Source organism: Rhinoderma darwinii, chromosome 2 (genome assembly GCF_050947455.1).
Source record: "Rhinoderma darwinii isolate aRhiDar2 chromosome 2, aRhiDar2.hap1, whole genome shotgun sequence".
In the NCBI taxonomy this organism is placed as follows: Eukaryota; Metazoa; Chordata; class Amphibia; order Anura; family Rhinodermatidae; genus Rhinoderma; species Rhinoderma darwinii.
The window spans coordinates 359,839,252-359,911,340 of NC_134688.1; positions in this window are offsets into that span (position 1 = coordinate 359,839,252).

A 72,089-nucleotide genomic window follows, 5' to 3' on the forward strand; every position below is an offset into this window, starting at 1 on the left:
CAATAGAAACAAGCCCTCCTGCAGCGATATCAACGAAAAATAAAAAAGTTATGGCTGTCAGAAAATGGCGACACTAAAACATGATTTTTTTTAGAGAAGAATATTTTTATTGTGGGAACGTAGTGAAACATAAAAAAACTATATAAATTTGGTGTCGCTGTAATCGTATCGACCCACAGAATTAAGTTAACATGTTGTTTATACTGCACGGTGAACACTGTAAAAAATAAAAAAACAAAACCGTGCTAGAATTGCTGTTTTTTGGTTTCCTCATCTCCCAAAAAATTGAATAAATAGTGATAAAAAGAAAATCGCATGTACCCCAAAATGGAACCAATAAAAATTACATGTCGTTCCACAAAAAACGTGCCCTCACACAGCTCCGTCAACGGAAAAATAACACGTTATGACTCTCAAAACGCAATGATGCAAAATGATGCTAATAAATGATGGCCCAGACGACATTTTTAGGTCCAGTCGTTTTTCACTAAATACCCTACATAGTCATTTGCTGGACCCCACAGGTGGACCCCGTAGACGCAGCGGAGATGAGGAAACTTTAGGGCCTTGTGCTGCTTATAGGGCTAGTGAAGAAGTCAAAGATTAGGCAATACTGGAGCGCAGATATTTTGTATAATACCCAAAAAACCCAGCCTGTGCATAAAGGATTGGTCCAAAGCGTACCACACCAATCCATGGATTATTCATTCTCCCCATTATTACATCATCCTATTATGCGCTGATGTACTCCGCCCAGCTTAAATATACCCTGATGTACTCCGCCCAGCTTACATATACTCTGATGTACTCCGCCGAGTTTACATATGCCCCCACATTATAAGATAAAATACCACTAAAACACCAAGCAAAATCTGTGCTTCAAAAGCCAAATGGGGTTCCAACTGAGCCTGGCAGTGTGCCCAAACGGCAATTTATGACCACATATGGGGTATTACTTTATTCTGGAGAACCCGCTTAACAATTTATGAGATGTGTGTTTACGGTGGTACAAGCTGGGCACAACACATTGGGCACTGAATTGGCATATCTGTGGAAAACAGCAATTTTCAATCTGCAACATCTATTGTTTACTCATTTTTGGAAAACACTTGTGCGGTCAAAATGCTCACTACACCCCTAGATAAATTCTTTGAGGGGGCTAGTTTCCAAAATGGGGTAATTTTTCGGGGGTACCACTGTACTGCTCAATGCAACATGGTGTCAAAAAATGAATCTTGTAAAATCTCCACTCCAAATACTAAATGGCACTCCTTCCCTTTAGAGCCTTGCTGTGTGTCCAAATAGCAGTTTATGACCACATATGGGGTATTTCCCTACTCTGAAGAAGTTGCTTTACAAATGTTATGGTGCTTTTTCTCCTTTATTTGTTGAGAAATAGAAAAATTTTGAACTAATGCTACGTCTTATTGGAAAATAATGTAATTTTTCATTTTCACTGTCCATTTCTAATAAAATCTATGAGACACCTGTGGGGTCAAAATGCTCACTACCCCCCTAGGTGAATTCCTCAATGGGTGTAGTTTGCCAAATGGAGTCACTTTTGGGGAGTTTCCACTGTACTGGTACCTAAGGGGCTTTGCAAAAGCGACATGGTGCAGAAAAACCAATCCAGCAAAATCTGCTCTCCAAAAGCCAAATGGCGCTCCTTCCCTTCGGATCCCTGATGTGTATTCATACAGGGGTTTATTACCACATATGGGGTATTTCCGTACACTGGAGAAGTTGCTTTACAAATGTTGGGGTGCTTTTCCTCATTTATTTGATGAGAAAATGAAACATTTTGACCTAAAGCTACGTCTTAGTGGAAAAAAATGAAATTTTTCATGTTTAATGCCCAATTCTAATGAAATCTATGAAACACCTGGGGGGTCAAAATGCTCACTACACCCAAAGATGAATTCCTCTAGGGGTGTAGTTTCCCAAATGTAGTCACTTTTTGGGGGTTTCCACTGTACTGGTACCTTAGGAGCTTTACAAATGTGACATGGTGCCGAGAAATCAAACCAGCAAAATCTGTACTCCAAAAGCTAAATGGCGTGCCTGCCCTTCTGAGTCCTGCCGCTTGCGCAAACAACAGTTTATGACCACATGTTGGGTATTTCCGTACCCTGGAGAAGTTGCTTTACAAATGTTGGGGTGCTTTTACTTATTTATTTGTTAAAAAAATTACAAATTCTGAGGTAAAGCTACATCTTATTGGAAAATAATGTAATTTTTCATTTTCACTGCCCAAATCTAATAAAATCTATGAAATACCTGTGGAGTCAAAATTCTCACTTATACCCCTAGATGAATTCCTCTAGGGGTGTAGTTTCCCAAATGGTGTCACTTTTGGGGGGTTTCCTTTGTTTTTGCACCACAAGACCTCTTCTAACCTGACATGGTGCCTGAAATATAATTTAAGAAAAGGAAGGTCGAAAAATCCACTAGGTGCTACTTTGCTACTGGGGCTTTTGTTTTTTAGGCCCGTAGCACTCTAGGGCCACATGTGGGATATTTCTAAAAACGGAAGAATCAGGGCAATACATTTTCAGTTGTGTTTCTCTGTTAAAAACCTTCAGTATTACAGGAAAAATTGATTAAAATTGAATTTCTGCAAAAAAAAATGAAATTTGCAAATTTCCCTTCCACTTTGCCTTAATTCCTGTGAAACGCATAAAGGGTTAAGAAACTCTCTAAATGCTGTTTTGAATTCTTTCAGGGGTGCAGTTTTTAGAATGGGGTGATTTGTGGGGGTTCCTAATATATAAGTTCCTCAAAGCTACTTCAGATCTGAACTGTTCCCTAAAAAAATAGGCTTTTGAAATTTTCTTGAAAATGTGAGAAATTGCTGCTAAACTTATAAGCCTTGTAACGTCCTAGAAAAATAAAAGGATGTTCAAAAAATGATGCAAACATAAAGTAGACATATGGGAAATGTTAACTAGTCACTATTTTGTGTGGTATAACTATCTGTCTTACAAGCAGTTACATTTGAATTTAAAAAATGGTAATTTTTGCAAATTTTTGTGTTTTTCACAAAAAATATTGAATTTATCGACCAAATATTTTCACTAACATAGTGTACAATATGTCACGAGAATACAATCTCAGAATCGCTTGGATAGGTAAAAGCATTCCAGAGTTATTATCACATAAAATGACACATGTCAGATTTAAAAAATGAGGCTGTGTCATTTGGTCCAAAAGTGGCTGCGTCCTTAAGGGGTTAACAGACAATTATTAAATAAAATGTATTTTGCCATGTACAAATATTGCAATTGCTCCCCATAAAAATATAATTGAATTTAGGCAAAGCCAATCCTACATGAAAACTACATGATCTTCTGATACATGATACTTCTCATCAGAGCGCCCAGCTAGTAAAAGTATTAAAAACGCCCCGATGTAAGCACATAATACACGCCCACTTGGACTTTTACTTTTAAACACACCCACTTGGACTTTTGCAAGCCTCATTTGCATAACTACAAAAATGGTCATAACTTGGCCAAAAATGCTCGTTTTTTAAAAATAAAAACGTTACTGTAATCTACATTGCAGCGCCGATCTGCTGCAATAGCAGATAGGGGTTGCAAAATCTGGTGACAGAGCCTCTTTAAGCGCTAACAGTTTACTGCAGGAAAGCAATAACCATGCAAGTTTTTCATGATCTGAATTGCACAGAGGCAATAAAGAGAGAGCACCTGCCCACTGTCTCAATTGTATAGGTCAGAGTTCCAAAATCAAGAGAAATATAGGTATAGTTAGGAAAAATATGAGTAAATTACTTAGAATTGCAGTAGAAAAGTATTTTGTGTTGTACCATGTAGGTATCCTGCTATGAATAAACAGAAAACACACATATGTATCAAATAAGCATTCACAAAATAAAGTGCCTAGCTTTTATTTTAAGTACAAGTGAGGGTATGTTCACACAGAGTGTTTTAGGCGTAATTTGGGGCATTTACGCATAAAAAAAGCCTGAAAAAACGGAAGCAGAACGTCTCCAAACATCTGCCCATTGATTTCAATGGGAAATACGGCGTTCCGTTCTGTTTTACGCCTCGGTTTCCAAAAACGGCACGTAAAAAGACGCCTGTGAAAAAGAAGTGCATGTCACTTTTTGGGACGTTTTTGGAGCCGCTTTTCATTGACTATAGAAAAATAGCTCCAAAAACGTCCATTAAAAACGCATCAAAAAACGCGAAACAGCTCCGTATTTTCAGACGTTTTGTTATTTTGTTTGTGCACATACCGTAACAGTCAAATAATAGGCAGTATAAAAAAAATTCTGATTATAATTTTATTCAAAATAGTTTTCTTTTGTTTTAGCGCTACTGCTTCTATATATTCACTACAAATAGAAGCTGCTTTAAGCCGAATCCGTTAGTCAGCTGGACGAAAGGCTCGGCTGACAGTGGCTCCTGTGTACCTCTGACACAATCTAGCCCTAATACAAATCAAATCTAAGTGGATCAACTTAGATTTCATCGGTATTAGGGTTAGATTATGTATCAGAGGTTCACAGGAGCTGCTGTCACTCAAGCTATCAGTCCAGCTGACTGGTGGGTTCGACTTACAGTGGCGTTATGCATCTTTTATCATGTATATCATATCTATACACTGCACATAGAAAAGAGGAGAATCTTGCTCTCCTATCTCTATCTATCACATATAGGCTGGGTTCACACGAGCATGTTACGTTCGTAAAGGACGGAACGTATTTAGACCGCAAGTCCCGGACCGAACACACTGCAGGGAGCCGGGCTCCTAGCATCATAGTTATGTACGACGCTAGGAGTCCCTTCCTCGCTGCGGGACAACTGTCCCGTACTGTATGCATGTTTTCAGTACGGGACAGTAGTTCCACGGAGAGGCAGGGACTCCTAGCGTCGTACATAACTATGATACTAGGAGCCCGGCTCCCTGCAGTATGTTCGGTCCGGGACTTGCGGCCGAAATACGTTCCGTCCTTTACGGACGTAACATGCTCGTGTGAACCCAGCCATATAGTTGAAGCAGCAGCAGCAGCATGGAGGAGATTATACAGAAGTACTGCTCAGTGCAGCTAGGAATCCATCACTGGGTTGGCATATAATGCTCAGGGTATGTTCACACACAAACTCAAAAACGTCTCAAAATTCGGAGCTGTTTTCAAGAGAAAACAGCTCCTGATTTTCAGTCGTTTTTTAAGCCACTCACAATTTTCAACCGTTTTTGGAGCCGTTTTCAATAGAATCTATGAAAAACGGCTCCAAAAACGTCCCAAGAAGTGACCTGCACTTCCTTTTGGCAGTGTTTTTTTACGCGTAAAAAAACGCTGCGAAAAACACTACGTCGGAACAGAGCACCGTTTTCCCATTGAAATCAATGGGCATATGTTTGGAGGCTTTCTGCTTCCAATTTTTCAGCCGTTTTTAAGGCATTTACGGCCCGAAAAATGGCCGAAAATAGGCCATGTGAACATACACTAACTGTGAGCAGCAGCATCTGTTTGTCTTCCTCTCACTCTGCTTCCTCCTCCACCTCCTCTCACTATAGACTTCTTTGGGCAGCTGTATCTAGCGCTAAAACCTGTATTTGTCAGGTCTGCGGAACAGACGGGATAAGTGTCAGCGGGTCCTGCGTGTCTCTGACATGCAGGATAAATCTGCTATCGATCAAATCTAACTTCATAACTTAGATGTGATCGATTACAAGTGGATCCTGCGTGCGACACGCTGTTACTGAACCCGTCAGTCCCGCAGACCTGACTGATTCAGGTCTCAGCGCACGATACAGTTGCTCTGTATATAGAATACAAACATATGTTCATGCGCACGCAGAGGCCTGTGCACGGGCTCATGACCCTTTATGGAAGCCCTATTACAGCTCCGTGCAAAATGTAGCAGTAATACAGACATCTGCATAAGACCTTACTCACAAGGAGTTAGTATTTTAATACACCGTTATAAAATTTAAATTGTATTTTTGAATTTGAATGTTACACTTGATTTCACCAAAATTGCGTCTGAGAATGAGAAAAATTTAGCAACAATATGGTGAATGTTTTCTCCAATCTGTACTTTACGTGCTGCAACCCTGTGGGCCCTTTCAATGGCAAATACGGTAAAAGAAACCTTCTAGCCCTTGGGTCTCAAACTCGGCCGGGTAAGTGGGCCACATATAGAAATAATGGGAAATTGACGGGTGCATTACTTTCAAATTTGATACAATACAAAATTATTGTTAATCAATTAGTTATTTGATCTACTATAACACTATATTACTATAACAATAATACTAATACTACATTACTATAACAATACCTCTAGTTTTAAAATTTGAGAGAATTCTCTATGTGCTTATTTCAACAATCCAGTTTTCCAGTTTAAGTGTCGCTAAATGCAGTCCGGCGGCTCAGTTGGCAGTGTTTGGCAGACACACATGTCAAGATTGGGCAGTCCCTTTTTAGATAGTGCCACAGTGCCCTCTGTGGATGCTGCCACAGTGCCCTCTGTAGATGCTGCCACAATGCCCTCTGTAGATGCTGCCATGGAGTCCTCTGCAGATAATGCCACAGTGCCCTCTGTAGATATTGCCACAGTGCCCTCTGTAGATAATGCCACAGTGCCCTCTGTAGATAATGCATCACACCCCTAGATAATACCACAGTGTTCTCTCTACATACTGCCACAGTGCCCTCTGTAGATGCTGCCACAGTGCCCTCTTTACATGCTGCCACAGTGCCCTCGGTAGATGCTGCCACAGTGCCCTCGGTAGATGCTGCCACAGTGCCCTCTGTAGATGCTGCCACAGTGTCCTCCATAGATGCTGCCACAGTGCCCTCCGCAGATGCTGCCACAGTGCCCTCCGCAGATGCTGCCACTGTGCCCTCTGCAGATAATGCCACACACACCCCAAGCAGATAGCTCCATTGGGGCTCCCTCTCGGTGTGGAATCCCCAGCCAGAGCATTGCCGACGCTTTGGCTGAGGATTCCTCTACTGTTGGAGCCCCTGACGTCACTGTCCATACACAGTGACGTCAGGGGATCCACCTGGACCGGAATGTGATATCAAGGGCAACCCCAGGGCCGGAGTCCCGGAGCAGAGCACTAGTATAGGCTCTGCGCCGGAACTCTGGGGAAGCCATTAACATCAGTGTCCATATATGGACAGTGATGTCAGGGGCTTACCCAGAGTCCCGGAGCAGAGCCGATACTAGCGCTCTGCCCGGGACTCCGCTCTGGGGAAGACCCTGACACACTGTGCATATATGGGCAGCAATGTCAGGGAATTCCACAGAGTCCCGGAGCAGAGCCTCTACTAGCGCTCTTAACGGGACTCCGGCTCTGGGGAAGCCCCAGACATTGCTGACCATATGTGGACAGCGAAGTCAGGGAATTCCAGAGTCCCGGAGCAGAGTCTGTACTACCGACTCTGTGTCCCGCGGGCCGCAGATGACAACCCCAGGGGCCGCATGCGGCCCGCGGGCCGCGTGCTTGAGACCCCTGTTCTAGCCAATATTTAAAAATATCCAGGAGTGGATATAGGTTGAAGAATCATTCCCTTCTGACCCTTCTAGAAATCCAGTTAGTCTTAAAGGGATATTCACATCTCATTTGTGACATATGCATAGGATATGCTATAAACATCTCATAGATGCGGGTTCCGTCCCCGCCTGTTGAGATGGATGTTGACAGTACATTCAGACACAGAATAGTTGCAGAGGTGGTTGGAGTTCTGGAAACATCGCTGAGTTACGCTGCTTCTGTAACTCCAATAGAAGTCAATCCAACCCCATCTGTTATCTAGGATCACCACATATCCAGCAACATAAGCCTTAGTCAGCTGTTACTGCAAAGGTAAGATGTGAATGGCCATACATTTTTTTTTTGCAGCGGCCACTGGTAAATGTAGGATTACATGACGCCCATTCAATTGAATGACGAACCATGTAATACATAAATGGGCCGGGTCTGACAGAACTGCTCTCCATGCTGCCTCATATATAGGGGTCCTGGGTGGGGGACCTTTCTATAATGTCCATATGCCTAGGGGTGAACCTAGCCCCTCTGCTGCCTTAGGCGAACTATAAAAAGACGCGCCCCCCCCAAATCTATCTGAGTTTGTGTCATTACTAGCTTTACACAACAAACACATTTTAAAATTGGAAAACATTTGTTGTTTATTTGTTAAAGTGCTGTTTGAAGTATAGAAAAGATTTAAAGAATTCTTCTTACTGTATTACTTTAGTATCGTAGATCAACAACGCAGCGTTATCACTGAAAATGGTTTAACACATCTTCTATGCCCCCTTTTTATTACCTAATTGACTTATGATTTTTAAGTTCAGTGGCCCGGCGTGGACGGCATGATGCAGTAACATCATCATGCCGGGCAGTTGACGTCATCAGCAAGCTCCTGATCTCTTGTAGGCCTCAGACCTAAACCAGGCTGGGGCCTACAAGAGCATACGGTGGAGCAGGGGGGCAATGACCAGGGGTTCGCTGACAAATTTTAGTCTGGGGTCAAGCACACAGCACTGACAGAGTAGCGGCCCATTCTGGGGGCACTGGGCAATTTGGCGAGTTGTCCCCCTAACACCGCTGCGGAAGAACTCTGCTACCTGTCAATGGAAAAATCATCCCCCAGGGGGAAAAATGTTTCTTGGTGGCGGAGTACAAGAAAGCCTCATCTGGGAATTAGACTTTCTTGTACTCCGCCATGGGGAAACATTTTTCCCTCTGATGAATGACTTTTCAGTTGATAGGTAGCAGAGTTTCATGAAGGGGAATTATTTTTTCTTGACCTCTAGTTTCTATTGCGGCAAATTTAATTTTTTTAAATTTTTTATACTGTTAACTTTTGAATGGTAGGTTCTGCTGGACAGTTTGGACTTTGTCATAGATTCATTGGACTACTTCGATGATCTACTTATTAAAAAAAAAATTAAAAAATGGTGAAAGAGGGATGCATTGGGGAGTTTTGATTTTAATAAAAATATTTTTTCTTATGTCTGTTTTTTAGCACTTTATTATGGCCTTAGTAATGGCTGCTGTCTGATTGACAGTGTTTAATTACTAACGCTGGGGCTTAGCATTAGCCAGTAACAAGGCTATCACTAACCCCTATTATTACCCCGGTTCCCACTGCCACCAGGGTTACCGGGAAGAGCCGAGTACGATGCAGTACCTGGCCATCTTAAACTACGGTAAGGCAGCGGGGTGGCTGCAGGCTGGTATTATGACTGCGAAGGGCCAAACACAGTGTCCCTTCACATCCTGGTAATACTAGGCTGCAGCTGCTTTATTATATCTGGCTAGTTTTGAAAAATAGGGGGAACCCCACGTCATTTAAAAAAAATAAATTTTTTTATTGAAAAACAATTAAGTGAGATCCTGTCCATTTTTCATAACCAGCAAGATACAACAAAGCAGCAGCAGCCTAGCATTACCAGGGTGGGAAGGGCCACCGTTTTTGGCCCTTCCCAGCCTGATAGTACAAGCCTGCGGCCACCCCAGTACCCACCCTTCACTTTAGATGGTCGGGTCCTGGATCGTACCCGGCTCTTCCCGGTACTCCTGGTGGTTGTAATGACGGGGGTGGGGAGACAGACAAGTGAGCCCTAATCTACCCACCACTCAGTCCCTGCCTACTTGCAACGACCCACCCTAGGCGACGGGGTACAACTGGGCGACGGTCCCTACGCTCAATAAGTGCACGACAGACAAACAGACAAGGGTACACAGAGCTAGGGGGAGAAAGGGGCAGTTGTCCACGGCAACAACGTGAGCAACAAGAGAAGTGAACAAGCCGAGTCAAACCAGGAGAGTACGAGGTGCCAAACGCAGAGCAGAAGAGTAGTAAACAAGCCGAGTCAAACCAGGAGTGTACGAGGTACCAAACGTAGAGCAGGAGAGTAGTCAGCAAGCCGGGGTCAATATGAAGCAAGGACAATGGTACAAGAAGCTGCAGCAGGGCCAGGAAACCAAACGAGAAGAATCACAAGCAAAGGAGGAACAGGAAAGGCAGGTATAAATAGACAGAGGGCGGGAGCTAGCTCCGTCTGGCCAGGCTATGATAGGTTCTCCCACTCCTAAGCCTGCCACCCTTAGTGGTGGAAGATGGAGTCAGTCTCACAGACATAGAAGCAGGTGCAGGTTATCTGATTATCTATGGGCGTTAACCCCGAAGCTGTGCCTGGCAGATCCTTTACAGTACACCCCCTTTTATGAGGGGCCACCGGACCCTTTCTAAGTGGACCTGGTTTACTGGGGAAACGAAGGTGAAACCTCCTGACCAATATCCCAGCGTGAACATCCCGAGCGGGTACCCAAGTCCTCTCCTCAGGCCCGTATCCTCTCCAATGGACCAGGTACTGGAGGGAGCCTTGGACCATCCTGCTGTCCACAATCTTGGCCACCTCGAATTCTGCCCCCTCAGGGGTGAGAACAGGGACCGGAGGTTTCCTCGAGGGAGCCAAGGACGGGGAGCAGCGTTTAAGGAGGGAGGCATGGAACACGTCGTGTACTCGAAAAGATGGGGGCAACTCCAGTCGGAAGGAGACAGGATTGAGGACTTCAATGACCTTGTACAGCCCTATAAACCGGGGAGCAAACTTCTTGGACGGAACCTTAAGGCGCAAATTTTTAGACGATAGCCACACCAGATCCCCGACCATAAACAAGGGGTTAGCAGAACGTTTTCTATCTGCCTGAGTTTTTTGTATGCTCTGGGACGCCTCTAGGTTCTTCTGAACCTGGGCCCAGACTGTGCACAGTTCTCGATGAACGACCTCTACCTTGGGATTGTTGGAACTACCAGGTGAAACGGAAGAGAACCGTGGATTAAACCCAAAATTACAGAAAAAGGGGGAGACCCCTGACGAGTTACTGACCCGGTTATTAAGGGAAAATTCGGCAAGGGGAATGAATGAGACCCAATCATATTGACAGTCAGAGATAAAACACCTTAAATATTGTTCTAGAGACTGATTAGTCCTCTCAGTTTGGCCATTAGTTTCAGGATGGAAGGCAGAGGAGAAGGACAGATCAATCTCCAACTTTTTACAGAAGGCTCTCCAAAACAATGAAACAAATTGTACCCCTCTATCAGAAACAATATTGACAGGGACCCCATGGAGACGCAGGATGTGTTTGACAAACAAGGTAGCTAACGTCTTAGCATTGGGTAGTTTTTTGAGGGGCACAAAGTGGCACATCTTACTGAAGCAGTCTACTACAACCCACACCACCGACTTGCCTTGAGATGGAGGCAAATCGGTGATAAAATCCATGGAGATATGGGTCCAAGGTCTCTGGGGAATGGGCAAAGAACATAGTAAGCCCGCTGGTCGGGACCTGAGAGTCTTGGACCTAGCACAAACTTCACAAGCGGCGACATAGGCCTTAACGTCTTTAGGCAACCCAGGCCACCAATAGTTTCTGGCAATGAGGTGCTTGGTACCCAGGATGCCTGGACATCCAGATAGTGCAGAGTCATGATTTTCCCTAAGTACCCTTAGCCGGAATTGCAGGGGAACAAACAGCTTGTTCTCAGGAAGGCTCCCGGGAGCTGAACCTTGATCAGCCGCAATTTCAGAGACTAAATCAGAATCAATAGCGGAAATGATTATACCAGGAGGCAAAATACAAGCAGGATCTTCCTCCGAAGGAGGGCTGGCCATGAAGCTACGTGAAAGTGCATCAGCCTTAACATTTTTAGACCCAGCCCTATAGGTAACCACAAAGTTGAATCTGGTAAAAAATAACGCCCAACGAGCTTGTCTCGGGTTTAGCCTCCGGGCAGATTCTAGGAAAACCAGATTCTTGTGGTCGGTAAGGACCGTTACCTGGTGCCTAGCCCCCTCCAGGAAGTGGCACCACTCTTCAAATGCCCATTTAATGGCTAAGAGTTCGCGGTTGCCAATATCATAGTTACTCTCAGTGGGTGAAAACTTCCTGGAGAAGTAGGCACAGGGATGGAGATGGGTGAGGGACCTGGTACCCTGGGACAAGACAGCCCCCACTCCCACCTCAGACGCGTCAACCTCCACGATAAATGGCTCCATTTGGTTGGGCTGAACCAGCACCGGGGCCGAGATAAAGCACTTCTTAAGGACCTCAAAAGCCTGGACAGCCTCAGGAGGCCAGTGGAGGAGATCAGCACCTTTGCGAATGAGATCCATAAGAGGCTTAGCGATGACCGAGAAGTTAGCAATAAACCTCCTGTAATAATTAGCGAACCCCAGGAAGCACTGTAACGCCTTCAGGGAGGCAGGTTGGACCCATTCCGCCACAGCCCGGACCTTGGCGGGGTCCATGCGGAATTCATGAAGAGTGAGGATTTGGCCCAAAAATGGTATCTCCTGCACCCCAAACACACATTTTTCGGTCTTTGCAAACAGTTTGTTTACTCGAAGGACCTGGAGCACCTTCCTGACATGCTCAATGTGGGAGGACCAGTCCTTGGAAAACACAAGTATGTCATCAAGGTACACTACAAGAAATAACCCCAGGTAGTCTCTTAAAATCTCCTTTATGAAATTCTGGAAGACCGCGGGAGCATTACACAACCCAAAGGGCATGACGAGGTATTCGAAATGACCTTCGGGCGTGTTAAACGCAGTCTTCCACTCATCCCCCTCTTTGATGCGGATAAGGTTATACGCCCCCCGTAGATCAAACTTAGAGAACCATTGGGCCCCCTGAACCTGATTAAAGAGATCAGGAATCAGAGGAAGGGGATACTGGTTCCTTACAGTGACCTTATTCAAGCTTCGGTAGTCAATGCATGGCCTAAGACCACCATCCTTCTTCCCTACGAAGAAGAAGCCAGCACCTACCGGAGAAGTAGAGGGGCGAATGTAACCCTTGGCCAGGCATTCCTAGATATACTCTCTCATGGCTTCACGTTCGGGACAAGAGAGATTAAATATCCTACCCTTAGGGAGCTTAGCTCCTGGTACCAAATTGATTGCGCAATCATATTCTCTATGAGGCGGTAACACTTCGGAGGCCTCCTTAGAGAAAACATCGGCGAAGTCCTGAACAAACTCAGGTAGCATGTTCACCACCTCAGGGGGAGAAATAGAATTAACAGAAAAACATGATGTCAAGCTTTCATTACCCCACTTGGTAAGGTCCCCAGAATTCCAGTCAAATGTGGGATTATGCAACTGCAACCAGGGCAGGCCTAAAACCAAATCGGACGATAATCCCTGCATTAACAGTACAGAGCACTGCTCCAAATGCATGGAGCAAACAAGGAGTTAAAAAACAGGGGTATGCTGTGTAAAATAACCATTAGCAAGAGGAGTGGAGTCGATACCCACTACCGGGACAGGTTTAGGCAAATCAATCAAAGGCATTGCTAGAGACATAGCAAATTCCACAGACATGATATTAGCAGAAGACCCTGAATCCACGAAGGCACTGCCGGTAGCAGACCTACCACCAAAAGAGACCTGAAAGGGAAGCAAGATTTTATTACGTTTCATATTTACGGGAAATACCTGTGCGCCCAAGTGACCTCCCTGATGATCACTTAGGCGCGGAAGTTCTCCGGCTGCATTCTTACGCTTAGGACAGTTGTTCACTTGATGCTTGTCATCCCCACAGTAGAAGCAGAGACCATTCTTCCTGCGGAAATCTCTATGTTGTCGGGGGACACGGAGGCCCTGAGTTGCATAGGTACCTCCGAGTCTTCCGGGGAGGAACGAAGCAACGGAACCTCGGGAGGCATCATGGGGGAGTCAGAGGAGAAAACATCAAGACGTTCAAGTCGTCGTTCCCTGAGACGTCGGTCAAGTCGTACCGCTAAAGCCATAACCTGGTCTAGGGAGTCAGAAGAGGGATAACTAACTAGCAGATCTTTCAGGGCGTTCGACAGACCCAACCTAAACTGGCACCTTAAGGCAGGGTCATTCCATCGAGAAGCTACGCACCACTTCCTAAAGTCAGAGCAATACTCCTCAACAGGTCTCTTACCCTGACGTAAGGTCACCAGCTGACTCTCGGCAAAGGCAGTCTTGTCAGTCTCGTCATAAATGAGTCCGAGAGCAGAAAAGAAAAGATCAACGGAGGAAAGTTCAGGGGCGTCAGGAGCCAAGGAGAAGGCCCATTCTTGGGGCCCTTCCTGGAGCCGGTACATAATTATACCCACCCGCTGGCTCTCAGAACCTGAGGAGTGGGGCTTTAAACGAAAATAGAGCCTACAACTCTCCCGAAAGGAGAGAAAAGTCTTCCGGTCCCCTGAGAACCAGTCGGGCAACTTGAGGTGGGGTTCAAGAGGTGAGGTGAGGGGGACTACCATGGTAGCATCAGGCTGGTTGACCCTCTGAGCCAGGGCCTGGACCTGTAGGGAGAGACCCTGCATTTGCTGAGCCAGGGTCTCAAGGGGGTCCATAGTGGTGTCAGGGACCAGGGTAGACTAGGTATGGGCTTGTGATTATGTAATGACGGGGGTGGGGAGACAGACAAGTGAGCCCTAATCTACCCACCACTCAGTCCCTGCCTACTTGCAACGACCCGCCCTAGGCGACGGGGTACAACTGGGCGACGGTCCCTACGCTCAATAAGTGCACGACAGACAAACAGACAAGGGTACACAGAGCTAGGGGGAGAAAGGGGCAGTTGCCCACGGCAACACCGTGAGCAACAAGAGAAGTGAACAAGCCGAGTCAAACCAGGAGAGTACGAGGTGCCAAACGCAGAGCAGAAGAGTAGTAAACAAGCCGAGTCAAACCAGGAGTGTACGAGGTACCAAACGCAGAGCAGGAGAGTAGTCAGCAAGCCGGGGTCAATATGAAGCAAGGACAATGGTACAAGAAGCTGCAGCAGGGCCAGGAAACCAAACGAGAAGAATCACAAGCAAAGGAGGAACAGGAAAGGCAGGTATAAATAGACAGAGGGCGGGAGCTAGCTCCGTCTGGCCAGGCTGTGATAGGTTCTCCCACTCCTAAGCCTGCCACCCTGAGTGGTGGAAGATGGAGTCAGTCTCACAGACATAGAAGCAGGTGCAGACTGATTATCTATGGGCGTTAACCCCGAAGCTGTGCCTGGCAAATCCTTTACAGTGGTGGTGGGCACAAGAGTAATAATAGGGGTTTAGTGCTAGCCTTTTTACTGGCTACACTAAGCCCCTTCTTAGTAATGGACGCTCTCAATCAGACAACTGCCATTACTAAGGCGGTAATGAAGTATTAAAAAACAGAGACATAAAAAAAAAATGTTTTATTGAAATAACAACTCTTCCACACAATCCACGTTAACCATTTTATTTAAAAAAAAGCATAAATCAGCGAAGTAGTCCAACGAATCTATGACGTAGTCCAAATGGTCCAACGGAACCTGCAAAACAAAAATTTGCAGTATGAAAACAAAAAATAAAGATGGCTGCTCCCCACAGAAGTACAAACATGAATAAATAGTTACTTTAGGGAACATATTAAAATAATTAGAAAAAATAGGCCCATAAAGTAAAACATATCAAATAAAAAAAAAGAAATAATTATAACACCTTTCCTTTAAAGATAAATTGTCACCTGCCCATACATGTGCAGCTGAGTGCAGCATGTAATGGGCAGGGCTGCACAAAACCCTGGGGTAATTTAATTTTTTTTCGTAGTCTTCTTCGTTATTAAGACATTGGTGCCGTAAAATTTGGCGCCCGATATTTAAATAACCCCCTGAACTGTCAATGGGGCGGTAATTAGCAAGGGGGCATGTAACATCACTATGACAGCGAGTTATGCCATTTCCGTAACTCATCCATGTATTGCAGTGTTTTGTACCAGCGATCTGATGATCGCTGGTTCAAGTCCCCTAGGGGTACTAATAAAATGTGTAAAAAAAAAAAAAAGTTTGATACATTTTCAGGAGTGTACAAAAAAAACGCTTTCCCATTTTTCCCCAAGCACAATGTAAAAAATAAGAAAAAAGGAGTGAAATAAAAAGTGATAAAAAAAAATCGTATGTATCAAAAAATGCCTCTCAGAATGTGGTGAAATAGAACAAATTATTTTTTTCACCAAATAGTTTTTGCTTTGTAAAACTAGTAAAAGTAGTCAAATATTTTTTTTTTCCTCTTTTCTGTTGTCTAAAACCTGGGTGCGTCTTATAGTCCAAAAAATACGGTACTTCTTTATTTTCTTTTTACGCAATAAGTATAAATAGTGAACTTGAAAACCATCACTGTCTAACCCCCTACATCTATACATACACAGACATCTTTGACTCAATCATTTATATTCAGTTTTGCCATCTATTGCAAACATGGAATAAATGGCAAAGCCAAGTATAAAAAAAATCTATAAACCGTTTTTTAAAATACATATTTTCACTCAAAGAAGCATTGAAAATCAAAACTAGTAAGGAGGAAAAATTGGAGAACTCGTAAAAATTAACAAGCAAGCCCCTTGACGAGCAAACTGAAGTCACATGAACAATTTTCTTGATCTTCATAGTTGAATGAAAAGACAAAATGGGAAATTGTGCGTTCATTCCTAAAGTTTATGTCTGATCTATTTGAACCAACCGAAGTTCACAGATGTAACATCATGAGAGGAAGAGAAGCATCCGGTATCGGCACTGCCCCTGTAAATACATATATATAGATGTCAATCCATGTCATTATATATTTTTTTTTTACTGATTTGTATAAATTCTACTTGGCTACCGCTAAAAGCAGAACTCCACCTATCTGTGTACTAGACCCAAATTTTGCTCAATATATATAGTAGTATAAGAAAAAGAATGTATTTAATTTACTGATATAGTGTTAATGTTCTAGAAAATTTAAAATGCATTTTTTGATAGTTAGCTGGGGTGTGTAAGAGATGCTGGTTTAATAGCGTAAACAGACGAGCTCAAATTTGGTAACATTTGGTCCATCAGCCATCTTGCCCATAGCTGGAGAAGAAATATTGTGGAGGGATAAAAGTTTTGCCCAGATAAGTTCATTTCTTCCCTCTGCAATGAACAAGTACCCAAAAGATAATAAATACCTATTCAAGTATAGACCATGGGCTTTCACCAAGAGAGTTATTATGCGTCCACACAAATAAAAAAAGACAAAATTTAAATACCTATCACGAGATGTGAAGACATATACCCCTTCAGAAAGCTGACGGCGAAACGCACGTCGGGGGCATCTAGTGTGGCGATACTTTTTTTGGGACAGATCATGCAATCTTCGGGTTGGTACAGCTCTCTGAGCCCTTGACTTTAGGCTCTCCCTTATGTTTGCTATGCAGTGTTAGTGAATTATCTACTGCCATATCTCTGAATTTGTGTTATGTGCCTTGGTTAGGTGTATATGACAATCACGTTTTTTTGGTCTCATCTATACTGCTTATGCTATACCCTCTTTTTGGATGGAGATGTCTGTACCTTACCACATCACATGATGTTTACATTTTATTAGCATGTTATGCGTATATGTCCCTGTTGTATCTCCACGATATTCTTTTATTTGCTTGTATCATTGATTTTATCTTTTGATGGCCAATATACTGTTATGTGTATTTCAATGAAGTCTTTTTATATTTTCATGGTACAAATTGTGTGCTGTATGTCATTTATCCAGTTGTGGATATACTATATGTCTTCACATCTCGTGATAGGTATTTAAAGTACCCAAAAGAGTTCACATTTCCTATCACACAAATACTGTCTACTAAAGATGGTTCTCAAGTTATAATGGGTTCTGCCTTTATTAATTTCATTTAGACATTAAATCTATCTATCTATCTATCTATCTATCTATCTATCTATCTATCTATCTATCTATCTATCTATCTATCTATCTATCTATCTATCTATCTATCTATCTATCTATCTATCTATCTAGTGTCAGGGTTCTTTGTAGTAGTCATGTTTTCCTGCATTTTGCTTAGACATTGAACACATTTGTTGCTATTGTTCCATGAATGCCAAGCCAATATGGCGAAAGGGGAACAGTGTTATAGGACCTTGTCACGATCACAGGGTATGTGGACCCACTAGGCTGCTCCGCCGTAGCAGACAGGCAGCTGGCCTAGTCACAATCTATACAAAAGTCTATAGCAGTTCGTAACACACGGGTATCTGAACTAGTCCAGACAGTGGCTGTAGCTTCAGCACAGATGGAGGTAGGTGCAGCAGGATGAGCCAGACGTGGCAGACAGTACTAGACGTGGCAGACGACACTGGACGTGGTAGAAGACACTGGACATGGCAGAAGACACTGGACGTGGCAGAAGACACTGGACGTGACAGAAGACACTGGACGTGGCAGAAGACACTGGACGTGGCAAACGACACTGGACATGGCAAACGACAGCAGGTGCAGTAGGGCACGACTCCAACACTAAGAGGCTCAGAAATGAGAACACAGCACGGGATAAAGGATACGGGTAACAGGGCATGGGTAACAACTGGAACGGGAAAACACTAAGGGACCATTTGCAAAGACAGACTTGGGATACACTAACAATGCTCAGGCAAGGATCAGAAGGGCAGGGCCCTTCTTATAGTCCAGCAAATCATGTGTAGTTGATGATGATGATTGTTCACATGTGCGCGCGCTGCCACATTAAGACCGAGCGTGCGTGCGCACCCTACGGGACACAGCGGACCGGAGCGGAAGTGAGCGCTGGCTTCTCCTGTAAAGGAGATGTGAGCCAGCGCTCACTGATCCATGGCTGCGAGCGTCGGGAGATGAGTAAACCCGACGGCCCGCGGCCATGGACGCTACAGATCTGAGGATAGGAGATGGCGACTGGATTAATGTATGCAGCTTCATCCTAAGAGCTGTGAGCATAGACATGGCTAGGTCCGCAGTCACTGTCACTTCCTCCCCCTTTTTAACAAAATGGAATAATTCAGTTAGGATTAGTTTAGAACCTTTTTTAACTAACAGGTAAACTAATTGTGAAGTATGTTCATAGTAGCCTTACCCCAACAACAGTAGAATAACAGTAGGTAATGAAATGATAATAAAATCATGATATTGAAAAAAAAAATTCCAATGTAGCTGGAGGTGCTATAATCATAACTTTAGTTTACAATATCTTTGTACCTATGGTATATTTGATATACCTAAGATTCAGGGGCGGATTACAATGAGGGCAACCTGGGCACTTGCCCGTGGCCTGAGGCTGACAGGGTGCACAGTTCGCCCTGGTTCTTCTGAACCGATTGGTAAAATTACAGCCGGTTCAGAGAACTAGGGTGTAGCGGGACCTCTCACCCAATAGTATTAGCATCCTTAGGACGTAGATACAATTAAGCACTATTGCGCTATTAAGAACCTTTTATTTCCCACCTCGCCATTCAGCGCTTTAACAATGACACGTTCGGCGTGATGTAGTCATCACGCCATCTGCGCCGTTACCCCCGGATGATGCTGCCTGGTTACTGAGCACTGCTGTGTCGCTGGAGGAGGGCGCGGAAATGAGGACAGGTGAGAATGTTGTTTTCTTTGGGCAGTGTTGGGGTTAATATCTACAGGGGGTGCAATCTACACTGGGCAATATCTAATTTGGGCATTGTGACTGGCATTATCTACAGAGGGCATTATGACTGGCACTCTCTACACAGGGCATTGTGACTGGCATTATCTGCAGGGCGCATTGTGACTGGCGCTATCTACAGGGGGCATGGTGACTAGCGCTATCTACAGGGGGCATTGTTAGTGTGTGTGGTGTTTTACTTTACAGTGTTTGACACAATTTAATTCATGAGGACAGAGTATGGTGTTATTATATTCAGGGGCTCGGTGTATAGTACTATTGTATTTAGGGGAGCAGTGTGTGATACTATTAATTTCAGGGGCATAGGGTGTGGCACCATGATAATTTTATCTTCGTTTATAGGTGCGGAAATGTTGTAAAAGTGAGGAGCCGAAGAAATGGGCTGTGGCCGGAAGGAGTCATCATAGAGGTCTGGATCGATTGGAGAAGAAAAGAGAAGAAAAGAATATAATCTGAGGTGTCACCTGTGAGTCACTCAATGTAAATATTTATTCTCCCTGTGAGTGATCAGTACTGTAGTCACTGTATGATCTGCAGCGAGATGATGGGTGTATCGTTCTTTTTTGTGAAACAACAACTACCAGCCTATCCTGACCATTGTTCTGGCTATACTGGGAGCTGTCGTTTTATATCGTACAAATTTATATGGTAGGAGTTAAGCTGAATTTGAAAATGATCTCTGTACAGAGCCATATTCGTGCTGGTGTTGTATTTATGTATTGAGCTTAGTTCTGATGCGGCATATATGTACCAGAGGTGTAGCTAGGTTCTCTTGCACCCGGGGCAAAGATTCAGATTGGCACCCCCTCTCCCAACTTATTTCCCGACATCTCCTTCCCCCTCGCCATGTTTGCTTTCTCTACCAATCAATGAGGTTTAATATTTTTTCACAATTTTTTTAATGTAACTCGAGCATAAAAGCATTTCTACATTTTACAAGCTATATAGTTCTATAAGGGAGTTACCATAACAATAGAGTAAAATAAAATAAATTAAAGAGGTCACACACAGCCCCCTGTAGATAGCGCCACACAGCCCCCCTGTTGTAGATAGCGCCACACAGCCCCCCTCGTAGATAGCGCCACACTGCCCCCCTTTTAGATAGCGCCCCACACAGCCCCTCTCTTGTAGATAGTGCCACACACATCCCCCTTGTAGATAGCGCCACACACAGCCCCCCTTGTAAATAGCGCCACACACAGCCTACTTCCCCGTTGTAGATAGCAGCACACTTCACCCCTTGCAAATAATGGCACAGCCTCCCTGTTGTAGATAGTGCTACACACAGCCCGATGCCCCTTGTAAATAGTGCCACACTTCCCCCTTGTAAATAGCGCCACATTCCCCCCTTTTAAATAGCACCACACTCCCCCCTTGTACTTAGCGCCACACTGTAAACAGAGCGGCGAGCGGCAGCCTACCACTACCACTCTCTGCTCTGCCTGAGGTGACTTATAGGCGGAGCCGAGGAGGTCATGCGGCGCAGTCAGCGGCGGAGTTCCTTCTGACTAGGGTCGGTGACAGCCAGGGCCGGCCTTAGGTTGGATGGCGCCCTGTGCGGAACTCTCTATTGCCGCCCCCTACACAAACCAAAAATTAACCACATATATAGACACACACATACTGGAACATATATACTGTACATACATAAATATACATGCAAACATTCTGGAATATATACATACAGGTAAGTATATAGACGTACAGACACATATAAATACACACACACACACACACACACACACACACACACACACACACACACACACCGGCAGATAAATACACAGACAGGAACATATACAAATACGTAAAAGGCATATATACACAAGCAAAAAGACAAATTCACAAACAGACCCATATATACCCAGTACAGATAATGTAGTAGATTTCGCATGCAGTCCTATGTAACATCACAGATAACACAGTGATAACTCTCTTGAGTACAGATAATGTAGCGGATGTTATGTGCAGTCCTATGTAACACCACAGATAACACACAGTGATAACTCTCTGAGTACAGATAATGTAGTGGATGTTATCTGCAGTCCTATGTAACACCACAGATAACACAGTCATAACTCTCTGAGTACAGATTATGTAATAGATGCTACCTGCAGTCCTATGTAACGCCATAGATAACACAGTGATAACTCTCTAAGTACAGATAATGTTGTAGATGTTAACTGCAGTCCTATGTAACGCCGCTGACAACACAGTGATAACTCTCTGAGTACAGATAATGTCGTAGATGATAAGTATACCCACAGACACATATAAACAAACACACAAAGACATATATATATATAAGGGCAGCAGAGTATATAAGGGGCAGCAGGGTATATAGGGGGTCAGCAGGGTATATAAGGGGCAGCAGAGAATATAAGGGGCAGCAAGGTATATAGGGGCAGCATGGTATATAGGGGGCAGCAAGGTATATAAGGGGCAGCAGGGTATATAAGGGGCAGCAGCGTATATAGGGGCAGCAGGGTATATAGGGGCAGCAGGGTATATATGGGCAGCAGGGTATATAAAGAGCACCATGTTATATAAGGGGCAGCAGGATATATAGGGGACAGAAGGGTATATAGTGGCAGCAGGGTATATAGGGGGCAGCAGCTTACATAAGGGGCAGCAGGGTATATAGGAGGAAGCAGGGTATATATAGGAGGCGCACAGATATCTGCATTTTATCTGTTCTTTATTAATATTGAACACACACTTTTACAAAGAGACATAAACACATGCAGAGATATATATACACACACACACACACACACACACACACACACACACACACACACACACACACACTGTAACATATACACATACAAACACAGAGACACATACTGTATACCCACTACACACACATATACACACAGACACACATAGATACTCACCATGTCTCCCTGCTGACAGGATCACAGGTTTCTTGCAGGACGGGCTGTGGGCGAAGCTTCCTCCTCTGCTCCTCGGCTGTTATTTACTCTGTGTGTGTAACAGCAGAGCACAGAGTAGAGGTAGAGCCCAGTGGCACCCCCTACATGCTAGGAGGGTGCAGCACCCTGTGCGCTGGCACACCCCTAAGGCTGGCCCTGGTGACAGCCCGGGAGTAGACCAGTCCAGTCACCTGACCTGAGTCATCTGACCTCATGGCACTGACGTGAGGTCAGGTGACAGGTCAGGTGATTGGACTGGTCCACTCCATGGCCGTCACAGACCCCAGTCAGAATGCCGCTGAATAAATTCCTGGCTCTTCGTAAAGCGGATCGCTGCTGCAGATATCCGACATACAGGGCGCCTATCAGCATCGATCAGCTGCTCTGTGGTGCCCCCCTTCCCTACCATCTAGTTGCACCCCGTCTGCCCCCCCTAGCTACGCCCCTGTATGTACTGAGTTTTGTTCTGGTGCTGTATATATGTACTGAGCTTTGTTCTGGTGCTGTATATATGTACTGAGCTTGGTTTTGGTGATGTATATGTGTACTGAGCTTAGTTCTGGTGCTGTACGGGTGTATATATGTACTGAGCTTGGTTCTGGTGTTGTATTTATGTAATGAGCTTGGTCCTGTTGCTGTATATATGTACTGAGCTTTGTGTTGGTGCTGTATTTATGTACTGAGCTTGGTTCTTATGTTTTACTTATGTACTGAGCTTTATTCTGGTACTGTATATATGTACTGAGCTTGTTTCTGGTGCTGTATTTAGGTATAGAGCTTTATTCTGGTGCTGTATACTTGTACTGAGCTTGGTTCTGGGGTTGTATATATGTACCTTATCTTAAGGTAAAAGTAGATGTTAAATCTACTTTTACCTTAAGGGAAGGTAAATATATACAGTAAAAACGAAACCCAAAAAAACATGGAATCTCAATTTATTCCAATTCAACCATTATATGATACTTTAAATGGTGTCAATAAAAGCTACAACTCCTCCCGCAAAAAAGAATCCTTCACACTCCACTCCACTGACGTAAAAATAAAAACGTTATGGCTGTAGGAAAGCGGCGATTGAAAAATGAAAAATGGCTTGGACAACAGAGACAGGTCGTTGTTTTTTTCAACAAACAATTTAAAGCTCCTGACTTTTTTAGGGTCTCAAAGTATTCAAAAGCAAATTAAAAACCGTGTCAGACCTGTGGCTGCCTAAACTGAAATCTTAAAATATATATTGAAAAAGTGCACGGGGCCTATGGTAGCCTTAATCTGCCCCTGCTAACATTGTTCTAGCATATTCTACTACTGTGCTTTTCATTGACAAGTTTGCCAAGTTTACGTGGCAGCACAGAAAAAGACGGAAGATAACATAATTTTATCTCTTCATGCTACTACTGCTATTTTAACAATAAAACCTCAGTGGCTCATAAGTATCAGAGGAGAGTAAATGGTAAATTGAAGCTACATTGGCACACTTTGTATGCAGCATAAATTACTGTAAGTATAGCCCTGCTTATATAGAGTAATATTATATACTACATCACCCATACTTAATAATAGCCAATGCAGTGTGGACTTTTTGCTAAGAAGAATAGAATTAAAAGTATGGTCAGAAAAACTTACCATATTTCTTTTCTATGAATACACGCATTAGTAGTAGGGCAGAACACATCACCAGTAAAACAATCCATCGCCAATAATCCCATGCATTGTTAGAATGTCTACAATTGAGATAGAGATAAAACTTAACACAACAGCTTTGACTGACTTGTACTAAAAATTCCATTGCCCCAATTGACTCACGTCAAATAATACTAGTATGAAAATGTGTGTGTGTGTGTGTGTGTGTGTGTAGTATATATATATATATATATATATATATATACATACACACACACACACACACACACACACACACACACACACATATATATGTATATATATATATATATATATATATAAATCTCTAAATGAAAACATCATTTGTTAAATTGAGTAATACATCATGAAAAAGAACCCGTCTACCTTGAAAATATGATTTATTTATTTTTTAAATTTTTTGTTTTATTACATATTATACAAAATATTAATACTAATATATTAATCAATATATTAATACTAAATGCAATCCTTTTCCATCTCCCCAACATTATGTGTTTGGCCTAACCAGCACATAGCTATGTCAGTCCTGTTAGGCCATAGTAATCCATCAGCCGATGAGAGCCCACGCCCTCTATCAAACTTTATAGGTGCCTCAGTCGCTATTGACGGCGGCATCTAAGATGTTAAACGCTGTTAGAGTGGCTGCTACAGCTCCTGCCACCACGCAATCACTGCACTATAATAGTTTAGGGTTTGTTTCTTGATGTAATGTGACTAGTAAAGTAAAACAAATTCCATCACTATACTGTACATAGTGTGCAGTGCAGTGGATCCTTTTTTATTATGAATCACTGTGTCATGTACCACCCCTTCAGGTCCCGTACCAGGCATCCCACAGTAGATCAGTTATATCCGGAGCGTTCCTTTCTATTTTCTTTAGCATGTTACAACATTTTGAGAATAAAATGTATTATACTATGTACCAATACAGTGTAAAAAAGAACACAGTTCAAACTACAATTATTAGATTATTTCATTGTTTCTTACCTTTTTTTCAAACATTGAAAAGTATCTTACCTGTGTCCTGCAATACTGTAATTCCTTGAAAAGAAAGATTTATGAATTAAAAAAGATGTTGCAGATTTAAATCTAAGAATACTTACTAACATTGTTCATTTATTGTGTTTCATTTAACCTTCTTACATTGTATAAAGTTGCTATAGAGTGCAGACACAGTGCTTAGCAATGGCCAGGGATGTTTATGATTTCTGTGGGTACAAATATTTAAAATCTAAAAATCGTCAGTGAGTTATATTTTTGTAGTGTATGGGCTTCATGTGGCAGCATAGTTCATGCAACATGATACCAGAACAACTAAAATCCAGATGTCATTAAAGAAGCACTCCACATTTTTTTATTTTATTTCCCCCACCATTTGTACATTGGTGTTTCAGTGGGGTGCTGTATGCAGAAATACTTGGGAGCCAGAACGAGGCTCAATAGGAATGAATTGAGAGCCTGAGTTCCGTTTTTCTCAATATGGGTTTGCTTGTTACCATGGGTTCAAGCTTTTTGGTCCAGAGGAACCCAAAACGAAAACATATGGACAATAGTGGCTAATTTTGACATTTGGGAGGAAAACTAAACCTCCTGAAAAACCAAACTACTTTTATAGTAACTGTGGATTCTACTACATATAATAAGATATTTGACATCACCAAGATTTTTTTAACCATATTCCGTCCTGCACTGTAATAGTACGTCGTAGCTCACGAGTCGTTCCTGCGAAACCGCTAAACTATTATAGCACAGTGATTGTGTGGTGGCAGGAGCTGTAATAGCCACTAATAAGGAAGGGTGAACCATTGTTTCATTTTTCATATTCTTTTATATGTAACTCCAATATCTTTTGTTATATGCCTACGTGTCAAGTTTATCTTATTTCACATGACATGACTAGTGTAACAACCTTTTTACTTACTTTTGTTCTGTATGGTCAAAGACTGACCACACCTTTATTCTATACATTTCAAGAAATAGCTTGACCACATCTTGCTGAGTAAGGCCTTATTTACACGAGCGTAGTTCACGTCCGTGATACGCGCGTGAAAATCACGCGCATCGCACGGACCAATGTAAGACAATGGGGACATTCAGACATTCCGTGTTTTTCACGCTGCGTATATATATATACAGTGAAGGAAATAAGTATTTGATCCCTTGCTGATTTTGTAAATTTGCCCACTGTCAAAGACATGAACAGTCTAGAATTTTTAGGCTAGGTTAATTTTACCAGTGAGAGATAGATTATATTTAAAAAAAAACTGAAAATCACATAGTCGAAATTATATATATTTATTTGCATTGTGCACAGAGAAATAAGTATTTGATCCCTTTGACAAACAAGACTTAATACTTAGTGGCAAAACCCTTGTTGGCAAGCACAGCAGTCAGATGTTTTTTGTAGTTGATGATGAGGTTTGCACACATGTTAGATGGAATTTTGGCCCACTCCTCTTTGCAGATCATCTGTAAATCATTAAGATTTCGAGGCTGTCGCTTGGCAACTCGGATCTTCAGCTCCCTCCATAAGTTTTCGATGGGATTAAGGTCTGGAGACTGGCTAGGCCACTCCATGACCTTAATGTGCTTCTTTTTGAGCCACTCCTTTGTTGCCTTGGCTGTATGTTTCGGGTCATTGTCGTGCTGGAAGACCCAGCCACGAGCCATTTTTAATGTCCTGATGGAGGGAAGGAGGTTGTCACTCAGGATTTGACGGGACATGGCTCCATCCATTCTCCCATTGATGCGGTGAATTAGTCCTGTGCCCTTAGCAGAGAAACACCCCCAAAACATAATGTTTCCACCTCCATGCTTGACAGTGGGGACGGTGTTCTTTGGGTCATAGGCAGCATTTCTCTTCTTCCAAACACGGCGAGTTGAGTAAATGCCAAATAGCTCAATTTTAGTCTCATCTGACCACAGCACCTTCTCAAAATCACTCTCAGAATCATCCAGATGTTCATTTGCAAACTTTAGACGGGCCTGTACATGTGCCTTCTTGAGCAGGGGGACCTTGCGGGCACTGCAGGATCTTAATCCATTACAGCGTAATGTGTTACCAATGGTTTTCTTGGTGACTGTGGTCCCAGCTGCCTTGAGATCATTAACAAGTTCCCCCTGTGTAGTTTTCGGCTGAGCTCTCACCTTCCTCAGGATCAAGGATACCCCACGAGGTGAGATTTTGCATGGAGCCCCAGATCGATGTCGATTGACAGTCATTTTGTATGTCTTCCATTTTCTTACTATTGCACCAACAGTTGTCTCCTTCTCACCCAGCGTCTTACTTATGGTTTTGTAGCCCATTCCAGGCTTGTGCAGGTCTATGATCTTGTCCCTGACATCCTTAGAAAGCTCTTTGGTCTTGCCCATGTTGTAGAGGTTAGAGTCAGACTAATTAATTGAGTCTGTGGACAGGAGTCTTTTATACAGGTGACCATTTAAGACAGCTGTCTTTAATGCAGGCACCAAGTTGATTTGGAGCGTGTAATTGGTCTGGAGGGGGCTGAACTCTTAATGGTTGGTAGGGGATCAAATACTTATTTCTCTGTGCACAATGCAAATAAATATATATAATTTTGACTATGTGATTTTCTTTTTTTTTTTAAATATAATCTATCTCTCACTGGTAAAATTAACCTAGCCTAAAAATTCTAGACTGTTCATGACTTTGACAGTGGGCAAACTTACAAAATCAGCAAGGGATCAAATACTTATTTCCTTCACTGTATATATATATATATATATATATATATATATATAAATAAATTAAAAAAACAGGCAGCACACCGTAGTATCAGTGAAAAAAGAGGGTACTTTATTGCCCCATGTGCGACGTTTCAGCTCTATCCACTAGAGCCTTTCTCAAGCAAAAAACATGTGAACACACAGCAGTATAAATCAAAGTGTCAATAAGCAAATACAGTAATCATGTACATACAGTGTCAAAATATAGAGTTAGTATAAAAAAATCACATATGTGATAAATCAATACAGGGGCAGTGTAGAGCCAACAGTAATAAAACAGTATTCAGTGTAGCCATAGTTGATAAACCATCAAGACAGTGTAAAGTATCAATAAATATTGATACATGCACCTGTGTAATCATAGTGAAAGAAACAAGGGTATTGAATTAAAACTGATATCACCTAAGGGGACATGTTCATACAGCCGCAATGGCGGCGTCCACGAGGCGCTACTGCGCATGCGCGGAAGTATGGCATAGAGTAGTGGAGACCCGGATGTGTGACGCAGTTGGCGCATGCGCAATGCGCATCAGAGCATACGGACGCCATCTTGGATAATGGCAAACGGGAGGTAAAGATAGTGGCATGGCTACGTGCCTATGCCAAATGGATAAAAAATGAATATGTCAATAGAGACAAGGCGCCTACTAGATGAGGGTAGTACAGGGCGGCAGGCACCGGAGCATAAAAATCACCGGGACCCAGACACTGTGTGGCTCAATCCAGTGAAGGGAGAGACACACTCTATTTAGAATATAGGGAGGTGAGGAGGTCAAATACCCGCAGTACGCAGACATATGCCACCAATGTAAGGGAAAGCACTGACACTTATATGCGTGAATACCACACATATGTGTCTTGGTGCATTCCCTAACATCCCAAAACTTGTCAGTAAGCGTGTAGGGACACAACTGGAGAGCATTTGCGTCCTAATGGATCCAAGTAATAAAAGCCTATATATGCCTATAGCCAACTCATATCTTACTCAGGTCTAGACAGCATCCATATAATCAGAAAATTAGTACCATAAATAACAATCACAGGGTAACCAGCCATACAGAGGATATGGAACAATGATACAATGAGTCCACAGGAATGATATCCAGATAGATGTGACTTCATCTACAATAAAATACTAATTATTCTCTTTTTATTGTAGATGAAGCCTGCCTCCCTGTACTACCCTCATCTAGTAGGCGCCTTGTCCCTATTGACATATAGATTTTTTTATCCATTTTTTCCATATAAATATTTTTATCCATGCCACTATCTTTACCTCCCGTTTGCCATTGCGCATGCGCCAACTGCGTCACACATACGGGTCTCCTCTACTCTATGCCATACTTCCGCGCATGCGCAGTAGCGCCTCGTGGACACCGCCATTGCGGCTGTATGAACATGTCCCCTTAGGTGATATCAGTTTTAATTCAATACCCTTGTTTCTTTCACTATGATTACACAGGTGCATGTATCAATATTTATTGATACTTTACACTGTCTTGATGGTTTATCAACTATGGCTACACTGAATACTGTTTTATTACTGTTGGCTCTACACTGCCCCTGTATTGATTTATCACATATGTGATTTTTTTTATACTAACTCTATATTTTGACACTGTATGTACATGATTACTGTATTTGTATTTGCTGATTGACACTTTGATTTACACTGCTGTGTGTTCACATGTCTTTTGCTTGAGAAAGGCTCTAGTGGATAGAGCTGAAACGTCGCACATGGGGCAATAAAGTACCCTCTTTTTTCACTGATACTACGGTGTGCTGCCTGTTTTTTGGATTTCTGTATAGCTGGGAACTTGGTCTGCTCCCACCGGCTTGCACCCACATCTCTTTCCCGGTGCCGCTGGATCTTCTGTTTTACTAATATATATATCTATATATATATATCTATATATATATATATATATATATATATATATATATATACACTACCGTTCAAAAGTTTAGGGTCATTTAGAAATGTCCTTATTTTTTAAAGAAAAACACAGTTTTTTTCAATGAAGATAACATTAAATTAATAAAAAATACACTCTATACATTGTTAATGTGCTAAATGACTATTCTAGCTGCAAACGTCTGGTTTTTAATGCAATATCTACATAGGTGTATAGAGGCCCATTTCCAGCAACCATCACTCCAGTGTTCTAATGGTACATTGTGTTTGCTGACTGTGTTAGAAGGCTAATGGATGATTAGAAAACACTTGAAAACCCTTGTGCAATTATGTTAGCACCGCTGTAAACAGTTTTGCTGTTTAGAGGAGCTATAAAACTGACCTTCCTTTGAGCTAGTTGAGAATCTGGAGCATTACATTTGTGGGTTCGATTAAAATCTCAAAATGGCTAGAAAAAGAGAGCTTTCACGTGAAACTCGACAGTCTATTCTTGTTGTTAGAAATAAAGGCTATTGCATGCGAGAAATTGCCAAGAAACTGAAGATTTCCTACAACGGTGTGTACTACTCCCTTCAGAGGACAGCACACACCACAGGCTCTAACCAGAGTAGAAAGAGAAGTGGGAAGCCCCGCTGCACAACTGAGCAACAAGACAAGTACATTAGAGTCTCTAGTTTGAGAAATAGACGCCTCACAGGTCCTCAACTGGCAGCTTCATTAAATAGTACCCGCAAAACGCCAGTGTCAACGTCTACAGTGAAGAGGCGACTCTGGGATGCTGGCCTTCAGGGCAGAGTGGCAAAGAAAAAGCGATATCTGAGACCGGCTAATAAAAGGAAAATATTAATATGGGCAAAAGCACACAGACATTGGAAAGAGGAAGGTTGGAAAAAAGTGTTATGGACAGACGAATCAAAGTTTGAGGTGTTTGGATCACACAGAAGAACATTTGTGAGATGCAGAAGAACTGAAAAGATGCTGGAAGAGTGCCTGACGCCATCTGTCAAGCATGGTGGAGGTAATGTGATGGTCTGGGGTTGATTTGGTGCTGGTAAAGTGGGAGATTTGTACAAGGTAAAAGGGATTTCGAATAAGGAAGGCTATCACTCCATTTTGCAACGCCATGCCATACCCTGTGGACAGCGCTTGATTGGAGCCAATTTCATCCTACAACAGGACAATGACCCAAAGAACACCTCCAAATTATGCAAGAACTATTTAGGGAAGAAGCAGGCAGCTGGTATTCTATCTGTAATGGAGTGGCCAGCGCAGTCACCAGATCTCAACCCCATAGAGCTGTTGTGGGAGCAGCTTGACCGTATGGTACGCAAGAAGTGCCCATCAAGCCAATCCAACTTGTGGGAGGGGCTTCTGGAAGCATGGCGTGAAATTTCTCCCGATTACGTCAGCAAATTAACAGCTAGAATGCCAAAGGTCTGCAATGCTGTAATTGCTGCAAATGGAGCATTCTTTGACGAAAGCAAAGTTTGAAGGAGGAAATTATTATTTCTAACCTTGTCAATGTCTTGACTATATTTTCTAGTCCTTTTGCAACTCATTTGATAAATATAAGTGTGAGTTTTCATGGAAAACACAAAATTTTCTGGGTGACCCCAAACTTTTGAATGGTAGTGTATATATATATATATATATATATATATATATATATATATATATATATATATATATATATATGTAAGAGGTAAACCACTAGAAAGTGAAGGACATTAAGGTCCTCACAAGATAAGTTATTTTTTGGGGAAGGAACAGTGATCCCTAGGAAATGGGGTCAGGAGATAGTAAGACTGCCCTGTGGGAAGATCCAGGGGCATGAGTATCAGCCTGCAATATAGTAGAGAGTTTAAAAGCAAAAAATGCTGTGAAAGATTGCAAAAGGATGTTTAAAATGACAGAAGTGGGTTTGTGCGGAACGCTTGAAGAAAGGTGAGGAAGCAGTCAAAAACTGTAAAAGAATGTTTAAACAAATTAAGATAGGAAGTAATGGTACGTTAGATGAAGAACAGTGGAAAGAGTTCATTGCCAATCATAGGAGGCGGTAGAAGGTTGTGACAGAATGTTAAAATGATCAGCAATGTCAAAAGAAGGTTGTTTATATAGTTCAAGATGAAAAACTTTCATAGAACAAAATTCTGGCTGGTTAAAAGACCATGAACTGATAGTAAAATCAGGACTATAGAAGAGTGTGTCAATGAATGTTGATATGAATAGTATGTGTATAGAAGCATAGATTTTGATAAGAGTGACTGTACTAGTGATGATGAAGACTAATACAGCTAGGTACATTGCAGTGAGTAATGTGGATTATGACGAGAAGTATGATGTAGACATGTATACAGTGTGTGTCGCAGACTAGTCTGAGGAGCAAATTAAATTGTGTACTGTTTGGTGTGAGATGTTTTTCTCAATCCAGATTAAGAACTGAATTAATTGAACTTTAAATTATTGTTCTTTCATGTACAAATATTGTCTAAAAAGTCCTAGAACATTGAACTGAAGTACAAGATTGTGTAAATAGACTGGCTTTTAAAAGTACCTTTATATAAGGTTTAAGTAATTACAGTTATTAAAGTAATTAAAGTTATCTATGTAAAGTCAGGTTTTAGAGTTATAAATACAGCAGTTTCCGTTCAGCATTTTGGCTTGCAGAGTCTTCTAGTTCTACAAGAAAAGGGGAGTTGTAAAAGGCGGGGATGGGCAAATTGGTAGCAAAGTAACCAAGGACAAATTACAACTTTGTAAACCCACTGTTGTTTTTTTTTTTCTTGGTTATTACATGTCACTCCCTCCAGGCTTACAGCTATCCAAGACCACCCAGTCCCACTCTCTCAGAGCCTTCCTGGGATTAGTGGGTTATTACAGACCATGGTGGTCTTATGCGCCCCATCGGATATTACTCTGCTAGCCTTGATCCCATTGCACGAGGTGCTCCCTCTTGCCTCAGGGCAATCTCTGCAGGCACAGTGCTAGTGGACAGATCTGCTGACATAGTCCTCCAGCACGACCTGACGATCCAGGTACCCCACGCCGTACATGAGCTCATGAGCACTATAAAAAACCAAGCATTTGTCTGTTGCCCGACTCACAAAGATTGAGCTCACTCTTCTCTCCCCAAACATTACCATAAAATGTTGTGTGGTCCTAAATCCAGCTACCCTACTTCCGCTAAATTTGGAACAAAAGGGGGATAGTGATAAAGATAGTGATATGCATGAACATGACTGTCAAAGTTTAGTTGAGATGGAAGCAAAAGGCATGTCTAATGTATTTGATGCTGCACTCACTAACCCTGATTCTGTGTATTTTGTAGATGGATCACGATACTGGAGAAAAAGACAAAGGATATTTTCTTACTGGGTATGCGGTAGTCCTTGACGGTAAGCCAGTCCCACAACAGTCCCTAACCACCAGTAGCTCTGCACAGGAGGCGTAACTAAGAGCACTCACTGAAGCGTGTGTAATGTCTATGGCCGAGGGCCGTCATTCAGACTTACCCTCTGACGGCCCCGGCCATAGACATCTATGTTCTCAGCGACATCTCCCTCCAGGGAGACGCCAGCACTCACTTCCAGGTTCTGGGACTATTAACCACACGGCGCCCGCGCGTGCACGGTCTTAAAGGGCCAGTACGCGTCCAGCTGTCAGTCAATAATTAGCCCAGAATGCTGCTGGACTATAATAAGGGCTCTGCCCACTTGATCCTTGCCTGAGCATTGTTGTCTAACTAAAGTTTGTCTTGCAAATGGTCTCCCAGTGTTTTCCAGTTCCCAGCGTCACTCGTTCCTGCTGCCTGTACCCTGTATCCCATGCTACCGTGCCTCTGTGCCATCTACAGTGAAAGTCAAATCATGTCTTCCGCTGCATCTACTGTGCCATCTACAGTGAAATTCAAGTTGTGTATTCCGCTGCATCTACAGTGAAAGTCAAGTTATGTCACCGTTACTGTCTACATTGCCTCAGGTACCCGTTCTGGACTATAGACATTGTTTTGTACCTAGTTGGCCAGCTGCTATCCCGCTACGCGGTACGGCCCAGTGGGTCCACATCCCGTGCTGTGATAGCGTGTAAGTTGGGTAAAGGGTTGTGTGTAAATATATATACAGACTCCAGGTACGCTTTTGGAGTAGCCCATGACTTTGGGACTATATGGAGAACTAGAGGTTTCCTAACCTCAGCTGGTAAAGCTATAAAAAAACGCAGATGCAGTGAAAGCACTGTTAGAGTCCTTACTATAGATGAGCGAACCGGGACAACCGAACCCGGTTTCGGTCCGAACATCGGGAAAAGTTTGGTTCGCAGCGAATCCGAACTTCACCGGGTTCGGCCGAACACGTTTTGACCGAACACGGTCAAAAATATTATACAAATTGGTAGCCACTTGTCTCTATCAATCACAGATAGAGAAAAGAGGCTGCTGATTAAAAATAAAATAAAAAGCATTTCGTACGTACCCGGTCGTTGTCTTGGTGACGAGTCCCTCTTCTTCCTCCAGTCTGACCTTCTTTCCTGACGCGGCAGCCTGTGATTGGCTGCAGAGGCCGCTGCAGCCTGTGATTGGCTGCAGCGGTCACATGGGCTGTAACGTCAACCAGGAATGTCGGGCCGGATGTTGAGAGGGACGCGTCACCAAGGCAACGGCCGGGAGACCGGACTGGAGGAAGCAGAAAGTTCTCGGTAAGTATGAACGTCTTTTTTTTTTTACAGGTTACTCTATATTCTGATCGGAATTCACTGTCCAGGGTGCTGAAACAGTTACTGCCGATCAGTTAACTCTTTCAGCACCCTGGACAGTGACTATTTACTGACGTCGCCTAGCAACGTTGCCGTAATGACGGGTGCACACATGTAGCCACCCGTCATTACGGGGCCTCATGCACACGACCGTAAAAACACCCGTTATTACGGGTCGTAATTACGACCCGAAATAGCGGGCCCATAGACTTCACGGGAAGGTGCCCGTGCCGTTAAAAAGATAGAACATGTTCTATTTTTTTATTTTACGGGCCGTGCTCCTATACTTTATAATGGGAGCACGGCTCGGAAAAACGACCGGCTGCCCGTGGCCGGCCGTGCCCGGCCCTGCTCATCTCTTGAAATACTCTGTGCTGCCTTAAACTCTGTGGACAGGTCAGGATCCTGTTTCTTTTAAATGCTGCTGGGGAACCCACTCGATCCACTATATAAGGCTGCGCTACAGTGCTTGGGAATAAGTGACTGGGGCAGAAGAGGATGGAGGTGCAGCCTTATATAGTGGATCGAGCGGGTTCCCCAGCAGCATTTAAAAGAAACAGGATCCTGACCTGTCCACAGAGTTTAAGGCAGCACAGAGTATTTCAGGAAATGAGCGTGCGGATCTTGTGCGGGGTGATGACTTGCCAATCATGTGAAGGTGTTATTGAGGACAGGAGTGGAGGAGAGGTAACAGACTGAGAGCTACGTAATGATAAGAGCAGAGTTCACAGCAGCACAGAATCTGCACGCTCCTCTCCTGAAATACTCTGTGCTGCTGTGAACTCTGCTCTTACAATTACGTAGCTCTCAGTCTGTTACCTCTCCTCCACTCCTGTCCTCAATAACACCTTCACATGATTGGCAAGTCACCACGTAATGGTAAGAGCAGAGTTCACAGCAGCACAGAGGTAACAGACTGAGAGCTACGTAATGGTAAGAGAAGAATTCACAGCAGCACAGAATATTTCAGGAGAGGAGCGTGCAGATTCTGTGCTGCTGTGAACTCTGCTCTTACCATTACGTAGCTCTCAGTCTGTTACCTCTCCTCCACTCCTGTCCTCAATAACACCTTCACATGATTGGCAAGTCACCACCCCGCACAAGATCCGCACGCTCATCTCCTGAAATACTCTGTGCTGCTGTGAACTCTGCTCTTACCATTACGTAGCTCTCAGTCTGTTACCTCTCCTCCACTCCTGTCCTCAATAACACCTTCACATGATTGGCAAGTCACCACGTAATGGTAAGAGCAGAGTTCACAGCAGCACAGAGTATTTCAGGAGATGAGCGTGCGGATCTTGTGCGGGGTGGTGACTTGCCAATCATGTGAAGGTGTTATTGAGGACAGGAGTGGAGGAGAGGTAACAGACTTAGAGCTACGTAATGGTAAGAGCAGAGTTCACAGCAGCACAGAATATTTCAGGAGAGGAGCGTGTGATTGGCTGCAGAGGCCGCTGCAGCCTGTGATTGGCTGCAGAGGCGGTCACGTGATGTGCGTGACCGCCACTACAGCCTGTGATTGGCTGCAGCGAGCGGCGACATGGATGAAACGTCATCGCTGGAGGCCGGACAGGAGGAATGTAAGTATGAACGTATTTTTTTTTAATTTTTATTACATTAAAATTTTATTTTCCGTGCGCCGAGCATGGTACTGTCAAGGTTGCTGAAAGAGTTAGTGCAGCCCATTAACTCTTTCAGCACCCTGGACAGTAACATGCTCGGCGCACAGAAATTACAGGTTCGGTCAGAACTAGTTCGGTCCGAATTAAACTTTTTCGTGAAATTCGGCGAACTAGCCGAACCGAACTTTTTCATAAGTTCGCTCATCTCTAGTCCTTACAGCTGCCTAAAAAGGTACCAATAATAAAGGTACAAGTGCACACCCTAAATGGCAATAGCCAGTCAAAAGGCAATGCACTGGCCAACCAAGCAGCAAAAGCAGCTGCTGCTGCTACCTTCCCCATGCTCACGGTCCAACACGTGGCCCCTGTCACTGAGGAATTGCTATGTGCTCTCCAAATCCAAGCACCGGCTCCTGAGCATAAACTGTGGCAGGAAGCTTGTTTCCCATGATGTGTGCCATGGCGCATAAGCTGACACACTGCTCTAAATGAGCCATGAGTCAATTAGTACTTAGAACCTGGCACGCCCCGGGATTCCAGCATGCTGCAGCAAAATATGTACAAAGCTGCATGATCTGTGCACAGCACAACCTAGGAAAGGTAGTAAAAACATCAGCAAAACACACACCCAAGCCCTACTACACCTTTCAGAGACTGCAGGTGGACTAGATACAGTTACCTTAGGTGGGGCCAGTGGTGTAGCTACCACTGTAGCAGCCATAGCTGCTACTACGGGGCCCGCAGCATGAGGGGCCCCTGCTGCCCGTCAGAACGGCCCCCCCCCCATGGCTGGAGGCTCTGCTAGCAGCCGCTATGGCTGCTACAGTGCGACGCTACTGAAAGGGTTGCTCCTGCAAAAGACATGCATCCCCTATCCACAGAATAGGGGATACATGTGGGATCGCTGGGACGCCCAGCGATAAGGAGAACGGGGGACCTAAAGTCCAATGAAGTTCTCCATGACAAACGTCGGACTTCCGGGGTCTGTCAGCAGCTCCATAGAAATGAATTGTGCACCGGTCGGGCTTATGTGCATCCGTGACCAGTGCTCCTTTCATTTTTATTGAACTGTGCAGACCCCTGAAGTCCGAGGTTTCTCATGGAGAACTTCGGGGGACTTTCGGTCCCAGTTCTCCTTATCGCTGCCTGCGATCACACATGTATCCCCTATCACTACATCTCTTTTATAGGACAAACTATAGGCCGTTTTTTTTTTTGGGGGGGGGGGGGGGCTGTAAGGCGTTATCTACAGGGGGCTGTGTGTGGTGCTATCTACAGGGGGGCTGTATGGTGCTATCTATAGGGGGCGCTGTGTGGCAGAATCTATAGGGAGGCACTATCTAAAAGGGGGGATTGTGTGATACCCAGGGGAGGGGGGGCCCCAGTCAAAAGTTTGCTATGGGGCCCAGTCTTTCCTAGTTACCCCCTGGGTGGGGCCATATAAGTATTTCCTAGTCTGTATTGATTTGTTTTCAGGATGGCCAGAAGCCTTCCCAGTATCAAAAGCAAATGCTGCTAGCACAGCAGATAAGCTACTAAATGAAATAGTATGCAGGTATGGTGTTCCAGAGACCATAGAAAGCGATAGAGGAATATATTTTACTCAGGAGTTACTGGGGAAGATCTTAAAAAGCCTAGGAATAGAGCAAGCATTTCATACCCCATACCATCCGCAAAGCAGCAAACAAGGTAGAAAGGTTAAATGGAAAATTCAGAATGCCATGGATGAGACTTCATTGCCATGGACTAAATGCTTGCCTATGGCCCTGTTTTCTGTAAGAAGCACCCCAAGGGGAAAGTATCAACTCTCCCCTTTTGAGATTCTTTTTGGGTGTCCTCCAAAGACTGGTTTTCCCCAACAATTGCAGAGTAATTATGATAAAATGACACAATATCTGATGGCCTTACATAAACGACTTGAAAGAGTGCACAAATTGACACTGTGTTCTATTCCAAATCCTAACTCTCTTGCAGGAACCCACTCCTTGCAACCGGGAGATTGGGTTCTGGTAAAGATCCACGATCGTACCAGCCTACAGCCTCGCTATACAGAACCTCATCAAGTGCAGCTGGTGACGGCTACTTCAGTAAAACTCCAAGGAAGAGCCACTTGGATACACGCTAGCCACTGCAAGAAGATACTGACCCAAGCTGTGGTATCTGGTAGTAACGCTCCTGGAACCTGATGCTAGTCAACATACTGCCACTGTACCTAAATAAGGACGATTGGGACAATACATTTATCAAGCACCACCAAGTTTTATATCAGGCCTTGAGGGGCCAGGATAACCTGACTGATTGTTGGATTTGTAATCATAGCCCCATTAACTCCAAAAGTATGCCCTACCTTGCCATCCCTGTCACCTTAAATGAAATAAGGGAACTGTGTAATAATACTGTAATTACTACCCTGACAGGGAAAAATAAGGATAAAAATGTGCCCTTGCCTGTAGCTGCATGGATGGAAGAGCCTTGGATGTTGTTTAACAGGAGTGGTCCACCCTTGAAGGTAGCACAGACACCTTGGGCTTCTGCGCGAGTGGACCTTGCCTGTTATCCTAGGTTCACATCCCGCAGCTGCATACACATTAAATCTGGCGGAATACCTTTTTCATTGATGAACTACACGGAATGCAATGGAACTGGTTCCATCGATACTCAGTGTGTAGGAACTGATGCTACCTTAGGTCAGATGCTGACCTGCGTAAATGGATTGCAGGAATAGTAGAGGGGATTTTACACATATTACTCATCATAATAGTTTTATAAATATTTGTTAAACTAGCCGTTTGTTTAGTACCATTGATATGTAAGAAGGCCAAGAAGATTATTCATCACAAACCTAAGCAGAAACGTTTTGACTATCAATACCCTATGACCTGAAGTAATATTCAAGATTATTTACCGATGAATGGACCCAGGTCCCATTTGATGGAAACACTAAGTGAACTAGCTGGACAATGAGAATGAATATGAAAAACAGGAGGGTTTAATAAGGGTGAACCATTGTTTACGTGTCAAGTTTCTTATTTCACATGACATGACTTGTGTAACATACTTTTTACTTAGTTTTGTCCTGTGTGGTCAAACGTCTCAGACTGACCACGCCTTTATTCTGTACATTTCAGGAAATAGCTTGACCACATCTTGTGATGCTTTCCAGTAAAAAACAGAGAAATATTCATGCATGATCTCTTGACTGTTATCTGATTTGATGTTCAGAGGGCCCATATATATTTCTCAAAGCTGACATTAATTTGAAGACCACTCAACAAAGAAGGGAAGTCCATTGTACTTTTGACAAATGGCGTCTACCTGCAGGGGGCTTCCATGACACCACTCTAACAGTGTTTAACTCCTTTAGATGCCACAGTCAATAGCAACTGACGCACCTATAAAGTTTGACAGAGGGCAGCGGCTTCCATCGGCTGTTGGATTACTATAGCAGATGGGGGCCTAACAGGTCTGCCATAGCTATGTGCTGGTTAGATTTCCTGAAAAGCACAGTGATTCCAGACCAGGTCAGAATGTGATCACGTGGGCGATGCTGCACCCCGAAAACTACAAGATGCATGGATTGGTAAGTATTTCTGCACACAGCACCCTACTGAAACACCAATGTACTAATGGAGGGGAATTTGTTTTTTAAAAAATGGAGTGCTCCTTTAAGCAGGTTGCTCAGTCATAGGCTGTGTTCACATGTTGCAATCAATTGAATGTTTTTTTGCGCAATTTTTGAAAAATCATGGCAAAGTGGGGACGTCTTTCTGCAATTTTGCAAATGTCAAGGCAAGAAAAGCATTTTGACCACAATGTGTGGACACAGCCGCAGGCCTCGCTTTGGATTAGCTGTCCTGCATTACACAGACAACTAAATTATATGAATCGACACAAAATGAGACATACTGACAGGTTTTCCCACAGAAACTAGTTGATCACTGCGGGTCCCAGCAGGGGGACGCATTGTGATCTGCTAATTGTCAAGGGACCCTTCTGAAAAGTATGGGTTGTCCAAATTGGATAACCTCTTTAAGGAAAGCCTCTCTTCTAAGTCCTCCCATGCAACATGCACATGAAAATATATTTGAAAATGTACTATACCTTGAGATAACGTCACTTGAACACTGGGTAGTAGACTCCGACATAACTGCAATGTGAGTAGTTGTAGCAATAGTCGTAGAAGAGGCCAATGTGGTATAAAAACAATTATAATGCTCTTGATCTAAAAACGTTACATTGAACAACCAAATACATAAAAAGTTAAATCATTGCATCAAAGTTAAAATCAGAACAATTTAGCATAAAAATTAGTGCAATGTTATAAAATGTGATGTAGCTGCTTTGTACATGTCTAATTTCTTATTGTAGCTCTGGATGTTTTGGACCATGGTTTATAGCAATAGGCGCTGCAATGTAGATTACAGTAACGTTTTTATTTTAAAAAAACGAGCATTTTTGGCCAAGTTATGACCATTTTTGTAGTTATGCAAATGAGGCTTGCAAAAGTCCAAGTGGGTGTGTTTAAAAGTAAAAGTCCAAGTGGGCGTGTATTATGTGCGTACATCGGGGCGTTTTTACTACTTTTACTAGCTGGGCGTTCTGATGAGAAGTAACATCCTCTTCTCTTCAGAACGCCCAGCTTCTGCCAGTGCAGATCTGTGACGTCACTCACAGGTCCTGCATCGTGACGGCCACATCGGCACCAGAGGCTACAGTTGATTCTGCAGCAGCATCAGCGTTTGCAGGTAAGTCGATCTTACCTGCAAACGCTGATGCTGCTGCAGAATCAACTGTAGCCTCTGCTGCCGATGTGGCCGTCACGATGCAGGACCTGTGAGTGACGTCACAGATCTGCACTGTCACAAGCTGGGCGTTCTGAAGAGAAGAGGATGTTACTTCTCTTCACAGCGCCCAGCTAGTAAAAGTATTAAAAACGCCCCGATGTACGCACCAAATACACGCCCACTTGGACTTTTACTTTTAAACACACCCACTTGGACTTTTGCAAGCCTCATTTGCATAATTACAAAAATGGTCATAACTTGGCCAAAAATGCTCGTTTTTTAAAAATAAAAACGTTACTGTAATCTACATTGCAGCGCCTATCTGCTGCAATAGCAGATAGGGGTTGCAAAATCTGGTGACAGAGCCTCTTTAAGGCCTGTCACCTAAAGAAGACATATTATCACCATTAACACCTAAGCGGGGTCTATATAAACTTTAAAAAATGGGTGAAATGGACGGAGCAATTATATTATTTATAATTATAGTGATTTGAATTATTAGACAATAACCTATTTAATAATCCTCATCCTTACCCCTTGTCACCTCACTGACCATTCGAACTAACTCCTAATTTGCCTAATGAACTGGTGGGCAGCTTTAGAAACCTGACCCGAGGACTAAGGATATAAAATAATGAAAAGTGGTTAAAGTGGGGACCGAAAAGTATTAGCAGTGTACTTACTGCAGTATGTGAGTACACTCGCTAATATATAATCCGGTTCCCTGATTATGAGATTTTAATAGATTTTATAGCGCTGCCGGGAGACCGGAAGACCGGTCACATGACGAGGATTTGTGTAGTCAGTGGCGGATTAAGTAGTCCATAGGCCCTCGGCTGTTACTCAAACTTGATCCCCACTTCTCCACCGCCGCCCTGCCGCACCGTAACTATTTTTAACACTACGTGTTTGTGCAAGCATGGGTGTTATGATTCCCCTTGTCACAGGGCTGTGTCCCTACATACTGACAGTATCACACTGTGCAGGGACATATCCTCCTGAGAAGGGTAATTGTCTATCAATCCTGGACTGCGCAAAGACTTTTTGTGAAATACAAGGATTTCCTATAATAAACATGTCAGAAGAGGTGACAGATTCTCTATAAATCTAGTGACTCACAGTTGACGATTTCTCAGATTCTAGTCGTTTTTTTTCCTCTTTTCTTCTCCATCTGGTCCAGAGTTCATGGAATTTGTCATCCAGATGTCCTCGGCTCACTTTTCCAATATTTCAATGCCTATAAATGAAAATAAAATTATCATGGTGCCACACACTGTGCCCCTAAATATAATAGCACAATACACTGCACCCCTGAAAATATAGTACCAAACACTGTGCCCATGAATATTATTGTGTCAAACACTGTAAAGTAATCCACCACATACACAGTGCCCCCTGTACATAGTGCCACACACAGCCCCTGTAGATATCACACATCCCCATATAGCTAGCACCACACACATCCCCCATAAAGGGCGTTACACACAGCCACCTATAGATAGCGCCACACAGCCCCACTGTAGAGAGCGTCACACACAGCCCCTTGTAGATATCACACATCCCCCCTACAGCTAGCACCACACACATCCCCACATAGAGAGCATTACACACAGCCCCCTATAGATAGTGCCAGACAGCCCCCCTGTAGAGAGCGTCACACACAGCCCCCTGTAGATAGCGCTACACACACCCCGCTATAGATAGCGCCACACTGCCCCCTGTAGATTGTGCCACACACAGCCCCCTATAGATAGTGCCACACACACAGCCCCTTCTGTAGAGAGCGCCACACAGCCCTCCCCACTTGTAAATAGTGCCACACAGCCCCCCATGAATATAGTGCCACACAGCCCCCCTTGTATATAGTCACAGAGCGCTCCCTCTTGTATATAGTCCTACACAGCACTCCCCCTTGTAAATAGGGCCACACAGCACTCCCCCTTGTAAATAGGGCCACACAGCACTCCCCCTTGCATATAGGGCCACACAGCGCTCCCCCCTTGTATATAGTGCCACAGAGCGCTCCCCTTTGTATATAGTGTCACACATCGCTCCCCCCTATGTATATAGGGCCACACAGCGCTCTCCCTCCTTGTATATAGTTTCACACAGTGCTCCTACCTTTGTACATAGGGCCACACAGCACTCTCCCATGTGTGTATGGGGCAACACAGCACTTCCCCTCCTTGTTAATAGAGCCATACAGTGCTCTTCCCTTGTATATAGTGCTACACAGCACTCCCCCCCTTTGTATATAGAGCCACACAGAGCTCCCCTCCCCCTTGTATATAGGGCCACGCAGTGCTCCCCAACCCCCTTGTATATAGGGCCACACAGCACTACCCCCCCTAAAAAAATATATATTGTACTCACCTTGCCCCGTTCGCACTACGGCCGCAGCAGCCGGACACATGCACATCCTATGGGCCGGACACATGCGCAGATCGGCAAGATGCAGTACGTCATCACACTGGTCTGCGCAGGGAGTCTTCCCAGCGCCTTATAGGCTGCAGAACTAACGTGGCCTGAAGCTTATAATATTAATTTGTATTTGAGTTCTGAGGACTCAGATACAAGTGAATGTGGTTGTCACTAGCACCGGGGCCCATGCGGTTCGGTCATCCATCCGACACGAACCGCCCTAATGATGATCTGCCACTGCGTGTCGTCATGAAGGAAGACTGCAACTAGACTTCTGGTCCCCCGCCAGCGCTGTAAAAATCTATTAAAATCTCGTAATCAGCTAGACTGGGGGGGAGGGGGGTGGAATATATATTAGCGAGTGTACTCACATACTGCAGTGAGTATACTGATAAAACATTTAGATCCCCACATAACCCCTTTAACAATCTCAGGTCTGATCCAAGTCCGAGATGTGTAACCCTAAATCTCTCCCTGCCTCCGAGAAAAAGGAGACGTGTTACTCTTTTTGCAAATACTTTTTTTCTTTCTATTAATTTATTTTTTAATGAAAGCTTAAAATTTATGTGATTTATGTTCAATTTTAAGCCTGAGTTAAAGCTAAGAATAATGCCTTATTCAGACGAACGTGGGTAAACTTGGATGTGAAAAAAAGTCATTTTCACGTTCACGTTGCCCCCGTGCGGCTCCCGTTTTCACAGATCCCCATAGATTGTGTCTATGGAGAGATCCGTGAAAACGGAACAAAATAGGCCATTTTCTATTTTTCAACGGACCCTTCACACAATCCATTGAAACAACAACTTGGGAACGGCCCTATTGAAATAGATACGTCCGTGTGACGGCCGTTGTATTAACGGCCGTCACACAGACATACTCAACGTTCATCTGAATATGCCCTAAGATTGAGTGAGTGGAAATGGATTAACCCCTTATTGTCACACTCACGTCACATGTTGTAAACATATGCTAACTCAATGGACACTATGATTCAAATTACATTTAAAGACATTTATTGTAAGGGGAAGGGGCAGTTTGTAAGGCTGCTCCTATTAGCTGGGGAGGTACGTCAAGAGACAATCATACTTTAATTTGATCAATACCTATACTGATCTAGACCATAGACAAACGTCTCAATAAACGTCCGCACATATCAAAACATAGAAAATCAATACCTATAAGTATATGTGTTCACATATCAATATCCCCAAAAAATTATAATACAGAGTACAAAATGTGTACCATGCAATATTAAAATAATTTATTAGAATTATCATAAAAACAAGTTGGTCATCAAGATCTAAAATAGACATACAATTAAAATACAATAGTGTGGTGGTAAGTAGGGACTACAGAAATAACATACAATTGTCATGCAAACAGAATAAGACGTAATACAGCAAAAGTAAACTACACGGAAAACAGATTGCATGTACATATAGTCAATGATGAAGCAAGAGTACCATTTCATAAACACTAGGTAATAACCAACATAAAGGCCCTAGACCAAGTACCAACCCGTATGCTGCATGATAAGCCCAAACAAACAGTCACCACACTAAGAGCCCCAACGCGCGTTTCGCCGTCAGCTTTTTCAAAGGGTAAAGACTGGTGAGGCGACTAGCGCAATAAATACATTGAATGATGGGAGGAGATTTGTTCAGAGATCCAATAGGAACATGCTACCTGACATCTGTGAGGGTTAAGACTAGAACAAAACAAGATCCGGACCTCAAGAGATATCTACACATGAGACCCCAATTAACAGCTAAAAGCAGCAAAACTTTGAGTGACCATTTAGTTCGGAGTCATTATAGTGCCCCCAACTCTAATGCCTATTTATATGGCTCAAAGGGACCGAATTGGGGATAATTTCCCTGTGGTGATTGCTCTATTTGTAAACTGGTGATTAAGACTGATGCATTTTCTGATTCTGAAAGCAAAAAATGCTTTAAAATCGTGCACTTTATTAACTGCATGTCCCTGTGGCCTTTCCTATGTAGGAATGACCACGAGAGAAATGAGAATAAGAGTTCAGGAACATGTGAGAGATATAAAAAATGCCAGGACAATTGATAGCAATGATTGGGACAAAATTAATAAACTCAAATCCATCCCCAGACATTTCTGTGAACATCACAATAACAGATGGCAAGATTTGCGAGTATGCGGTATTGACAAAATTATCATTGGATCTCTGGGCGGTGACACCTTTCGAATATTGGAACGTATTGAATGTAAGTGGATAACAAAATTGAAAAACAGCTCCCCACTAGGGTTCAATGAAAAAATTTCCTTTGCTTCCTTTCTTTAATACTTGGGTCCTACGGCATCATTATTTTTATTTAGTTATGTTTATATATGACGAATGGGGTGGCTTTCGTGGCGTATTAAGACCTGGGAGGTCTTTTGATTAGCTTTTATTTGAATTATTACTACACACTTGGTAGAAATTCCTGACATTTCTCTATGTTTCTTTTGGATTATAGGTTTGCAATCGTTTATGTGCCCTATTGATTGGTCGAATTGGAATACGATGACTGGACTATTGATGGACTGTATAGGGTTTTTTTTTTATTGTCCTTTAGTATTGTAGAACATATACTGATAGTATTTCCTGTTTAGGTTTTTAGCCTTCTAACAATAATGTGCCTATAATATATATGCAATTATTGAGCTATCAATACTGGATCTTCAGCTTTTTCAAGGAGTGTATATATTTTTTTGTTTTTGTTACATATTATTAATATTTTATTATTTATATTATTATTTCTTTTTATTTTTCATATATATTTTTTAATAAAAAAGCTAAATTATTTTTTCAATTCAATTTATATTTTTTATTTTTATATGGATGGAGCCATGTACCGTCAAATCCTGAGTGACAACCTCCTTCCCTCCACCAGGACATTAAAAATGGCTCGTGGCTGGGTCTTCCAGCATGACAATGACCCGAAACATACAGCCAAGGCAACAAAGAAGTGCCTCAAAAAGAAGCACATTAATGTCATGGAGTGGCATAGCCAGTCTCCAGACCTTAATTCCATCGAAAATTTATGGAGGGAGCTGAAGATCCGAGTTGCCAAGCGACAGCCTCGAAATCGTAATGATTTACAGATGATCTGCAAAGAGGAGTGGGCCAAAATTCCATCTAACATGTGTGCAAACCTCATCATCAACTACAAAAAACGTCTGACTGCTGTGCTTGCCAACAAGAGTTTTGCCACCAAGTATTAAAGGGAATGTGTTGCCAGCAAAACATGATTTTTTTTTTTTTAGTTAAACAATTAGTGTATAGGTGATTAAACATTGTTCTAATTATTTATTTTTTTTCACGAGTCAGGAAATATTATAAATTGGATTCAATTGGATTCTAATTTATAATATTTCCCATTGCTGGTCACCAGATGGAGCCATTCCCAAAATTGCAGCATTGCATGTGGTAAAGCAACCACAATGCTTTATGCTGCAAAATTGGGTAAAAAGCCCTCGCTCTAGTGAGCTCTCAGCATCCCCCCCTCCTTTATCCTGGCTAGTGCCGGGAGAAACGAGGGGTTTGAACGGTCTAACCTCCTACACTGTGTGTCGCCATTTTTTGAGCTAACACACAGTGTAGAAGGTTTACATACAGTAGTAAACACGCACTGAACACAAACATACATAGAAATCCCTTACCTGCTCCAGTCGCCGCCGCTCCCTCCGGTCCATCCGCTCCGTCTGCTGCCGCTGCTCCATGTGCACAAGTCCGGAAGCCGCGACCGGAAGTAGTAATCTTACTGTCCGGCCGCGACTTCCGGTCCACAGGAAAATGGCGCCGGACGGCGCGCATTTCAAATTGAACTGTGTGGGAGCGGCGCATGCGGCGTTCACACAGACGGCGTACACCATAGAGACTGCGAACGGGCCCCGTTCGCAGTCCCTATGGGACTGTGGCTGCCGTATTCCATGTCTGTATGTGTCGTTAATCGACACATACAGAAATGGAAAAAAAAATGGCAGCCCCCATAGGGAAGAAAAAGTGTAAAAATAAGAAAAAGTAAAACACAAACACACAAATGAATCCAAACGTTTTTAATAAAGCACTAACATCTTTAACATATAAAAAAAAAAATTGTGGTAACACTGTTCCTTTAAGTCTTGTTTGCCAAAGGGATCAAAAACTTATTTCTCTGTGCACAATGCAAATAAATATTTATAATTTTGACAATGTGATTTTCAGTTTTTTTTTAAAAATATAATCTATCTCTCACTGGAAAAATTAACCTAGCCTAAAAATTCTAGACTGTTCATGTCTTTGACAGTGGGCAAACTTACAAAATCAGCAGGGGATCAAATACTTATTCCCTTCACTGTATATATATATATATATATACATATATATATATATATATATATATATATATATATATATATATATATATATATATATATATATATATATATATATGTATATAAATATCTACAACATTACAATAAAGGTTTTCTAACACATTGTATTCAATGTTATTTATTGACATTTTATTGGTCATTAGCAAATATGCACATTGTCAGGCCCCATGCACACGACCGTGCCCGCAATCACGGCCCGCGATTGCGGGCACGGCCGGCCGCTGACTGACAGCTGCATTTTCGGGCCGTGCTCCCATACAAAGTATGGGAGCACGGCCCGCAAAATGCGAAAGAACGGACATGTTCCATAATTCCCGGAACATTTCCACGGCACGGACACCCTTTCGTAGTGCTACGGAAAGGTGTCAGTGTTCAATGAAAGTGAATGGCTCCGTTTTTTGAACGGAGGTTTTTTACGGTCGTGTGCATGGGGCCTCATTGTATTAACTCCTTAACGCCGAAGGACGGATATATCCGTCCTCGGCAGCTGCTAGTTCGCGCAGGAGGACGGATATATCCGTCCTGTGATGGCGCGGGTACTGAGACTGTACCCACGCGATCAGCGGCAGGAGCACGGCTGTTATACACAGCCTGGCTCCTGCTGCAACTGCCGGAATCGAAGCGCGCGCCGATTCCGGCAGTTTAACCCATTAAATGCCGCTGTCAATAGTGACAGCGGCATTTAATGTGTTTGACAGAGGGGGGAGCTCCCTCTGTCACCCGATCGGCGCCCCCGCAAACAAATCGCGGGTCGCCGTCGGGTTTCCATGACAGCCGGGGGTCTAACAAAGACCCCCAGGTCTGCCTTCAGCATCTGCCTGTTAGGCGATGCCGGAGGCATGACCTAACAGGTTGCCTGTCAGTTTTACACTGACAGGCAATAATGCTTCGGTATACTAAGTATACCAAAGCATTATATATGCGATCAGCACATCGCATAGTGAAGTCCCCTGGTGGGACTAAAAAAAAAAAATGTAAAACAGTTAAATAAAGTTTGTGAAAAAAATAATAATAATTACAGTCAAAGTCAAATAAAACTACTTTTTTGGCCCAAAAAGTGGTTTTATTTAGTAAAACGGTCAAAACAAATTACACATACACATATATGGTATCCCCGCGTTCGTAACAACTTGACCAATAAAATGAACATATTAATTAAACCGCCGGATGAACGGCGTCCAAAGAAAACGCAAAAAACAACGTCAAAATTCTCTCTTTTCTCCCATTCCCCCCATAAAAAAATAAAATAAAAGTTAATCTATAAGTCCTATGTACCCCAAAATAGTACTAATAAAAACTACACATTGTCCCGCAAAAATCAAGCCCATGTACGGCCACATCGACGGAAAAATAAAAACGTTACGCCTCTTGGAACGCGGCGCTGCAAAAACAAGTAATTTTTTTCTAAAAGGGTTTTTATTGTGCAAATGTAGAAAAAACATATAAAACCTTTACATATTTGGTATCCCTGTAATCGTGCCGACCCGTAGAATAAAGTTAACATGTTATTTACGCTGCATAGTAAACGGCGTAAATTTATAACGTGAAAATTAATGCTGGAATAGCTGCTTATTTTCAATTCTCTCCTAAAATAAAGTTAATAAAAGTTAATCAATATGTTATAAGCATCTAAAAATGGTACAATTACAAAATACAACTCGTCCCGCAAAAAACAAGCCCTTATACGGCTATGTCGACGGAATAAAAAAAGAGTTACGACTCTTGGAATGCGACCGTGAAAAAACAAAAACTAATCCTTGGTCATTAACGTGCAAAATGGCCCGGTCATTAAGGGGTTAAGAAGATATATATTCATTGTTGGTATAGTGATCTTTTATTTACACTCCTGAAAATGTATCTAACTTTTTTTTTTACACATTTTATTAGTTCCCCTAGAGGACTTGAACCAGCAATCATTAGATCGCTGGTATAATACACTGCAATACATGGATGAGTTACGGAAACAGCGTAACTCGCTGAGCTATGCTGTTTCCGTAACTCCCATAGTAGTGAATGGCAGTTACAGAAGCAGCTTAGCAGGCTACACTTTTTCTGCAACTACTATTCAATTCTATAGGAGTTACGGAAACTGCGTAGTTCAGCGAGTTACACTGTTTCTGTAGCTCAACCGTGTAAGCAGGAAGTGGGCGGAAGACAGCTGAGCCGGGTAAGATAGAACGGGGCTTAGGGGGCCCCATTCCAGAGATAGATGCGGGTCCCAGAGGTGGCCGCGGCATTTAACTAGTTAAACGGCCAGGAACAGCGGCACATCACGGGTCGGGAAGGGGTTACGTAAGGAGCGAGACTGCCGGGTCCCCTGACTGCCGACTATAAGACGCAGGGATTTTTTAGCAAAATTTATTCTTGCTAAAAACTACGTCTTATAGTCCGAAAAATACGGTATATTTATTGTGTTGTTCCTTTTGAGAAAAGAGATTATTGATGTTCAGTGCATTATGCACGTATTCACCTTCCTGGCACTTTTGCCATCTTCCAATATGGCCACCTGGTGTCCGTGTTCGGCGCACGTGCTGCCTCGCGCTCTTCCTCCAGCGTGTTCTGATGATGTGGGTGCGCATGTGCACTCCGCATCTTCCGGATATCCGGATGGGGAGGTCGGGGCGGCAGTGTCCGCCATTCACGGACCTCATTTAGTTCATTTGCGGGTGTGTATGTTGTGACACCTGTTTTGTTCTAGTCTTAACCCTCAGAGATATCAGGTAGTATGTTCCTATTAAATCTCTGATCAAATCTCCTCCCATCATTCAATGTATTTATTGTGCTAGTCGCCTCACCAGTCATTACCCCTTGAAAAAGCTGACGGTGAAACGCGCGTTGGGGCTCTTAGTGTGGTGACTGTTTGTTTGGGCTTATCATGCAGCATACGGGTTGGTACTTGGTCTAGGGCCTTTATATTGGTTATTACCTTGTATTTATGAAATTGTACTCTTGCTTCATAATTGACTATATGTACATGCAATCTGTTTTTCCGTGTAGTTTACTTTTGCTGTATTACGTCTTATTCTGTTTGCATGACAATTGTATGTTATTTCTGTAGTCCCTACTTACCACCACACTATTGTATTTTAATTGTATGTCTATTTTAGATCTTGATGGCCAACTTGTTTTTATGATAATTCTAATAAAGTATTTGAATTTTGCATGGTACACATTTTGTACTCTGTATTATAATTTTTTGGGGATATTGATATGTCCACACATATACTTATAGGTATTGATACTTTAATTTTATGTGGTAGTAGTGGTAGTAGCAATGGTAGCTAAGCCCCACACGATCTTGAAAGCCCCGTGAAAGAAGTAATTTGGTTTGTTAAAAATGTATATTAAGGGTCCATCACTTTTATCTATATCACTGGTCTCTTGTGTTTCTGATGTTAGGGAGGGCAGCTCACTGGGGACCCTCCTTTATATGCCGTTCTCTTGGAACCGTTGCATCCATGCATTTTATTGGAACGGTCAGTCATTTGAATGGCTGGCTTGTAATGCTACTTTTCCCCTGCAGTGGCTGCTGTAGTGGAAATGTAGAGTTAGCCGCAGCTTCCCCCATTGATAACAGAAACTGATCACTGTCTTCTTTTTAAGATTACCGTAAAAAAACAAAAAGTATAAAAACTAAAAGTATGTTGCAAATTTAATTTACCGTTATACCTTAGATGTTTGCTTGATATCACTCTATTAAAGTTTCCTATTAAAATGTATAATATTTTTTCCTGTAATTTACCTTGTACAAACACTTGATATGCACAGGTGACTCCGGTGAATTTTAGGAGTACAACTTTGACAATGACACTTTTTTTCTGCCTTTGGTTTGCAGCTTCACATCTATACTTTTCATTCTGTACAAGTGATTCACATTTTATCTCCAGCGTTTTGCTACGTGACACAGTCTGATTGTTCCCATTGTACCATGTATACTGCAACTGAAATCCTTTGCTAGATTTACAAGTTATTACCACTGGTAGTCCTAAGCAGGAGTCTTCAGGACTGTTTATAAAGGTGACGACAGGCAAGGAAATTGGTTCTAAATCACAAGAAAACAATGTTAGCTTTATGAACACATAAATATATATTTGCTTTATATCGATGGATTGGTCTATACAGAGTGTGCACTATTATAAATATGGGGTTGAATGTGATTTTCTATAAAGGTTAGGTAGATTGCTGTTTTGGCTGTGGTAGCTGTCTTGTATGTTGAACAGTTAGCTTCTAATTTGCGGTAAAGCAATTGTGCCAGGATTTCTTGTTGGTGATTTAATTCTGTGTGACAGATTAAGTGAGTATGGCTGAATTAGAAGTTTGTTTAGTTTAGAAAACAAATCTGTAAAAAGAGAATTGCGTTTCGACAACTACAGTGGTTAAAACCATTAAGAAAGTTACTAATCTGATAGAATTTCCCCCCCACAAGGCATTCCAGCCAACCTTACGAAATAAAAACCCTGCTAAGGCCAGATTCACACAGGTTTTTCACACACACAGCGTTTTTCATGGCTTTTATGTTTTGTTTTTTTAAGAGCTAAATTGCTTAAGCCAGATGTCATTTGAATTTCTACAGTAAAATATCAAACTGTCTACATACACAGAGTTTTGGTTTTGCAGTGTTTTAGGGGTCAGTAGCGTTTTTATTAAAAAGAAGCATGCTCAAGGTATGGATTTTTTTCAGTTGTTTTTCTTCATAGGCTTCTCTTTAGAACATGCAAGTCTTCTACCACACCAAAGAAAGCCCCAAAAAATACAATAAAAAATTCCACCAAAACGCTGCTAAACGCTGTGTATGAAATAGGCCATGAGATCTGTGTCTAAATGAAAGGAAACTGGTGTCAGGAGTATCCCTCCTCCACTGCTCTGTCTGCAACAGAAAACCAGACATACTAGGACCTGCCCCATTAGTGAAGCCCTGCCCTGCACATCAGCCCACTCTTAGCTAAAAATGGAGGGGAACATGAGGAAATTAACATGTGGCAAGTTTTTCTTCTATTTACTTTTATCATTCAATTATAATTTTTTTTCTTCCTTTAAAATAACTAATAGGATATTGTAGATACGAATAGTCTGAAATGACCATTTTGGCTAATGGTTCTATAAAAATTGTATGCAAAAAGGTATCTACTCAAAAGGTTATTGGAGGTCTTATTGTATTTTTTTTCAGCTGTATTAACATTTGAAATGATCAGTGTATGACACTAGGCTGTTAATGACTAAAAGCTATTTTGCGTATGCAAATTAAGTTTTTTCCCCAAAAACTTTGTAAAAAGGTGAGCCCCTGATTGGACAGTCTAGGCCTACATGTTAATAGGGTAGACATTCGTACAATCTAATGTACAACTGGTCAGCTGCAAGATAATCAATTTCTATTAAATATATAAGGATAGCTATAATGAGGTGATGCATATCTTAATATACCTTGCAGTTCTAGCTAGGCCTAGACGTAAACTCTGGGACACTCCTCTTCATAGCTATTAGTGTAACGGCTGCCACCACCACCTGCCGTCGTATACTTTCTGGTTCCCAGTGACTTCTTGCTCCTAGCTGGCACCGTGTCTCCCACATCACCGACGCTTACCTTCTAGCCTGGGCTCTGTGCCGAATTACACCCATCTTTCCATATTGCTCCAGTGCATTAGCAATTAGGTTCTACACTAGCTCGCTAGCTGTACCCTGCATTGTTGTATATTTAGATTACCTGTTACTGACCTCTTGCCTGACCATTTCTGACTGCCGCCTGCCCTGAGCTCTTGCCTGTTAACCATGCCGGCCATCTACCGCCTGCCCTGACCTCTGGCTCTGTTAACTGCGAGATAACTACTGCCGTCTGCCCTGGACTACGGTACCATACTCCGCATTTTGTCCGCTGTTATTGTATCTCGTCTACTTATGTTAACTGTTGCTAAGGTAGCGACCTAGTGATACTAGCAGCCAAGTCCACGTCTCCGTATGGATGTTAAAGGGTGAATACCTAGTGATTCCTTAGACTGTGTTCCCTAGTTTAGCCCACGACAAATCTCTTAGCAAAAGAGTTAATCCACACCATCCTCTGTAGGCCCTGTTACAGTTCCTAATTCTATGGGGCCCTGTCACAATTAGGGCCTTGAACAGCTAAGACACCATTCTTCCAAATATCCAGAAGTGAATAGAAGCATCACAGAGCTAGTGGGATGCAAACAACCCCCTATGGGGATAATATATGCTTAGTTCTACGTTTACCTTTGTTCTTCAGTCCTTGTTCTATGTAGAAGAACAAGTTTTGTTTTCTTTGAAAATTGGTAGTAACAGTTTATGAAATAATAAAGCAATAAAAGTTAATAGGCTAGAATACTGTATAAAGTTGATTAGGGCAAATCCATTTTTACATTCATATATAAACACAAACTGCAAAAAAAAAAGTATAAAAAAATGATTACATTAAATATTCTCCTAAATTACATATTTCCCAGAACAAAATTTTATTTGGCAGAATTTTAGTAATGTTATACTTTACTGACTTTTTTTTCATTTCAAAATTAGTTTTACATATGAGCTTCCTTCTTTTAGGTTTTGATATCTTACCGCAAATCTGTGGATCATCATCCAGTCAACATTTTGATATATTTTGCATGCTATAGATGTTTTAGTTGACTTTGAAGCTATTTAATTTATTTTATTAACAGGAGAAGAGCATCTTAAAAAGTATCTTAAAAAGCTATTTGTAATATTAATAGTAGACGTGCACCAAAAACACTAAAAGGAGATGGCATCAGTCACAAGTTTCAATCTTAGTATAAATCACTATATTACGCACCCCAAAAAACACATATAACTCTATATCTGCATGAATAAACACGTGTATGGGGTGTAACTATATGCCTCTGGTGCAGTCGTTTAAACACGTGTATGGGGTGTAACTATATGCCTCTGGTGCAGTCGTTTAAACACGTGTATGGGGTGTAACTATATGCCTCTGGTGCAGTCGTTCGTTCCGTGGTCCATATGGGGTTAACTGTGCTTCTTCTGTGGTATAGGAGGATTATTTGGTCCAGGAATCTTCAAAACACATCTCAGGATGATTTGAGTATAAACGCCACTACAGTTTAACAGTATGACAGTATGGGAGACGCTTCGGCCGGTAGTGAACTCCACTGGACTGCAAGTACTCACCATGTGTGACATCACACAAAAACTACCCAAGAACATTATCACAGCTATGAACGGCAGCCTACAAATTTAATTACTACAAAGCACTAGCTCTGTAATAGAGGAGGATCATAGCATGATTTTTTTCCCCTCCATGAAAAACAAATATTTGTGTGCCTCTATCTACTCCTTGACCTAGATGGGACCTCTGGTACATCCCACTTCATAGTTAGTGGCCTTTGAACAGCTATGACACTACTCCTCTAGATATCCAGATGAAACATGTCTTCTTTATGAAGGCTGTCCCTAATCCTCACAGTCTTTAACGCAATCAGGTCTTTTAACCCCTCAAGGATGCCCCTATTATTATTTAAAGACACATCGATTTTTCATTTTTTAATCACTGCGTTCCGACAGCCATAATCAGTGGCATACTGACCATAGCAGAAGACCACATCACAGCTATAGGACCCGTGGTAAGAGACAGACGCGGCTCTGAACTTCTCAGAGCTTGGTACTTAAAGATTTTTACCGTTTCCATCGAGTTCAATGGTAGCTGTATAAATTCAAATGCACTGAGCTTTCCCTAGGGGTGGCGGCAGACACCCTATTTTATCATGTACCTATTTTATCATGTACCGTGTGAAAGCCTGAGCACCATTTAAAAAACACGTGTTATACTTTTTACAACATATGAGTCGAGTAAAGTTGACTTGGCTTCGGAGTGGTGCAGAGCGCAACTTGTTTATTGAAAAAGTCAAATCTAATAGTTTTACCTCTACTAAAAGCTAGAACTCTGATTGACAGTGATATATCAACCTCACATAGTGGAGGATGTTTTTCTGACCCCTCCTAAAATAAGGGCCAAGTGCTCCCCACATCTTGTCACTGCATCCGCTATTATGTTACATTTATGGCTACTGAACATGGCAGTCAATAACTGGCCGCAACATGCTGACCATTTTTTAAAATTTAATTGTTAACTGGTTCACAACCGCCCGCAGTATTTATATGGCCGGCGGACGAGGTTGTCACGAAGGGTCTTTTTGACAAAGAAGAACCCAGCTCCTGCCGGGAGGAAGACTTTCGTATGAAGTCCCTCTCCAAGTTCTCTTTCACATAGGCGAACTAAAACAGAGAAAAAGAGACACGGCGCCACATAGTGCAGCTTAACATAGTGATATGAGAGAGCAAGAAACCAAACTCGTGCTCACCTTGTAAGTGTAAGTACTGGCAGGTACAACACTTTAGATGTGGAGGTACAGTGTATAACAAGAAAAGCTGCTGTCCGGTCCCATACGCAACGACCAAAAGGAGTTGCCAATAATGAATAGGTAGGAAAAAAGGGACCACAATGGCGCTGCCAGTAATATGAACAAAAGTTCAAGTTTAATAAAAGATTAAATTGATATATAAGCGCTACGCGTTTCAACGCTGGACTGGCGTCTAGATCAGGCGAATAAAATACAAACAATAGGCAGCGTTAATACGATAAAGACGCCAGTCTGGCATTGAAACGCGTAGCGCTTATATATCAATTTAATCTTTTATTAAACATGAACTTTTGTTCATATTACTAGCAGCGCCATTCTTGTCCCTTTTTTCCAATTTTTTCCTACCTTTTCACATAGGCGGACATGGACATAGTCTCTGGCAAGGAGAGAGGATATACCCTACCACGGGGAAGGGATGCACCAGGAATCAGTTCGATAGGGCAGTCATACGCCCGATATGGAGGCAATGTCTCCGCCTCCCTCTTGCTAAAGACGTCCGAATATGCAGCATAATGACTGGGCAATCCTGCCAATGACCCAGGCAGCGAAGGCTGAGCCTAACGAATCTGCACCAGGCAACGGCCTTGACACTCAGGGCCCCACTGGAGAACCTCTCCAGAATTCCAGTCCAGGACTGGGGCATGCAATCGGAGCCAAGGCAGGCCCAGCAACACAGGGTTAACAGCTTTGGATAGCACATAGAAAGGCAGAAGTTCGGAGTGAAGCACTCCCACTTGGAGCCTCAGCGGCTTGGTCACAGCTATAACTGGGTCTGGCAGAGGTAGTCCATTTACTGAAGTAACTGTCAAGGGTTCTCTAGAAGGGTGGTGGGTAATTGCAGAAGGTCCACCAGGTCTCTATGGATGAAATTAGCAGTGGATCCAGAGTCCAGATACGCAGAGACCTGATGCGGTCTCTCACCGGACACTATGGTCACAGGTATGGACAATTTAGACGGAAGTCCATTCTTACCCAAGGTTATTACTCCTAGCAACGCTAGGTTTTGGGATCTTTGGGGACACAGGTGCACAAGATGGCCACCGAGGCCGCAATAAAGACAAAGTCTAGACGTGCGTCTGCGTTGTCTCTCCTGGGTGGATAAACTATACTGGTCCATTATCACAGACTCATTAGGAGGATCAACATCTGAGGACAGCAGGGGTTGCTGCAAAGTAGGAGCCAGACTGGGAAGGACTTCCTCCCGTCGTACCCCTTGGAGGCGTTCTCAGATCCGTATATCAATCCGGGCGGACAGACCGATGAGGTCATCCAGGGTAGACGGCAGATCCCGAGTGGCAAGTTCGTCCTTAATTTTAGGAGCCAGTCCATGCCAGAATGCAGTCACCAGAGCCTCATTGTTCCATAACAGCTCTCCCGCCAGGGTGCAGAAGTGGATGGCGTACTCACTCACGGAGGTGTCTCCTTAGCGTAGGTTAATCAAAGAGGCCGCTGCAGATGAGACCCGTCCAGGCTCCTCAAACACCATGCGAAAAGTCCGGAGGAAGGCTTGGAAGTCACGGGTCTCTGGTACTTGTCTCTCCCAGATAGGGTTCGCCCATGCAAGAGCCTTGCCAGTGAGAAGAGCGATGATGAAAGCGACCCTTGCACCATCAGATGAAAATGTCCTATTATACAGGCTGAAGTGGATCTGGCACTGATTCAGAAATCCACGACAGGTACTTGCTTCTCCATCATAGCGGTCAGGAAGTGGCAAAGAAACACGCGGGTCAATACTGCCAAGAGGTGTAGTCTGAGGATCAAAACTGCCAGGAGGTGTAGTAGGAGGAACAGCAGCTTGTGCCGACGTGTAAAAATGTTCAACGCCTGGAGGAGTTGGTCCTGTCGAGACCGGAGGTCAAGCATATCCGCTCGCATCTCTTGAGACGTCGTCATAGTCTTGAATTGACGAGCGGGGTCCATGGCCTGAGTGTACTGTCACTAAGGGTCTGTGGACCCACTGGGCTGTGGGAGCTCGGACAGCTGTAAGGCAGACTCGGCTGGGACTAGGCAGCAGGTAGACGTCAGGCGAGGTGAAGCAGGTCAGACGTGGGATACAGCACGACACGACTTTGACACAGCACAGTGCTCAACCAGGATGGTATGGAATGCAAGGAACAGGAACAGGCACTGGAACAGGTACAGGAACAGGAAACAGGAACACACTAGGAGGCCATCACATAGACAAACTTAGCAAACATCAACAACGCTCAGGCATAAAAGCAGGGGGCTGGACCCCTCTTATAGTCCAGGGTACTCACGGGTCAACGTTCATCAAAAGTCCGGTGCGCGCGCTGCCCCTTTAAGAGTGGGCACGAGCGTGCGCGCGTACCCTACGGGATCCGGCTGAGGTGAGTGGAAGTGAGCGCTGGCGTCTCCTGAGGAGGAGGCTGAGGCCAGCGCTTGCCGACTTTACAGAGGTCCTTAAAACCTGTGCCGTAGATCTACTATGAATTTTAGCTGGCTGCCCAAGCGATCAGGCCGAGAACTGCCAGTGACCCTGCTGGGTAGACTGCAGGGGACCCTGAAGCGAAGATAGAAGCAGCTTTCACTGCTTCTATCTTCTCAGATCGCTTGTACACAGCGCTCATAGATATTGGTCCCTGTGATCATGTGACTGTTCACATGATCACCGGGTTCCGTTAGTGGAAGGCTGCTGCTGTGTCAAACTAAACCCAGCACAGCCCTATTAGTGACAATAGTCCCTATAACAGGGCTGATTTATAAAAACTAAATTATAAATACACATAAAATACCAACCCCCATAAAACTTTACCCACGATAATTTTTGTCAAAATGCTAGTCCTAACCCAATTACCCTAAAATAGACATAATATATCAAAATTTACGGTATACAATGACAATCACAAATAAAAGGTTTACTTTAGGGTAATACGATATTATTACCAGAAAAAATTAGCTGAAAAGTAAAAAAAAGCATATATTTTTACTATTCTTTTCAAACTATAAGCTGAAAAATTCTAAAATAACAAAAAGGATGTGTATAAAAAACATTTTTAAAAGCCCCTGCAATTGTCTATGAAAAAAACATTGCAAAAATCATGTCACTAGCCCAACAAATAAAAAAGTTATAGCCGTTCAACTAACGTGTGCTCAAAATGACTAAACAGGTCTGGTCCTGAAGGCTCAAAATCCTGAATCGGTCAAAGTATTTTTGGTCACCTAGTTTTTTACAGAAATAGATATAACTGAGAAATATTAACAGGCCATTTTTAATTTAGGGGACAAATGCTCTTTTAGGTTAGGCTTCCAAACATGTATGTAACGTCCAATGTGGTTGTGGATCCACTGGGCTACTCCACTGTAACGGAATAGCTGCTGGCCAGACAGGTGAAATACAGTCACTGCTAGATGGTACCGTCATGGTAGCTGGATAGTCAGATTGCAGGTAGTGAATACTGGTGCCGGATTGCTGGAAGCATGCTAGTGCCCAATTAATGGAAGCCGGCTGGTGGACTGGTCACGGACACAGAACTCAGGATACAGAACTTGCCACGAACACAGGACTCAGGATACAGGACTGGTCACGGACACAAGACTCAGTATTTAGGACTAGTCACGGACACAGGGTTCAGGATACAGAACCTTTGGGGGCTAACACTAGGTTAGTAACAACATTGCTCAGGCACTGGGGAAAGTGGCAGGGTCACTTATAAGGGCCAGGGTGTGCAGGGATAGCTAGGGACATTTTTACTGGTGCATGCGCTGGCCCTTTAAGGACTAGCACTAGCGCACGCACGTACCCTACCGGCATAGTCCGGGAGGGGCAGCAGAGCACACAAGCGTCCCTGGGCAGGGAGATGTCAGAGTGGGATACGCAGTCCTGCGGTCACGGCTGCCGGTAAGAGGGGCATGCCGGCGGTCATCGGCCGCGGGCATAACAGTAGCCTTGGATTTTTAGAGGGTTCCTTTCAAGTTTCTTTCCTATAGAGAAACATTTAAATAGCCCTGCAACTCACAGTAATGTCTCAATTTTACCAAAAACCGCTGGCAAATTTATGTTGCATTGTAGCCCTAGCCTAATACATGAATGATTTTCTCACAATATAAACAGTGTGAGGGAGGGTACATCTCATGATGCCTGATATAAAATTGAAATGGCTTATAACATAAAGTAAGGGTAAAATAAAAAGACTGCTATATAATATTCAGATTACATTTAGTTTTGCTTTAACCCCTTAAGGACGCAGCCTAGTTTGGGCCTTAAGGCTCAGAGCCCATTTTTCAAATCTGACATATTTCACTTTATGTGGTAATAACGTCGGAATGCTTAAACCTATCCAAGCGATTCCGAGATTGTTTTCTCGTGACACTTTGGGCTTCATGTTCGTGGTAAAATTTGGTCGATATATTCAGTCTTTATTTGAGAAAAATTGCAAAATTTAGAGAAAATTTAGAAAAAATAGCATTTTTCAGAATTTAAATGCATCTGCTTGAAAAACAGACGGTTATACCACCCAAAATAGTTACTAGTTCACATTTCCCATATGTCTACTTTAGATTGGCATCGTTTTTTGAACATTATTTTATTTTTCTTGGACGTTACAAGGCTTAGAACATAAACAGCAATTTCTCATATTTTTAAGAAAATTTCAAAAGCCTTTTTTTTAAGGTACCTGTTCAGTTCTGAAGAGGCTTTGAGGGGCCTATTTATTAGAAACCCCCATAAAACACCCCATTTTAAAAACTAGACCCCTCAAAGTATTCAAAACAGCATTTAGAAAGTTTTTTAACCCTTCAGGCATTTCACAGGAATTAAAGCAAAGTGGAGGTGAAATTTGCAAATTTCATTTTTCTTTCTGAATTTCAATTTTATTCTATTTTTTTTCTGTAACAAAGAAGGTTTTACCAGAGAAACACAACTAAATATGTATTGTCCAGATTCTTCAGTTTTTAGAAATGTCCCACATGTGGCTCTAGTGCGCTCGTGGACTAAAACACAAGCCCCAGAAGCAAAGAAGCACCTAGTGCATTTTGGTGGTGCTTTTTTATTAGCATATATTTTAGGCAGCATGCCAGGTTTGGAGAGGTGTTGAGGTGCCAAAACAGTAGGAATCCCCCAAAACTGACCCCATTTTGGAAACTGCACCCCTCAAGGAATTAATTTATGGTTATTGTTACCATTTTGACCCCGTAGTTTTTTCACAGCGCGTATTTGAATTGGGCTGTGAAATTAAAAGAATGACAGTTTTTCCAATAAGATGTCATTTTTGATCAGAATTTCTTATTTTCACAGGGAACAAAATGCCCCATTTTGTTGCCCAATTTGTCCTGAGTGCGGCAATACCCCATTTGTGGTGATAAACTGCTGTTTGGGACCATGGGAGGCCTCAGAAGGAAAGGAGCGCTATGTGTTCTTAGGAGTCCAGATTTTGCTGGATTGGTTTTCGGGTGCCATGTCGCATTTGCAGAGCCTCAGAGGTATCAAAGCAATGGAAACCCACCAAAAGTGACCCCATTTTGGAAACTAAACCCCTCAAGGAATTTATTTATGGGTGTTGTGACCATTTAGACCCCACAGTTTTTTCACAGAACTTATTTGAATTGGGCTGTGAATTTAAAAAAAAAAAACTTTTTTCCAATAAGATGTAGTTTTGGCTCAAAATGTCTTATTTTCACAACGAATAAAATACTCCATTTTGTTGCCAAATTTGTTCTGAGTGCGGCAATACCCTATTTGTGGCCATAAACTGCCGTTTGGGCCCATGGGAGGTATTAGAAGGAAAGGAGCGCTATGTGTTCTTTGGAGCCCAGATTTTGCTGGATTGGTTTTCGGGTGCCATGTCGCATTTGCAGAGCCCCAAAGGTATCAAAGCAATGGAAACCCAACAGAAGTGACCCCATTTTGGAAACTACACCCCTCAAGGAATTCATTTATGGGTGTTGTGACCATTTAGACTCCACAGTTTTTTCACAGAATTTATTTGAATTGGGCTGTGAATTCAAAAAAATGTAATTTTTTCCAATAAGAGGTAGTTTTGGCTCAAAATTTCTTATTTTCACAAGGAATAAAATACCCCAATTTGTTGCCCAATTTGTCCTGAGTGCGGCAATTTCCCATTTGTGGTGATAAACTGCCGTTTGGGCCCATGGGAGGCCTCAGAAGGAAAGGAGCGCTATGTGTTCTTTGGAGCCCAGATTTTGCTGGATTGGTTTTCGGGTGCCATGTCACATTTGCAGAGCCCCAAAGGTATCAAAGCAATGGAAACCCACCAGAAGTCACCCCATTTTGGAAACTACACCCCTCAAAGAATTTATTTATGGGTGTTGTGACCATTTAGACCCCACAGTTTTTTCACAGAATTTATTTGAATTGGGCTGTGAATTTAAAAAAATTTTATTTTTTCCAATAAGAGGTAGTTTTGGCTCAAAATTTCTTATTTTCACAAGGAATAAAATACCGCATTTTGTTGCCCAATTTGTCCTGAGTGTGGCAATACCCTATTTGTGGTGATAAACTGCAGTTTGGGCCCATGGGAGGGCTCAGAAGGAAAGGACCACCATGTGGCCTACTGGGAATTTTCTGGTGCTAAGTCGTGTGTGCAGAAGCCCCTGAGGTATCAGTACAGTTGAAACCCCCGAGAAGTGACCCCGTTTTAAAAACGACACCCCTTAAGGAATTCATCTAGAGGTGTAGTGAGCATTTTGACCCCACAGGTATTGTGTAAAAGATAATGCGCAGCAGATGGTGCAGAGTGAGATTTGCAATTTTCTATATATATGCCATGTCAGTGTCCGATATATTGTGCCCAGCATGTGCCACCGGAGACATACACCCCATAAACTGTAATGTGGGCTCTCCCGGGTACGGCAATACCCTACATGTGGCTGTTATTAGCTGCCTGGGCACACGGCAGGGCTCAGAAGGAAAGGACCACCATTTGGCCTACTGGAGCTTTTCTGGTGCTAAGTCTTGTACGCAGAAGCCCCTAAGGTACCAGTACAGTTGAAACCCCCAAGAAGTGACCCTGTTTTAAAATCTACACCCCTTAAGGCATTCATCTAGAGGTGTAGTGAGCATTTTGACCCCACAGGTATTGTGTAAAAGATAATGTGCAGCAGTTGGTGCAGAGTGAAATTTGCAATTTTCTATACATATATGCCAATTCAGTGTCCGATATATTGTGCCCAGCATGCGCCACCGGAGATATACACCTCATAAACTGTAATGTTGGCTCTCCCGGGTACGGCAATACCCTACATGTGGCTGTTATCAGCTGCCTGGGCACACAGCAGGGCTCAGAGGGGAAAGATGAGGAGGGGTAAGCTGTGCGAAGTGGATCAGAGCGAGTAAAACTGGGGTAAATTAAAAATAAAGGGATGGATGATACATTTTAAAACACTCTTTCATACAGAGCTCTGGTTTTTCGGGGCACGTGTCACATTGATATATTGTGTCCTTCCTTATCCCCCTCTTATAGCAGACTCTGCACCTCTTTTGACTTTTTCCCTTCTTGCCAGTTTGGGGAACTTCTCCTAAAAAGTGTTGCCCTGGTACGATGCCTGTGGCCTCGCTTCCAGAAGTACTGTAAGGCTTCAGGACTTGATCTGAAAAGTCCACCCCTCCCATGTACCTATTGTAGTCCAGGATGCAGTCTAGTTTGGGGGTCCCTGTACTGGTACCTCGTACAGGTGCATGGGTACTGGTGTGGCATCTCCCTGGTCTTGTACTTGACACACAATATGTTGCTGCTAGATTGTGCCCTGCTCTCACCCCTTCTGAGTGTTTGCCCAAGCAGAGTCTTAGGGAGGCCTCTCAGGTTTCTTCTAGCAGTGCCGCATGCCGCAGGACTTCTGGAAGCGAGGCACTTGAAGAGTGGGTCGCTGGTATAAAAATTATCCAGGTAGAGGTGGTAACCCTGGTCCAGCAGTGGGTGCACCAAATCCCACACAATTTTTGTATTAACTCCCAGTAAGGGGGGGCATTCTGGGGGCTGAGTACTGGTGTCCTTCCCTTTATATATCCTAAATTTGTAGGTATACCCTGATGCACTCTCGCAGCTTATACATCTTCACGCCATACCTTGCCCTCTTACCCGGCAGGTACTCGCGGAATTGAAGCCTCCCTTTCAAATGTACCAGGGATTCATCAATAGAAATACACTTCTCGGGGGTGAATGTTGGGAAAACCGGGCACTGAAATGGTCTAATAGGGGTCTCCGTTTATACAAACGGTCAAAACTGGGGTCATCTCGGGGTGGGCACGGCTCATTATCAGTATAATGTAAGAAGCGAAGTATTGCCTCATTTTTATTTTATTTTTTAGGTTACAGTTCAGTTCTGAAGTTGCTTTGAGGGGCCCATATATTAGACACCCTTATCAAACACCCCATTTCAGAAACTAGACCCCTCAAAGTATTCACAACAGCATTTAAAAAGTTTATTAACCCTTTAGGTGTTTCACAGGAATTTAGAGCAAAGTAGAGGTGACATTTAATTAATTTAATTTAATTTATTAGGCACCATGTCCGGTTTGAAGAGGTCTTGTGGTGCTAAAACAGTGGAAACCCCCCAAAAATGACCCCTTTTTGGAAACTAGAGACCTTGAGGAATCCATTGTAGTTTTCTTGGGGTGCATGCGACTTTTTGATCAGTTTTTATTCTAATTTTAGGTGGCGTGGTGACTAAAAAAACAGCAATTTTACTATTGTTTTTTATTCAATTTTTTTTACAGCGTTCACCGTGCGCTATAAATGACATATTCACTTTATTCTGCGGGGCGATACGATTACGGCGATACCAGATGTTTATAGTTTTATTTTATGTCTTATGGCGTTTGCACAATAAAATACATTTTGTAAAATATAATTTATTTTTTGTGTTACCATATTCTAAGAGCTATAACTGTTTTATTTTTCCATCAGGAAAATCGTGCGAGGACTTATTTTTTGCGTAACGAACTGTAGTTTCGATCAGTACCATTTTTAGGTACATGCGACTTTTTGATCTCTTTTTATTCAATTTTTTGGGAGGTGAAGTGACCTAACAATTGTGATTGTGGTACGGTTTATTATTATTTTCTCTTACGGCGTTCACTGCGCGGGATAAATAACGACATCATTTTGTAGTTCAGGCCGTTACGGACGCGGCGATACCAATTATGTATAGTTTATTTGTTTATTTATATATTTTTATTAATAATAAAGAACTGATAAGGGAAAAAGGGGGACTTTTACTTTTATTACTTTTAAATCTTTTATTTTCTTATTTTTACACAACTTTTTTTTACTTTTTCACACTTTTTTTACTTTGTCCCACTAGGGGACATGAGGGCAGGAGGCTCTGATCGCTATTCTAATACACTGCACTACATACGTAGTGCAGTGTATTCGAGCTGTCAGCTGTTCGCTGACAGCAAGCATAGTGGGTCCTGATTTTGTCGGGACCCACTAGGCTTCCGTCGATGGCGTAGCCAGAGTCCATTGTTAGGATTCTGGTTGCCATAGTAGCCATCACGGCCCGCTATCGTGTAGCAGGCCGGCGATGGCAGCTTAACCCCTAAGAAGCCGCGATCGCTATTGAACGCGGCTTCTAAGGGGTTAATCGGCGGGGACCACCGCGATCGGTCCCTGCACACTAAGCTGTGATAGCCTGCTGTCAGAAACAGCAGTTATCACAGCTCAAGCACGCGCCGGGTTTAAATGGCGCCGTGTTTACTCAGGTCAGTAATAGTACTGACCTGAGCGCGAACGTTCTACTTAGCAGGACGTACTATTACTGACCTGAGCGCGAATGGGTTAAATTAGCATGTGCATTTATTTATTATATGAGATTTGTCGCTTTTGCCATACAGGTATGTTTTCATTAAAGGAAATATTAAAATCCATAACAAATAACATGTCAGAGAGCCACAGATAGGCTATGTTCATCTGAAGTGGATTTGCTGCATTTGTGGACAGAATATCAGAGTTTAACAAATCTCAACAACATGCCGCAGAAATTTTCCATGCAGAAATTGACATGCGGAACAGATTTTTAAATCAGCAGCATGTTAATTTGTGGTGTGGAAATCTGCTAGTCCACATACTGTAGTTTAAAATAAAAAAAACCTGGCCTAGCGATGACGTGTTGTACTGACACGTAATATGTGATGACATGTCAAGTGTTTTCATGGGTGCGCCAGGGGAGGTGACTATAGTGTTGTGTTTTTTTTTTAATCCTCTTTGCTATTTTCTGCAGGGCACTCTGATGAAATTTTCCACAGCAAATCTGCTATGTTTGAACTTAGCCTTAAAGCGTTGTACAGGATTAAAGGTGTACTTTTATTAAACAGTGGCGCGGGAGTGGTGCTGTGTCCCGAAAAAAACCATTCCCCTTTTTTGTAATCCTGGACAACCCCTTTAGTTAAATTACTTACTGTGTAATTATTTTATATTTTATAAAATATTCTACTGTTAAAGACACACTTACAGAAAGACTTACCATCAGTGATTCGGAGATTTATCAATATCATAGTATTTCCATGTTGTTTTTTAATTCCACACCAATAGGTTCCTCCATCTTCTAATACAAGATTTCTCATAGTTATAACTAGTTGTCCATATCTGTTATCTCGAATGTTCATTCTTTTGTCTTGACAGTTTTGTACAGACCATTTGCTCTCACATAGAATTTCACAGTTATACTTCCATTCCCCACGGCACCAAAATTTATCATAGAGTGCAAATCTAGTTTTGTCATAGTTGCACCGAATAGTGATATCTTCTCCAGCTTTTACAATTCCGTTTTTCTCGACACTGAGGTCCTTTGCCATTAGGCCTAGGTGGGAATATAATACTATATCATTCACAAGCTCATGTGTCATAAATGCATTAGAGGATAATATCAATTCTGTCTTAAAGTGTGGCACTTAAGGAGGTGGTCCCATTGTATAATGTTTCGGCATATCACTAAGATTACTAACATTATTATCGATGGGGTACCCCCACCAATCTCAAGAATAAAGGCACCATTTGGGTTGCATATAGTTTATTGATTACTTTTATTAACTTTTTGGGGAATGGGAGTGGGAAAAAAAATACATTTCCACCATTGTTTTTTGTGTTTTAAATGCACAGTGTTCACTATACAGCGTATATTGTGAGTACCATTGCAGCGATACCAAATATGTATAGTTATTTTAGGTTTTCCCCCCTTAAAGGGAATGTGTCGCAAATTAAACCTTTTTTTTAAGTGTCGTTACTTATTTCTATTAGATTTTTTACGTTTTTTGCTGTATTTTTATTTTTTTTCCGTATGGTGGAAAGTATTAAAAATTAAATAATAATTTGACATGTTTTCCAATGTTGGCCACCAGGGGGAGCACTTCCCAGAATTACAGCAAGGTGAATAAGGCAAAGCAACCTGACTCACAGCTGCCGTAAATGCTGACTCACAGCTGCCGTAAATGTGGGAGGGAACCTCACCCCCCCCCCTCTCACAAGCCAGGAAAAGGTGTCTTCAAATTGCTAAGCAGTGTCCGGCAGCCATATTGGGTGTGATTCTGCAGCTGGAAGAAGTTATAGGACACACCAAAAGGCTAAGGGTATGTTCACACGCTTACTAAACAAAGGCAAAACAGCTCCTGATTTTCACCCACTTTTTAATCAAACTCGCATTTTTTAACGGCCGTTTTTGGAGCTGTTTTTCTATAAAGTCAATGAAAAACGGCTCCAAAAACGTCCCAAGAAGTGATGTGCACTTCATTTTGGTCGGGTGTCTTTTTACGTGCCGTTTTTGGAAAACTACCACGTAAAAAACGCCCTGTCGGAACAGAACGCCGTATTTCCCATTGAAACCAATGGGTAGATGCTTGTAGGCATTCTGCTTCCGATTTTTCAGCTGAAAACCTTGTGTGTGAACATACCCTTAGGGTATGTGCACACGCTAACTGCATTTACGTCTGAAATGACGGAGCTGTTTTCAGGAGAAAACAGCTCCGTCATTTCAGACGTAATTGCTCGTACTCGCCTTTTGCGAGGCGTCAATTACGGCCGTAATTTGGAGCTGTTCTTCATTGAATTCAATGAAAAACGGCTCAAATTACGTCCCAAGAAGTGTCCTGCACTTCTTTGCCGAGGCTGTTATTTTACGCGCCGTCTTTTGACAGCGACGCGTAAATTTACAGGTCGTCGGCACAGAGCATCGGCAAACCCATTCAAATGAATGGGCAGATGTTTGCCGACGTATTGGAGCCGTCTTTTCAGGCGTAAATCGAGGGTAAAACGCCTCATTTACACCTGAAAATAGGTCGTGTGAACCCAGCCTTAGAATGATGAAAGTGAAGTGAATGACTTTTCAGTTGACCGGTTCACACACCGTGTATTTGACATGTATTTGACGTGTATTTGACAATTTTGGCCTTGAGGACAGAGCATTTTTTTTTACATATCCCTCTTTGCATCCCGACGCTCATAACTCTTATTTTTTGTATGACGTAGTTGTATGAGACTTTTTTTTTTGCGGGACGAGTTGTACTTTATGTAGGTATCATTTTTTGGTACAAATACATTATCGTTTAATTTCTATACATTTTTATTTTGGCGAAAATGCAGAAAAAAAGCAGTTCCGCTGCAGTTTTAATACTTTTTTTTTTTTTACACCATACACCAATCATCATAAATAATGTTATACATTTGTTTATACAGGTTGTTACGGTCGTGGCGATACCAAATATGTCTATATTATTTCATGTTTTGGGACTTATATTTGAAAAAGTTTATTTAATATAAAAAATGTGTGTTTCTGTATATTTTTTTAACTTTTTATTTATTTATTTATCATTAATTTTTTTTTACATTCATTTAACTTTTTTTTTTAATCCCATAAAGGGATTTATCATTTTGATTTTGATTTTGTAACTGTAATGTACTGGCATAGATCTATATGCCAGTACATTAGCCTCTGTACTGATTGTACACAGGCAGTTGTTAGGGCATACCTCAGTATGCCTTAACAACAGGAAATATGTTCAGACAGCCCTGGGGTCCTTCAATGGTCCCTGGGCTGTCTGGCCATATGAGTTGTGGGCTTTGATCGCGTCACAGTTATTTTCTGTGACGCGATCAATGTGCAGTCCCCCCTCTTTGAACGCCGCGATCAGCTTTCATCGCGACGTTCAAAGGGTTAACGGCGGAGAGAAGATGTTTCTCTCCTCTCCGCTGTCAGATCGGGGCCGCGGCTGTGTATTACAGCCGTTGCCTTGCTCTCGATCGCGTGCACAGACGCGCACAGACAGCTGTCACACAGGACGAGTATGCTCGTCCTAATGCGCGAAGTGCTCGCCGCTCAGGACGAGCATACTCGTCCTTTGTCGGCAACCAGTTAAAAGAAAATATTTTGTTTTTGTGTCACCGCATTTTAGGAGCCATAATGCTTTTATTTCTCCATTAACTTAGCCGTATGTGTGCTTGTTTTTTGCAGAAAGATATATAGTGTTTATTTCTAGCACTTTGGGGTACTTGGGGCTTATCGATTAACTTTTATAATAAAATATTTTTTTTTTACAGGGTCCACCATGCGACTAAAATAACATGTCAACTTTTTGATCCATTTGTTACGCTCATGGCAATACCATATATATGAATTAAAAAACTTTTTTTTTACCCTTTTACAAAATATAACCTTTTTTTAATGGGAAAAATGGTTTTAATTTTTTCTGACTTCAGTTAATACATTCCCCACTAGGGGACTTCACATTGCGATCGTTTGATCGCTTCTGTAGTTCTTTGGTATACTTAGTATACCAAAGCATTATTGCTTGTAAAACTGACAGGCAACCCAATGGGCCATGCCTCTGGAACTACATAAAAGACACACAGTCATGGCAGGCCTGGGGGCCTTTGTCAGGCACCTGGGTGCCATGGCAACCCATCAGCGACACGCGTTTACGAGCCACCGACAGGTGACAGAAGGGAGTCTTGTCCTTCTGTCAAGCCACTTAAATGCAGCAGTCACTATTGACCGCAGCATTTAAGGGGCTTAACGGCCAGGATCAGATTTATCGCCGATCACGGCTGTTGAAGTGGGAGCCCAGCTGTCAGTCACAGTCAGGCTCTTGCAGCTATCGCTCAGCTCCATGTACATAATTCTGCGGAAACGAAACGATCAGAGTGATGTACAGTACATGCATGTTATTCTGAATTAAAGGAACAGTGTCACCAAAATTTTTTTTTTTATATCAGTTTTATGTTAGGGTTTTATTAAAAACGTTTATATTTATTTGTGTGTTTGTGTGTTACTTTTTTCTATTTTTACACTTTTTCTTCCCTATGGGGGCTGCCATTTTTTTTTCCATTTCTGTATGTGTCGATTAACGACACATACAGACATGGAATACGGCAGCTCCAGTCCCATAGGGACTGCGAACGGGGCCCGTTCCATCCACTATGGTGTACGCCGTGTGTGTGGGAACGGCGCATGCGCCGCTCCCACACTGTCCGATTTGAAATGCGCGCCGTCCGGCGCCATTTTCCTGTGGACCGGAAGTCGCGGCCGGGCAGTAAGATTACTACTTCCGGTCGCGGCTTCCGGACTTGTGCACATGGAGCAGCGGCAGCAGACGGAGCGGACGGACCGGAGGGAGCGGCGGCGACTGGAGCAGGTAAGTGATTTCTATGTATGTTCGTGTTTCAGTGTGTTTTACTAGTGTATGTAAACCTTCTACACTGTGTGTTAGCTCAAAAAATGGCGACACACAGTGTAGGAGGTTAGACCGTTCAAACCCCTAGTTTCTCCCGGCACTAGCCAGGATAAAGGAGGGGGGGATTCTGAGAGCTCACTAGAGCGAGGGATTTTTTCCCAATTTTGCAGCATAAAGCAATGTGGTTGCTTTACCACATGCAATGCTGCAATTTTGGGAATTGCTCCATCTAGTGACCAGTGCTGGGAAATATTATAAATTGAATCCAATTTATAATATTTCCTGAGTCGTGAAAAAAATAAAAAAAATTAGAACAATGTTTAATCACCTATACACTAACTGTTTAACAAAAAAAAAACAAAACATGTTTTGCTGGCAACACATTCCCTTTAAGGGGTTAAAGGATAGTTTTTACACTATTGTAGCCAGTGCCTGTTATGTCCATGATACATTTTTCCCATACCAGGAAACGTGTCAGCTGTATGTCAATTAGATTTCCGTACACAGATGTCAGATTACAGTTGCTGAAGTTAAGCTGGAATGTTGACTAACATGATGAAAATAATATGCAATGTTAACCCCTTAATATCGAAGGTGTTTTAAACCTTAATGACCAGAGCAATTTTCACAGTTTTGCTATTCACAGATGTAACGCAGTATAACTCTGTATGTGTTTTATGTATCGATGTGAATTTTGCACTGTTTTCTTGGGACATGTAGTGCTTCATTTTTGTGATATATATGTATAGGTAACATTTTTGTTACTTTTTTTTATAGCCGTGGAAAGACAGAAAAAAATGAAAAATTTAACAGTTTGAAAATAAAAGTAATTGTATCATACAAATGTATTGAAATATATTTTTTCATTCATCCTGATCATAAGGACACCTGACTTGGAGGTGTAGTTTTTTTTTTTTGACCTGAAATATAGTTCAAAACACAAGTGCCCCTTTCTTGGGTATGTTCACACGGCCTATTTACGGACGTAATTCGGGCGTTTTACGCCTCGAATTACGTCCGAAAGTGCGCCTCGATAGCGTTGGCAAACATCTGCCCATTGAAAGCAATGGGCTGACGTTTGTCTGTTCACACGAGACGTATATTTACGCGTTACTGTCAAAAGACGGCGCGTAAATAGACGCCTGCGCCAAAGAAGTGTCAAGACTCCAAGGAAAACCAGCTCCAGTTACGTCCGTAATGGACGCAGCGTTCAAGCGCCTGCACATGCTGTTACGGCTGAAATGACGGGGCTGTTTTCTCCTGGAAACAGCCCCATAATTTCGGCCGTCACGGACGCCTCCGTGTGAACATACCCTTTCAATTGCGCA